Below are 72089 nucleotides of genomic sequence, written 5' to 3'. Positions count from 1 at the left end.
GGTACAGGGATGATGGTAGACATCTTGAAGCAGGCAGGGACCACCGACTCCGCCAGGGATTGATTAAATATGGCGGTGAACACCGGGGCAAGCTGGTTGGCACAGGACTTAAGTATGCGTCCTGTTATTCCATCTGGGCCAGCAGCCTTCCTGGTGTTCACCTGCATAAATGCTCTTCTCACACTGTGTACCGTCAATGAGAGAGCGTCCCCACCCCCCCGCGGATGCCCCCCCCCCCCCCTCCACAACAGCCGGCGCACCAGTGACGTCACTAGCCGTTGGGCTAGCAGTGCCACTGTTTGCACCAAACCGCGCCTAGAAGGTGTTGAGCTGGTCCGCAAGGGAGGCGTCGTCGCCCCCCATTGAGGGGGCGCTGACTTTGTAGTCAGTTATAGCCCTCAGTCCCTGCCATAATCCTCTTGTGTCATTCTGTGCCATTTGTGCCTCCATCTTGTCGGCATACGTCCTCTTAGCAAGTTTGAGTTGGTTATGAACATATCTGGTGATATTGACCTTGAATTCCATAACTAATATGTGTGAATAATTAGAAAACCATAATATTATGCCTTGTATACTTTTTAGCAGCAGAGTGGGCTGCAGGGCTAAATGAGGAACGATTCTAGAGACAGTTGCATCAGATAACAGCAGGAACAGTTATTTCAACCCCCACTAGCAACACTAGAACAAAGGAACTGAAAAGTCACACCCAAATGTTAGCAGATTTCAGCAGCGACAGCAGAGACCAGATAACTGGCTCTGATAGTATAAGACAGGACTAAAGATCATTAATCAATAAGGACATGTTTCAAAGTTAAATGAAAAAGCATGATACTTGATTGGCTTTGATTGGATTGACAACTCTATAAAGAAACCAATAAAAACATCTATATAGATATTTAGAATTAAGAATCCTGGTATAGTTATCACAGTTCAATAATGGTACACGAAGAAATGTTGATGCATTCAGAGGAGACACCGACGGGGGCCACAGGCAGGCCCCCCCCCCCCTCTCTGTCCAATCACGTCGCCACAGCCCAGAGGAGGGGGCCATTGACACCAACCCCCACAGAAGAACCAACCGGATTGGACCAAACGTATTATTAAAATGTGCTACTATTGGTGGTAAATTATAGTATTTAAGCGCAAAACAGTGTTAATTCAGGAGCCCAGACCGCCCCCAGGTCTGCGGCTCCCCGCTCCCAACCCAGAGAATGCTGTCGGCTGATTTTCATGTAAGTAAGCTGAATGGCCCCATGGTTGGTTAGAATAGAATGTAAAGATACTTATCTTAGAAACCAGGCTTACTCATATGAAAAGGGCTTACAGTAAATTCTCTATTTTCATTGATGTTAACAATGACTGTTGTATGTACATGTTGGGGTTTTGAGATGCAAACCTTGTTGATCCTTTGTACAAAACAGACATGTTAATGTATTCTGATAATCCTTGTATGTGAAAAGCAACATTTTAATTCACTCTTGGCCGCCGAGGCAAATAAATACATGAGTTTGAATTCGAACTCTGTGGCCTGGACTGCACGTTTATTCCTTGCTGGCTACATTGGAAGTCAGATGAGGAGACCAAATCCTATCACTTATGATCCTTTCCTCCTTTCAGTTAGCAACCTCCTTGTACTGTGAATAAACCTTAGGTTTTGTATAGGATTATACGACACATACCCACATGGATTCTTGAAAATCAGTTTGATCTCTTTTTATTCACTTGTATTTCCAGCCGCCTAACTAAGGCTGTAGACTACAGCTCCCTGTCAATACGACACAGGTGTATTGATTATATCTGGCACGAGATAGTAGTCCTGCTCTTAAAAATAGAAGTCTTATATCATCTTGGCTCTAAGCAGTATATTTTGAAATGCAGAAGAACAATCAATACAGTACACCTGTGTTGTATTGACAAGTTGAAGAATCTGCACCAACCGTGTGGGTAAATTCATAACCTCACGCCTCAGGAGAGAGGAGCCTATATTGCAAGACGCCTTCGACCTCTGGAGGTCTAAGGTTTCCGTATGTATTCATTTGGCCAGGAATTGGCCAAATACAGGAGGGTCTAACAGCTAATGTTACACTGCACTGTGTTGTCTGCATCTGGCCAAGGATAGAATGTGACGTATTGGCAGTGATGGGCAGTAACATGTTACAGTAATAACATAACTTTTTCCAGTAACTAGTAGTTAATGAATTACTACCTCAATTTCAGTAATAAATATTACAGTTACCCCATCAAAAACAACTTGTTACTTCATTACTTAGATTTGATCAAGACCAAATTATGACAAAAACATCATTGACAATCTGTAATCTATCCAAACTGTGCTCAAGGCTTAGGTGCACATTGTAAGAACATATACTGTATAAACAGCAAAAGCACAAGTGAGCCTTCTGCGGTACCTACTAGGGGTGTGATGAAATACCATGCCATGACATTTTGCTATAAAAACGTAGCAATATGCGCTGATGAAAAACTGATTTACGATATCAGGACAGAGGTGCTGGAACACAGGGTGTGCTGATCACACAGCACCTAGTTGCTGCTACTGAACCACAAGCAACACCTAGCTGCTGCTACTGAACCACAGACAACACCTAGCTGCTGCTACTGAACCACAGACAACACCTAGCTGCTGCTACTGAACCACAGACAACACCTAGCTGCTGCTACTGAACCTAGCTGCTGCTGCTGTGCTGAAAGTAAACAAGACATAATAAACAACACCAAAAGAAAATATTGCTGCATCTCCTGACATGACAATGGAGCCAAGTAAACATGTGCAACAACGATGAGACTTATAATTGCCCATAATTTCACCAACAAACGGCCACTAGCTGTGAGGCTTACAGTAATATGCTCGTTATCAATCATCCTTCTTATCAATCCTTAACACAGAGAATGGCAATAAAAAAACGTGCATACCTTCTCTTCATTTGTCCAAAACAGCCTCTTTCTGTCATCAGTCATCAGCCTCTTTCTGCTTTTAAAGTTATTCCCAGGGTTTTGGGCAGATAATCCATGATCTATCACCAGCCTGTTGATTCTTCTAAATTACGAGGTTCGACTGGTTTGAAAAGCTCAACAAATATGAATTTTTTTTGTTGCCTACACAGAGAGACTCAAAAGAGCTTCTATCCCCAACAGGCCATCAGGATGCTCAATGTGGACTCTATGCAGCACTAACTCGTCCATTCTACATTCATTGCACACACATTCTCCTTTACACATTCACTTTACACACTTAAACAATACACCATATTTTATCTATATATTCTTAAAAGACTTGCACTACCTTTTCTACCAAATCTTTTTTTTGTATATTGTATATTTTGTATATTGTTTGGTCTTTATTCTTTTACTTCTTTACTGTATGAAGCACAATCTCAGGAGGCTCATACAGAACCAAGCATTTCACTGTAATGTACATGTACCTTATACTATTTGACAAATAAAACAAAACTTGAAACTTGAACTTCACGCAGTTTGCAGTAGGCTAGTTGATTGATTGAAAACTTTATTAACAGATTGCAGAATGGGTACAATACAGTACAGCTCAATCACGTGCGCTCTGTGATCAGGACAGGCTTCACTTCGTGACCTGGTTAATGTCTCAAGAACCGCAGACCGTCTGCTTCCTGTTTACACCGGCAAGCATATGCCCAGTGTAGGTGATACTAGGGCTGCTTGATTATGGCAAAAATAATAATTACAATTATCATGATAGATATTGAAATCACGATTATTAAACATGATTACGCATTGATTTGAGAACATCATATGACGACGACTGAATTTGTTTTACCTTTCTTGTCGATCAAAGATGGCCTTTCTGGCATAGGCCTATACAGGTTGGGTTGTGGTGACCATTGGGGGGCCATGTGATGTGGTGGTAAGGGGTGTAAAAAGTACCCAGAAATTATACTTAAGTGAAAGTATGGGTACCGTCTCGAAATCTGACTCAAGTAAAAGTCAAAGTATCTGGCTAAAAACACACTTGAGTAAAAGTAAAAAAGTCCTACTTTTAAATGTACTTAAGTACTAAAAAGTAAAAGTATTTTTTTTAAAGGGATAGACCAGGGGTCTAACTCATTCCATCGTGGGCCAAGTTTACATTTTAACTATACATTGCACCAGGTGAGTTAATTGAAGAGGAGAGCCAATTAGTGAAATCATCAGTTGGTGTTTAGGCAAGGCTGGAATGAAACCAAGCAGACACTCTGCCCACAATGGAATGTGTTCTGCGATAGACAATGCTTAAATGAAAGAACAGAGGACACTTTTTTATTTGCATAAAAATTATTTAATGCACTTTTCCATTGAAGGTAAACTAACATGGACGGCATTCACATCACACCCTGAATAATATCACAATATTAACCACAGCATAATGCGGATCTGACTGTCTATTCTTCTGATAGCAGGTGTTTAATCAAAGATCCCCGCTTTCTAGTGTTGCACAAGGGCCAATCAGCGGGCGGGTTTCATTTTCCATTGATGGGGATTTGATTGGCTGTTTACCTGCGGTCACAGGATTAATAACGTTAACGTTAGTTCGGCCAGATAAACAATTAAAATATACTAATTAAAATGGTTGGACCTGTGAGATTTGTACTTTGTACTTTGTAGGTCTGCATTTTAAATGTAAGGAGTAAAAAGTATGTTTTTTTTCTCTGAAATGTAATGGAGTAAAAGTACAAAGTATACAAACCTAATAATACTCGAGTAAAGTACAAATCCCCCAAAACAGTACTTAAGTATTGTAACGAAGTACAATTACTCAAGTACTTTACACCCCTGGGTATGTAGCATCCGCTTAGCCAATACCTGGACCTCTCATTTTAACCATCCCTTACCACATTAAATGAAACATTTCTTGTTCACCTTGATACCTCATTTCCCAAGTCATATAGTGCACCTATATAACAATATCTCCCAAAATTATATTTAGAATAAATCCTATAAATGTTCCCGCCTGTAAAAATAAATATTTGTTGTGATTTCGTCAGTATGTCCCAGTGAGTCGAATACAAATTCCAACCAATAATATAACATATTTTGATCCATTCCCCCTCCCAAGCTACAAAATATCATTTGGTCGTCCTCAGACGGGTTCGCCAGAGATTCCAATCATCCCGGTCCTCCATACATCCGGCCAGTTCCGTAGAGCTCTCCACACCTGCGTCCTTCCTCAGTATGTCCACGTATGTTGGCGTGGGACGTCCTCTTGGTCGGTGCCCGTGTGTTCTGCAGTGGAGGCTGCTGACCAAATTTTTAGGTGAAGCACAAATTATTATATTATATTATATATTAAATTATATTTTTAAAACATCCCCCACTGTGTGTCAGTGGTCAGTGGACACAGATGAAAACATATTAACATTAGGTGACAGCGCACCTGACCAGATGAAAACATATTAGGTGACAGCGCACCTGACCAGATGAAATCATATTAGGTGACAGCGCACCTGACCAGATGAAATCATATTAGGTGACAGCGCACCTGACCAGATGAAATCATATTAGGTGACAGCGCACCTGACCAGATCAAAACATATTAGGTGACAGCGCACCTGATCAGATCAAAACATATTAGGTGACAGCGCACCTGACCAGATCAAAACATATTAGGTGAAGGTGACAAGGAAGCCACAGACTCATACCCCCCCGACACTCAACTAACCGCCTCGGACAGACCTTCATACCAGTGGCCATCAGGCTCCACAACAGTGGGCAGGGACTGCTGCCAGACATCGACCTAGAACTAATAGGAACCCAAGTAGGACAATAACACTACCTTATGCATACTGCACCTTATGTGGATACTGTGATACTGTGAATAATGAATAATGTATATTTCAGTTAGTTAGATAGTAAATTATAACACTACCTTATGCATACTGCACCTTATGTGACACTGTGAATACTGTGAATATATATTTCAGTTAGTTAGATAGTAAATTATATTGACCTATTTGTTTACACTGCTTGTGTTGTTTTCACTACCTGTACCCCCCCCCCCTTCCCCCATGCTGATATGATGCCTGAATTTCCCCAAGGGGATCAATAAAGGAATATCTTATCTTATCTTAAAAGGAAAGATGAAATTACCTACCTGGGTTCTAGGGATGCCCCGATCGATCGGCCACCGATCGTTATCGGCCGATACTCAGTATAAATATGCAATCTGTGAATTCCGATAATGAGTCATATTCGCCGATAGCGGAAACCGATCAAGCGAAGCTCTCACTCGCTGTCTGTCTCAGACACACGGGACCTGCAAACTGTCGCTGCTCCTCCTCCCTAGCCCCGCCCGCCCCCGTGTAGAGTTTGTAAACACTGAGGACTGAGAGGAGGCTCCCCTGCTCGAGTCTGTAGTGCATTCGACCTGAGCTAACGTTAGCTACCTAGCTATCGTTACTGTTTAAACAAAATTACCCAGTCAACTATTCACGTTTAGTAGGCATTGTCTAACGGTATTTAGCCGGCTAGCTACCGATAGCTCCTGATATCAACAAATGATCCAGAAAGTCTAGTAGTCCATGTTCATACCTCCGTTAGCTTGCGTTAGCTGACGTTAGTTTACTGTTCAAAACGAAATGTCCCATTGAACTAAAGTTCTGTCTTAACGTCATCTAGCCGGCTAGCAGTAGCTACAGATAGCTCTTGATATCAATGTCTTATAACATTGATTTAATGCGTATTCGAGCTGAGGGCTTGCTGAATGTGAAATGACCAAAGAACCATAACGTTACCAATAGGGTCCCGCTGCAGCGCCGGAGAATCCTTTTTGGAGGCTACTAGAGTACACACAGACAGTGGAGCTGTTTGCAGATAGCGAACATTTTTACTTAAACGTGGTGGCGATGTCTCGCAGATAATACAAGTACAAGTCTAATTATATAATATATATATTTTATAAAAAAAAAAAAAAAAAAAAACTTTTTATATAAAATAAATTTTAATTTCTTTTTAATCAAAAACAATCGGTATCGGATCGGTATCGGCCGATATGGCTCACGACGATCGGTGATCGGTATCGGTGGCAAAAAACGTGATCGGGGCATCCCTACTGGGTTCCATCCTATAGAGGCAAATCTTTCCTGTGACAAAATGGGATCCAATGTAATAAAACTAAGTCAACCAACAAACTAGATTCCTGTACCGGATCTCCTCTCTGGTAAACAAGAATACCTTGAAGACTCTTGGAGCACTCATTCAAGGGTACTACGACTATGCTTGCACCTCATGGTACCAAAGCACCTCAAAGGCACTAAAAACAAGATTACAAACATCACAAAACAAACTGGTCAGACTACTGCTTGACCTTACTCCTAAAACCCACCTCACCCCTGCCAACTTTGACAACCTAGGATGGCTTAGAGTAGACGACAGAGTACAGCAACTTGCAATGGGCCTGGTCTACAAGATACACTACACCACTAAGATACCCATGTGCATGTCGAAATACTTCCCAAAGGTCAGTGAATATCATGACCACAACACCAGAGGGAGTTCCACAAATCATGTTCAACCCAGATAAAATCATTTAAAAAGTAAAAAATAAAATAAAATAAAAAAATTTATAACTTTTTTTTAATAAAAGAAAAATCGTCATAACTTAGAAATGAGATTGCATAGGTCTACGAATCGATATCGCAATTATTTTCTCGATTAATTGCCCAGCCCTACTGTGTACAGTAAGTTAGCTTGGTGATCATCATTGTGATGTAAGCCAGGGTTTCCGTTAGAAAAAATTGTTGCCGGTCTCAGGGTCCGGTAGATTTTTATCTACCGGTCAAATGAGAGAAATTCCGGTCAGAGTTTATTGAGCTTAAAAACAACAGGCTATATAAAGAATGACATCCTCAAGGCATGTAGATTTATAATATTTTAACTTAAAGCTAGGCTACTTTTGCGTATACAGTCATTATATTCCAAATAAAATAAGTCCAGAGACTCCGTGCTGCTGCCGACTTTAAATCAAATAGACCTGTGTCTGTGGGCAGTCGGCCCGACATTAATAAACAGCAGTCTGTTATAATCACATTTATGAGCTAACGAATTCCGTTATATTGGACATTTGTATTAATTATATCAAGCGAAGAACTGAGAAATTTGGCAGAGAGACGGCAACATTATCGTGGGTTTGCGTGATGTATATCTCCACCTAGTCCCAACGACTTGGTGCTGGTCATAATGTCCGGTGAAAACAACTCCCTCCAAGCACAACTTGACCACCCGAACCGTACCAAAACAGGCCAAAATTAAATAGCCCATGCGACGAACGATTCATTACATTCGTTTCATCGTTGCTCCACCAAGCAGCCGGTCCAACAATATCAGCGCGAGCGCCGCAGTTAGTTTGCAAGAAGCATCCAGCTGCAGACCCGCAGAGCAGCTTTCCAGGTCTGGGGACCGCACTGTGCCAGCAAAGCTGGTGGGTTCTGTGGGTCTGCAGCTGCATGCCTTCCGCAAATCCAGCAGCAAGCTCTCGCTGAGCGAAGCAACGACAACAAACGCAATGATTGTTTCGTTCATCGCATAGGCCACCCAACTCCAGCCCATCCAAATACAATTCAAATAATCAAACTGTGCCCAGAGGGAACTATTTTCACCGGACACTATGACCGGAGAGATTAAATTTGTCGGACTTCAACAGATTTTGCCAGTCAAATACCGGTAATTACCGGCTAACGGAAACGCTGATGTAAGCTAAGCTAAAAGGTAGCTAACAAATTGGCTAGCTACTGTTAGCATACAAGCTTTTACAAACACTGTACTTACTTTTTCATCCACAACTTTTTTTCTGATCCAGATGCATAAGTCCTCTCCATGTTGCTGATTTATATTTCGGTCCTTTAGTGCAAAGTTTAATTTAGCCTACAGTGCTGCTACTGCCACAGTAATGTTACTGACTGGGCTCTCAACCTCTCAAAGCAGGAAATAGGAAATAGGAAATGGTGTTCTCTGATTGGTGTAAAAAAAAGTGTCAGAACTGTCAATCATTCAAGCCCCATTAAAATGTTATGAGTGAGGTTTAGTTTCACTACCCGCCTTTTGTAAACTCAAATACCCTATTTTGATTGGATACTTCTTAAGCCCAACCTGTGCAGTGTGTGTGCACCTATTTTAGCACTGAGTGATTGACATCTGGCCATTACTGCAGTTATTACTGCAGGAGAGCTCAGAGCTGTCACTTGGACATTTTTGAAGAAAAAAATTATTCACTGGCATTGTTTTTTTCACAGAGGAAAACATTTCTAAAAAAATAATAATAATAATAATAATAACAATAAAAAAGATATATATATGAGACTTCCGGTTTAGCACCAGCATGTAACGGTCGTATTGGTTACAGCTCCTCACCCGTTTTTTATTTATTTTTGCTTCAAAAACCACTTTTTACAACACCAATGTGTTTAAACCTCAACGTATAACTGAGATCTTCAACTAACTATATCGACTGAAAGAATCAAGATGACAACAAGGAATCAAGAAAAGAAACGCGCAACCAAACTAACTCCAGAGGATCCGCCGTTGGATACGAGCTCCGTGCGGGAATTGGCAGGAGAGATTGAGAGAAAAACAGCTGATATTGCCACTTCTTCCTTCATCCCAGCCACCTCATCCGATATAGAGTCTCTTGCTAAGCTAATAAAGATCTTAACCGATAAGGTTGATATGATCGGCGCTAAGGTTGAGAAGGTTGATGCTAAGGTTGATGCTATCAAAGAATCTATCGAATCCAAAATCGAAGATTTGAAAACAGCAGCTGCAGTACAAACCGAACGCACTACTGTAGTTGAAACCACCTTGGTTGAACACACACTGAGATTCATTAAGGGCGATGAGCAGGGCCGCCTCAGGGGGTGTGCGAGCAGTGCGGTCGCACAGAGCCTCGCGGGAAGGGGGGCCTAAAAAAAATATATATATATTTTTACTCTTTTTTTATTTAAAAAATTTTTCGAGGCCCCCCTTCCCGCGAGGCCCTTTTTCATCACAGACCTAAAATCTAGTTTTGCTTATATGCTTATATATTTCACATTAGACACGTTTGTAGAATGTGTCTGACTTGTTCCTGGCTCTGCTGCTCTGCAGATACACTATTGGAGCTCTGAGGCTCTGCAGCAGATACTATTGGTTTCAATGAGGGGAGGGGTTACAGGTAAGGTAGCGTCTGACTATTTAGCGCGTGCAGCATTGGAGGTTATGCCAGCCAAGACGAAGAGGACGGTCGTTCGGCAGATGGACTGAAGATGAAAGTTGTTGCATGTTAGAAAGTTCAGTCAGGCTAGCCATGTCGGCTTAGCTAAAGGCAGGGACAGCTAGTTAGCTTTCGCTACGTTATCTAAGTGCTAACGTGTGGTTCAGTCGGGCTAGCCATGTCGGCTAGTAGCTTAGCTAAAGGCTAACTAGCGTTAGCTAGCGTTAGCTACATTAGCGAGTGCTAACATGTGGTACTAGCCATGTCGGCTAGTAGCTTAGCTAAAGGCTAACTAGCGTTAGCTAACGCTAGCTAACTTTTTCATCTCCACGGTATGAAAATGCGTCGACGTCGTCTCCTTCCAACTTTGCCATTGAATCTGCGTCAAGCAATCTATTCTGTTCCCGCTGTGGTCTCTCTCTCGCTACACCCACCCGCCGTGGTCTCTCTCTCTCTCTCGCTACACCCACCCGCCGTGGTCTCTCTCTCTCTCTCGCTACACCCACCCGCCGTGGTCTCTCTCTTGCTACACCCAGCCGCCTCTCTCTCTCTCTCTCTCTCTCTCTCTCTCTCTCTCTCTCTCTCTCTCTCTCTCTCTCTCTCGCTACACCCACCCGCCGTGGTCTCTCTCTCTACACCCACCTGCCGTGGTCTCTCTCTCGCTACACCCACCCGCCGTGGTCTCTCTCTCGCTACACCCACCCGCCTCTCTCTCGCTACACCCACCCGCCGTGGTCTCTCTCTCGCTACACCCACCCGCCTCTCTCTCGCTACACCCACCCGCCTCTCTCTCTCGCTACACCCACCCGTCTCTCTCTCTCCCTCTCTCTCCCCCTCTCTCTCTCTCTCTCTCTCTCTCTCTCTCTCTCTCTCTCTCTCTAGAAGCATTTCTCTCTCAATTCAATTCAAAAAGCTTTATTGGCATGAAATTTCACAAATGTTGCCAAAGCACAATTATGACATAAACAGCAAACAATATAAGATCAAAAGAAATAAAGGAGATGGTGCGGTGAGTAAAACATGGTACATATACAGTATATGTGTCCTACTGCTTGTGACATGAATTGACATATTTTGCAGCTAAAACTGCACATTCTTTCTGTTCCCCCAGGAGGAATGGCAATTTCTGCACTACTTTGGAATTCTGGGGAAATTATTTCAATTTTTGGAAAGAATTCCTCCCTAATATTTCTGTAATTTTCACATTGTGTTAGGAAGTGTAGTTCTGTCTCTACGGCTCCCTCATCACAAAGACAGCACAGCCTCTCCTCTCTGGGCAGCCAGGTCTGTCTGTGTCTGCCCTTCTCTATCGCCAAACCATGGTCACTCAGTCTGTACCTTGTCAGATTCTTTCTTAGATTCTTATCAGTTACTGTGCTGAGGTAGTCTGCCACAGTATACTGTCTGTTTAGGGCCAAATACGTTTCTAATTTGTGTTGTGATTGTATGAGTTGATTCCAATACGTAATGTATTTATCTTTTTCTTTGGTTATAATTTGGTTAGGTCTAATCTTCTGAGGCTGGCTGTGATGTCAGAGTGTGAGAAGTCAGCCAGTTTCATTATGAGTTGACAAAAGGGGCTCTTTGTAAGTCTCTCTCTCTCTCTCTCTCTCTCTCTCTCTCTCTCTCTCTCTCTCTCTCTCTCTCTCTCTCTCTCTCTCTCTCTCTCTCTCTCTCTCTCTCTCTCTCTCTCTCTCTCTCTCTCTCTCTCTCTCTCTCTCTCTCTCTCTCTCTCTCTCTCTCTATAATTGACAGTTGACTGTATCATGCCCAGCCTCGGGCAGTGCTATTATTTAAGAATAAGTTGACTGTATAAAAAGATATATATATATTATATAATTTTTATATATTATTTTTTTACCTTCAGGGGGGGGGGGGGCCTCGCGTTTAAATCTCGCACAGGGCCTCGCATTTCTCCCAGGCGGCCCTGGCGATGAGGCTTTACATGACGGCATCGGGGAACTAACGGAGAAGGTAGATGAGGTCAACAGGAAGCTAACAGCTAAGATATTCGAAATGGAACGTCATTCCCGTAGATTTAATATCCGTATAGTAGGACTGGATGAATCAGTTGACTGCACAAACGACTCGTTCGCGACAGTGTTAGCTCAAATTCTAGGACCAGATATCCTCTCTACACCACCGATAGTGGATCAGCGCTACAGAATTGGCATCCGAGACAACACCAACAATAAAGCGAGAGTGATTATTGCTAGCCTACGTCAAACTGGAATAAGAATCTATACGATTATCCGGGCGGCACGAAAGAAGAGGGGAAATCTGCAATACAACGATAAACCAGTGTATTTCTACGAGGATTTCTGCCGCGAGGTGGTATCTCTACGAGCCTGTTACAAGTCAGTGATGTCTGGCCTTTTTGAGAAGGGGTTCCCACCTACACTACGCTACCCTGCGAGTCTTTCCATCATGGATAAAAATGGAATAAGGGTAAAGCTTTCCTCGCCTGAAGAAGCCGAGGAGTACATGAGGGACCCACTACGCGGAGGAGGCTAAGTCTTATTCTTCTTTTTAATTTTTTTATTACTTCGTTATAACTTGGACACCAAAAGTGGCATCAAACAAGCTTTGATGACATTGATGTAGAGATAGGTTAATATGTGACGCTAGATTCTATATTATTGTAAAGGTTCGCTGTTTGGGCCAGCTAGATTTATGGGTTTTATGCAAGTCATGCTATGTTGTTGACATTTTGGAATATTCTGGACTTTTTCAACGCTCTGTGTCATATCGGAAATATTCTGGAATAATATCACCCTATGGTAGGGTGACCATATTTTGATTTCCAAAAAAGAAGACATGTCCCCCCAGCCTCGAGATACTTAATGATACTCAGGCATGCGTTGCTCATGGGACGACTGGTTGCACTATGTTTTAATGACGCCGCGTGCGCACGCTCCCGCGCATGCGCATAGATGGTCCCTCGCATAGCACAGACTAAAGACGATGCCTAATTGCCTCTACGAATGGAATGTAACACATTTCATTCACAAGTTTTGTGTGAATGTATCTGAGAACATAAAATTATTTGAACACACCTGACGACCGGCCATATTGTTATGCAAAGTAGTACTTAGCGAGTTGGCTCATCAGTCGAGTGCAGCACATTCCTGTGTGCACGCGTGTGCACATCCGTGCATGTGCGTGCTTCTGCTCAGAGACTGGTTGCACGGTGTGCAACCCCCGTCCCATGAGCAACGCATGCCTGATGATACTCAACGTTTACTCAAAGATGCATTATTGTTTTAATATATTTAAAGTATGCCTCCTCTCTATGGATATACAAGTATTATTTTACTGTATATAACACAACAATATCTCTCTATAACCAAAGACACACCAAACCAAAGTTACTCAACAATCAGCATGCTTGATTATGCCTAGACAAATCTCAATGGCACAATAATGACTTAAAAATCAACCTGTAACAAAATAATAGCTCTCTTTTCAAGTCTTACTGGACAAAAATAAATAACAAAATATATGAAATAATAGAAAATAGAAAATCCAGTTAACACTTTAATCGCCGATGACGTGTTTAGACGTCATTCCTAGCCATGCTCATTCTGCCGAAGACGCCGTAACTCGTCTTTGATATCAATATTTCAAAAATCTGTGATCGAAATCATATTTCTCCTCCGGGGACCTGAGATATACTGCAAAGCTCCACTCAACTCTCTAGCGGTTCAAGAGCGCCATCTGGTGGCAGATCGGCAGATCGCCAACAGGAAGCGACTCGTCAAACCGGAAGTGCTCATCCATATGTCGTCCGGGCACTCGCTATCGTTAGAGAGACTCCGTCTTGACACAGTGAACATCGATCGGTGCAAATAACTCGAAAAAACAACATGATTTGGACGTATATACTATTATACAACCTGGAAATGGATCAGGCATTTCTCCATCCCATAATAGAAAAAATTCTGTTCCACGCTCATCTGCCAGCGGCGCGAGGAAGCCACGGTGAGTTGCAGCGTTATATTCTAACGTGTTCCATATAAACTGCTCTGATGATCATATGACCCACCCTAGATGAATGATATAACGTTGCCCACGGAATTATAAACGACCCCCCGCCCATCCGGTCATCATAAGATGATACGTAGTAACTTCTAGAAGTACCTCCAATTGAAATGTATTATCTGGCACCGATCGCTACCAAACTGTATTTGATCATCAATATAATGCATATGGGGCTATAAATCAAGTTCTGAAGAAAGCAGCAGAAAACGATAAAAACATACTTATACTTTAGACCATATTTTAGTATGAATATGTGAATGAAAAAGTATAACGTTGCTACATCCTGAACAATAGATATAGGACTTTGAATGGGCCATGATAATGTCAATTTAGCAATACAATTTAAAAAGTTATAGCCCTGCAAAGAAGGGGAACTTCTCCATAGACAAATAGAGATGGCGAGGGATGGTAAATTATGAATTTAACCATGGCGATCAAAGTGTTAACAAATATATTTTTCAGACAAATCGTTTTTTTCTTGCCATGTTTCAATGAGATATTGTGCAATGGTTTCTGCTGTCTCATTTGATGTATTTAACCTCGATTCATTTTGTTTGCATGCCCACCCCTCTTCCAGTCAAAGTACTGTATTATGATTGGGAATATTTTCACTGCTCCGTGGTTTGATTTGAGTGCTTCATGTGCGACATCAATCGAGTCGAGTGGGGCGCTATAACAATTGGCTTCGGATTTAGTGCGCGCACTACTGAACTTTTTGGCAGTGTCAGAGTCTGGAAATGCCTTTTTTAGCAAGGCACTTGTGCAATCCATAGATTGTGATGTTTCAGAGTATGAAATGCAAACGCACCCTCCCTCCGCTGCATTTACTTTACAGCATCCTCTGTTTTCCCGGGTTTAACAAATAAGTCTGTCAACTTTGCAGACAAACTCTCAACTTGCACATGTCCAAGCTTTGCACACGGTGCACTCCGCCTCCCATTTGTTCTGACGGGTCGGTACATTTGGAATTTCTTCTGCAGTTCATCTGTAAAAGTACATTCTTTGGCATTGTGAACATGAGCTGCGGTGCGCTCTGTCCCCTCTGCGTGTATCCTTTCTCTTCCTCTGTTTGTGAGCGTAGTTGTAGAGCCGCCCACAAAGCTTCTCAGGGATTACGTCACATACGCAACAGATTACCGTAGTATTCTGTGCAATGCGCCAGTCAATTTAAGTATATGCAAACGGTCCGTGAAAGCCGGACATTATCATGAATTTATAATAAACCCCCCCCGGACGGCCCGGACAGGGCGTGAAAAGAGGACATGTCCGGGCAAAAGAGGACGTTTGGTCACCCTACCCTATGTCATGCAGAAAGCCCTGGAACATAAAGAACAATTTGTGACCATACACAAGAATCATATCTGGAAGAACAACAACCTTTACAATGGAATACTGCCCACCCCTGTTTGGGGGACGAACTGCATACATGTATTTAAAACCTTCATTTTCATCTAGGTGTATAAGTTTGGCAAAGTCAGATTAAGATTTAAACAAATGTTCTCAATTTTTTGAGGTTTCTATAATTTAGTTCTATACATCTTTCTTATTCTTCGGTGTGTTTTAACTTATACATGTTAGTATAAGGTTTAAGTGAATATACTATGATATTTGAGGCATATTTTTTATTTTAATTTTAATTTTATTATTTTAACGGGAGAGTGGCTAAGCCACGGGTGACATTCTATTAAGGTAGAATTAAGAGTTTTAGATCCTATGGCAATTTGCATAGGAAAGTTAAGGATAAATGGCTCATTCTGGGCTGACCGGTCGTGTAAGGGAGGGAGGGGGGGGGGGGGGGGGGGGGTAGGGGATTATATGTATATATGTATGTTTTCAGGCTCGGCTCTCAACAGGACCTCAATAATTGGATATATATCTATTGTGAATTGGTACTCCATTCGAATTATACACAACATTTACATTTACATTTAGTCATTTAGCTGACGCTTTTATCCAAAGCGACTTACAAGTTCTGTACGACAAGACAGCAAGAAGGGTACAACTCTATCAGCTGAGTAACAATGTTCATCAAGTGTTGCGTGTTACAGTGTAGGTTAGTTTATTAGGACAAGTGCATGACAGTAAGGTTAGTCAGGGTTAGATTTTTTTTTTTTTTTTTTTTTAATCATTTCAGATAATGGTTGAAGAAGTGAGTCTTTAGTCGACGGCGAAAGATTGGACGGGATTCGGCTGTCCTAACTGGGATGGGTAGTTCATTCCACCATTGTGGGGCAAGGACTGAGAATAGGCGGCTTCTCTTTGATGACCCTCCGGGAGCTTGGATAGGAGTAGGTCTGAGGCGGCCAGAAGATGCAGAGCGAATTATACACAAGAATACAACAACATGTTTAGATTATGGTTAGTTTGAATATAATGATTTGGAATACTAGGGGACTAAACAAACAACACAAACACAAAAGCGTGCTTACACTGATGAAAAACAAACAGGTTGATGTGGCTTTTTTAAGCGAAACGCACTTATTAGTGGATGACAATGTAATGCTAGCGGACAAAATATATCATAACATTAGCTACTCATCTTTTGGAACGAGATCCCGTGGGGTTGCTATAGTCGCGAAACGGAAGTTGAATATTGAATTGTTGGACGTATGGTCTGATGTGGATGGTCGAGTAACCATAGCTCAAATAAAATACAGTAACAGGAAAATCGCGTTGGTAGCGGCATATGCCCCAAATCTTTACAACGCCAACTTATACGCTACACTCACTAGAGCAATGTTGAACCTTCCCGAGTATTCATTTATAATTGGCGCGGATTTTAATGCTATTTGGGATCCCGTGATGGATAAATCTAATCCCACCATTTCCAATTATCAGAAACATGCATCTAATGCACTAAAGGATTGGGCCAAGAATACCTATGGCGATTACTCAACCCAACGGCCCGAGAGTACTCTTTTCGCTCTGCAAGACACAAGACATTTTCCAGAATAGATTATGTTTTTGCATCCCCAAGACTATTTGATAATTATGACGTGGAAATGGTGCCCAATGCACTATCAGATCACAGCTATTTACTCCTGAAAGGTTCATTTGGTAGACTGTCATCCCGAGCCCCAAGATGGCGATTTAACTCGACACTGCTGAAAAACAATGAATACATTATACAATTCAAAGTTGAACTTATTAAATTCCTGCGGAGTAACGCGAATTCGGTACAGGACCCCAGAACGTTATGGATGACGGTAAAGGGTTTTATCAAGGATTACACAACGGGCTTTGCCTCCAACCTACGCAAGAATCGTTGTTCAAAATTGGTAGAGCTGGAAACGCTTTATTTGTCGTTATTCTCCTCTTTACAATACAACTACTCGGTTCAATTGGAGTCTCAAATTAATGTATTAAAAAAAGAGATTAACTCCATTTTAAGACAACAATCTGAATTTCAAATACGTAGCACAAGACAACATTATTACTTTCATGGTTCTAAACCAAGTCACCTACTAGCTATGAAGATACGATCCAACGCAAAATTTGCAGATATCCCTACTATTAAGGACCAACAAGGACTTGTTACAGACCCCAAAAAGATTTACGAGACTTTCAAAGAGTTTTACTCCAACCTGTACAAGTCAGAAATGGTTTTCGATCAAAATAAACTGGATACATTTCTTAATCAAATTAACCTACCTAAACTCTCAATGGAAGACGCTAAACAGTTAGATACACCTATTACATTAGAGGAACTTAGGGAGGCTATATCTGAAATGCAAATTGGTAAGGCTCCCGGTTGGGATGGTATACCACCAGAACTGTACCTCTCATGTTGGGATGTAATTGGACCCCTATTACTCGATATGATTTTATACTCAATCAAAGAGGGGAACTTCCCCAGGGACGTCAATATGGCACTCATAACTGTCCTCCTTAAAAAGGACAAAGAACCCACCGAATGTGGTAGTTATAGACCCTTAAGTCTCCTCGGAACCAATCTCAAGCTGTATGCTAAGGTACTAGCCATCAGTGTTATGGTTAGTTAACAACCCCAACAGCACGGCACAGACAGGTAGTTCAGAGTTAGCCAAAAACCAGGGCGTATTTATTTCAAAAACAGAGAAGAGCAAAAACAGAAAGCACCAGGGGAGAAATGTTCTTGGGCAGAGTAGTCTGCGGCTCTGCAGCTTGCTCAGGGCAGAGACGGCACTGTGGCGTTGCGCCTCTGACTCTGCGGCTCTGCAGCTACTTGGAGATCCGCTCGGGAAGGAACAGAGAGAGAAAATGTCAACAAACGAGGCAGTCCAGAATTGTTTAGCTGAGTCCAGTACTAACAAAAACGGCACATCTTCAGTGTTACCCAAACACACAAAAAACAGAAAAGTCCAGAGTCCAGGAAGATGCGAGGAAAAACAGAGAATCCAAAAAGTACGTTTCCAAAACTCACCAAGGCGCAATAGCGCAAGCGCAAAGCGGGCACCGAGGCACAGATCCAACGGATGGCAGAGAGCAACAACGGCGACTTCCATAGACGTCCTGGAGAAAACAGACGAGGTACAGCACGGGAGGAAAACAAGCAGCAGCTAGTGGTAAGCCCAAAACGACCCGACACAGAACGTTAGGAACACCAGAGTATATAAGGGCTCCACCGAGCTGATTAGAAACTCACTTCAGGCGCGCGAAGGTAATTGGCACCTGGAAGCGTGCGGAATCGGACCAATCCTCACAGTACCCCCCCCTCCACCGGAGCCAACCGGCGACCTGCCCGGCCTCGGCTTCCCCGGATGGGACCGATGGAAGTCGGTGATCAGGGCGGGGTCCATGATGAGCTGGCGGGAGACCCAGCTCCGTTCCTCCGGACCGTATCCCTCCCAGTCCACCAGGTACTGGAACCCCCGTCCCCGCCGTCGGACGTCCATGAGCTGACGGACCTTCCACTGGGGGTGTCCGTCCACCATCCCGGGAGGAGGCGGATCTGGAGCAGGAGGCATCAGGGGACTGAGAGAGACAGGCTTAACCCGGGACACATGAAAAACGGGATGAATGCGCATGGACGCAGGAAGCTTTAGACTCACCGCCGCAGGACTGAGCACCTTCTGGATCTCAAAAGGGCCGACGAACCGGGGGTTAAGCTTCTTGGCCAAGGATCGAAGCGGAAGATCCTTGGCGGACAACCATACCCTCTGCCCAGGGTGGTACGTCGGCGCAGGGATCCGGCGTCTGTCAGCTCCCCAACTGGCGCGCTCCGATGCCCGGAGCAGCGCAGTCCTTGTGATCTCCCAGACTTAACGACACCGGTCGAGATGATCCTGCACGGAGGGAACTGCCACTTCCGACTCCTGTGCAGGGAAAAGAGGGGGTTGGTAGCCCAGGGATACCTCGAATGGCGAGAGGCCGGTGGCGGAACTGACCAGGGAGTTGATGGCGTACTCGACCCAGGGGAGGAACCGGCTCCAGGAAGCGGGTCTCTCGGCGGCAACACAACGGAGAGCAGACTCCACACTCTGGTTCATCCTCTCTGTTTGTCCGTTAGTCTGGGGATGATAACCAGACGAAAGACTGACAGTTGCCCCCAATCCCTTGCAAAAGGCCCGCCATACCTGAGAAGTGAACTGGGGACCCCGGTCCGAGACGACGTCCTGGGGGAAACCATGGAGGCAAAACACGTGGCTTGTCAGGAGGTCCGCTGTCTCGGAAGCTGAGGGAAGCTTGGGAAGGGCCACGAGGTGAACCCCCTTGCTGAACCGATCCACCACAGTCAGAAGGCACGTGTTTCCCTGGGACGATGGAAGACCTGTGACGAATCCAACGCCACATGGGACCAAGGGCGGCTCGGAATGGGAAGTGGCTGTAATAGCCCGGAGGGTGCCTGGTGGGAGGCCTTGCTGCGGGCGCAGACCGTGCAGGCCAGAACAAACTCCTTGACGTCGTTCCTCATGGTGGGCCACCAGAATCGACGAGCCAGGAAGGAGAAAGTGCGATGAACGCCGGGGTGGCAGGCGAACCGACTGGTATGGCCCCATTGGAGAACCCGGGACTGGACTGGGTCGGGGACGAAGAGGCGACGAACAGGTACGTTGCTGGGAGCGGGATGGAAACGTAGGGCACGCCTGACCACGGTTTCGATGCCCAAGGTGACCACTCCCACCACCCTGGCCTCTGGGAGGATGGGAGTCGGATCCTCAGTGGTTGGAGCCCCCTTGGAGTGTAACCGGGACAGAGAGTCGGCCTTCGTGTTGCGGGACCCAGGGCGAAAGGTCAGCGAGAAGTCGAACCGACTGAGGAAGCTGGCCCACCTTGCCTGCCGGCCGTTGAGGCGCTTGGATGCACGGATGTACGTCAAGTTCTTATGGTCCGTCCAAATGGTGAACGGTTCCTCGGCCCCCTCCAGCCAATGACGCCACTCCTCCAAGGCAGCCACTACCGCCAGCAGCTCCCGATTGCCAATGTCATAGTTCCTCTCGGCAGGAAGGAAACGACGTGAGTAGAAAGCGCACGGATGGACCTTCTGGTCCATCGCCGACCGCTGAGACAAGATAGCCCCTAGTCCAGTATCCGAGGCGTCCACCTCCACAATGAACTGCCTCTTGGGGTCTGGGTGGAGCAAGACCGGGGCGGTGGTGAACCTCTTCTTGAGGGAACGGAACGCAGCGCAGGCCGCTGGAGACCAGTCAAACGGCAGGGAGGGAGAGGTCAGCCTGGTAAGTGGTTCCGCCACCTGGCTGTAGTTCCGGATGAATCTCCGGTAGAAGTTTGCGAACCCGAGGAAGCTCTGTAGCTCCTTCCGAGAGGTGGGTTCCGGCCACTCCTCCACGGCCCGGATCTTGCGAGGGTCAGCTCGGGTCAGGCCGCTCTCCACGATGAAGCCTAGGTAATCGACGGAGTCGGAGTGGAAACGGCACTTCTCTGCCTTAACGAAGAGCCGATTGTGGAGGAGGCGCTCCAGCACACGGCGGACATGCTGGACGTGTTCCTCGAGAGTCTTGGAGAAGATGAGGATGTCGTCCAGGTATACCACCACAAACTCCTCGAGCATGTCACGGAGGACGTCGTTCATGAGCGCCTGGAATACCGCCGGAGCGTTGGTGAGGCCGAACGGCATCACCAGGTACTCGTAATGACCCCTGGGAGTCTTGAAGGCGGTCTTCCATTCATCGCCCTCTCGGATACGGACCAGATGGTAGGCACTCCGGAGGTCCAGTTTGGTGAAGACGGTAGCCTGGGTGAGGGGCTCGAAGGTGGAGTTCATGAGAGGAAGAGGATATTTGTTCTTAATGGTGATCTCGTTGAGTTGGCGATAGTCAATGCAGGGTCGAAGGTCTCCATCCTCCTTCCCAACAAAAAAGAAACCGGCCGCCACCGGGGAGGATGAGGGCCGAATGAGGCCTGCAGCCAAGGACTCAGAGATGTACTTATCCATCGCTGCCTTCTCAGGGACGGTCAGACTGTAGAGGCGGCTGTCGGGAAGGGGGGCCCCTGAGCGGAGGTCGATGGCACAGTCGTAAGGCCGGTGAGGCGGAAGGGCCTGAGCCCGGGACTTGCTGAAAACCTCCCCGAGGTCGTGGTACTCGGGGGGAATAGTTGAGAGGTCCGGTGGCGGCACACAAGGGGAACTCCGGGGCGAAGGACTGGACGCCGCCTGAAGACACTGGGCATGACAGGAGGAGCTCCACCCCCTGATGGTGCCGGAGGACCAGGCGATGTGGGGCTTGTGCAGCGCGAGCCAGGGCCGACCCAGGACTACTGGGACAAGAGGGGATCTGGTAATAAAGAACTGGAGTCTCTCAACGTGGTTACCAGCAATGGTGAGGAGGACAGGACAGGTGCGTTGAGTGATGTCAGCCAGGCGGTGCTGATCCAGCGCGAAAACCTCTAAGGGCCTCTCGAGGTCCTCAAGTGGAATGTTGGCCCGGGTGGCAAACTCAACGTCCAGAAAACTCTCATCAGCACCCGAGTCAATGAGTGCACCCACCGTCACCCGTTGGTCCGCCCAGGCTAGGGTGACGCTCGTCAGACGGTTAGGTGGTGCACGGGTGTGGGAACAGGAAAAACGGCTCACCAGGATCTCCCGGGGTCCCGGCGAGCCTGGTCTTTTGGCCGGGTAGGGCAATTGGAGATACGGTGTCCATCCCGGCCGCAGTAGAGACAAAGGCCGGACCTGAGCCTGGACTCCCGTTCGGCTGGGCTAAGGAGGGTGCGTCCCAGCTGCATGGGTTCCTCCTTGGTCACAGCTCTGGAGGGAAAAGGGCCACCAGTCGCGGAGGGGGCAGGACGGTCAGCAGAACAGTCACGAGTACGGGGGGTCTGGGGAACCTCTGAGGGTCCCAGTCGTGCTCTCTCACGCCTCCTCTCCCGGAGGCGTCCGTCGATGCGAATGGCGAGGCTGATTAGGCCCTCGAGAGAATCGGGCTCCTCTCGGGTCGCGAGCTGGTCCCTTATCGCGTCATTGAGCCCCTTCAGGAAGGTGAGATGAAGCGCCCGATCATTCCAACCGCTCTCGGTCGCGGCTAGTCTGAACTCCAGCGCGTAGTCGGTGACACTGCCCTGCCAGAAGGTGCCCAACCGAGCTCCCGGGTCCTGGCCATGAGCTGGGTGGTGGAAAACCCTTCGGAGCTCTGCCACGAAGTCTGGGTAAGAGAAACAAAAATCAGCCCTCATAGACCAGGAAGCAGTGACCCACTGTGCTGCTCGGCCTGTGAGCAGGTTAGTCATGTAGGCTACTCGGGCTCCCTCTGACGTAAATCGGCTGGGTTGATGAATGAAAACCAACTCACATTGCATGATGAACGTGGCACACTCCTCGAAGTTACCGTTGAACAAACGTGGGTTGGAGAGACGGGGCTCCCGAGGTGCGAGGTCGGGAGGTGCAGGGTCTGTCGCGGCGGCGGGTGGTGATCTGGCTGGAACTCCTGGCACAGGTGGGGTTAAAAGCAGGGTGTTAAATGCTGCACTGAGAGCCTGTAGCTGGTGCAGAATATCAGCCTGCTGATTACCCTGGGTAGTCTGCTGGGTGGCCAGAGTCTCAAGAGACTCCTGAATAGGCTGGACCTGGGCCCGGAGGTCCTGAACAGCAGCCGCAGCCGCACCTAACTGTTGGGTGTGGTCGTTGGTCAACTGGATCTGGACCGCCAACGCTGCCCTAACTGTGTCTGTCGGCTGGGGTCGACATGGTCGGGTCATAATGTTATGGTTTGTTAACAACCCCAACAGCACGGCACAGACAGGTAGTTCAGAGTTAGCCAAAAACCAGGGCGTATTTATTTCAAAAACAGAGAAGAGCAAAAACAGAAAGCACCAGGGGAGAAATGTTCTTGGGCAGAGTAGTCTGCGGCTCTGCAGCTTGCTCAGGGCAGAGACGGCACTGTGGCGTTGCGCCTCTGACTCTGCGGCTCTGCAGCTACTTGGAGATCCGCTCGGGAAGGAACAGAGAGAGAAAATGTCAACAAACGAGCGTCAGGAAAACGAGGCAGTCCAGAATTGTTTAGCTGAGTCCAGTAGTAACAAAAACGGCACATCTTCAGTGTTACCCAAACACACAAAAAACAGAAAAGTCCAGAGTCCAGGAAGATGCGAGGAAAAACAGAGGATCCAAAAAGTACGTTCCAAAACTCACCAAGGCGCAATTGTGCAAAGTGGGCAACGAGGCACAGATCCAACGGATGGCAGAGAGAAGCAACAACGGCGACTTCCATAGACGTCCTTGAGAAAACAGACGAGGTACAGCACGGGAGGAAAACAAGCAGCAGCTAGTGGTAAGCCCAAAACGACCTGACACAGAACGTTAGGAACACCAGAGTATATAAGGGCTCCACCGAGCTGATTAGAAACTCACTTCAGGTGCGCGAAGGTAATTGGTACCTGGAAGCGTGCGGAATCGGACCAATCCTCACAATCAGACTTCTAAAGCATATGACATCTTTAGTTCATCCTGATCAGACTGGCTTCATAAAAGGCCGCCTGATCACGGATAATATAAGACGGCTACTACATGTATTAGACGCCAGCAAGGATGCCATTCCACCTACAGCTGTATTATCCTTGGATGTGATGAAAGCTTTTGATAGGTTGGAATGGTCTTATTTATGGGCAGTACTCGGAAGGATGGGGTTAGGAAACGGATTCATTAATATGATAAAAGTATTATACAAAGACCCATCGGCCATGATTATAACAGGTAAATTCACCTCCTCACTCTTTCCTGTGTCGCGCTCATCCAGACAGGGTTGCCCTCTTAGTCCCAAGCTATTTGATCTATCCTTAGAGCCTTTAGCACAGTATATAAGACAATCCCAATCCATAGAGCCAATCTCAATTAAGGGCACACAGCATCATATTAGTTTATATGCGGACGACGTAATATTGTTCATGCAAAACCCTACCACCTCACTGCCTCACCTTCTCAAGCTGATTGATGATTTTGGCAATCTATCGGCCAAACTGGCCAAAATCGGCCTTCCTCCCACTTAATGTCTCTGCGAAAACTATAGTATAATGAAGTATAATTATACAAGACTCCAAGATAGGATCACAAATTACTTTGACAGATGGTCAAAACTTAAAAACTCAGTACAGGCCCGAGTATCAATAGTTAAGATGGATGTTTTACCTAGAATCAACTTCTTTAGTTCAATGTTACCATTACCTCCCCCTGCTGGTTACCGGAAAAAATTACACTCCACCGCATATACATTTATTTGGAACAACAAACCTCCATGAATAAAAAGATCCACCGCACAGAGAAACAAAGCCGACGGAGGTTTAGCATTTCCAGACTTCTACCACTATTTTAAAGCGTTCTCTTTAAGACCACTGATCACCTGGTTTGATTCTCAAGCATCTGTATCCTGGAGAACATTAGAAGAAAACATAGTGGCACCACATAGACTGCAGGATATAGTATACACCAAATTATCAATTAAGCAATGCGACTTGAAATTTGGTCCTCTTATTACACATGTAATTCAGATATGGCGTGACACACCGAAAAAATTTACTAACCAACATAAATGGCATAGCCATACTCCCCTTTTCAATAACAATGCACTCCTTATTGCACAACGACCTATCAGATATCCCAAATGGGAAAAGCAAGGCATACATTGGGAGATATCTTCAACGAACGGGGTTTCTGTAGCTATCATGAAATGTATAACAAATTTAACCTCACTAGTGTGAGGTTTTGTCCGCTGCCCACCCACTCGCTCTGTTCCTTTAAGGTATTTTGTTAAATTAATTGCATTCCGCGCCTCACGCTTCTTTCCTGTAAGATGCCGTTTGATTGGTGCTCTCCCAACCACATGCTTCTGGAGCAATGATCAATTTCATCCCGCAGCTGTCACAGCTTGTCATTAAGCGCCCCGTGGCTTTAAATACCCTGATCTCCCTAATATTGATGTTGGATCGTTTTGAAACATTCCCTGCATTTGCCTGTTCCTTCCCGTCGCTGCTTTCCCTGTTCTGTTGCTTCCCAGGACTCTCGAGAAATATTCCGTTTGGAGAACCTGCTTCCCCGTTACGAAGCGGCCGCCTCGTTTGATCTGCCCGCTTTACGCGTTGCGCTCTGGTGAGTTACTCGGGCTACTCGGGCTCCCTCTGACGTAAATCGGCTGGGTTGATGAATGAAAACCAACTCACATTGCATGATGAACGTGGCACACTCCTCGAAGTTACCGTTGAACAAACGTGGGTTGGAGAGACGGGGCTCCCGAGGTGCGAGGTCGGGAGGTGCAGGGTCTGTCGCGGCGGCGGGTGGTGATCTGGCTGGAACTCCTGGCACAGGTGGGGTTAAAAGCAGGGTGTTAAATGCTGCACTGAGAGCCTGTAGCTGGTGCAGAATATCAGCCTGCTGATTACCCTGGGTAGTCTGCTGGGTGGCCAGAGTCTCAAGAGACTCCTGAATAGGCTGGACCTGGGCCCGGAGGTCCTGAACAGCAGCCGCAGCCGCACCTAACTGTTGGGTGTGGTCGTTGGTCAACTGGATCTGGACCGCCAACGCTGCCCTAACTGTGTCTGTCGGCTGGGGTCGACATGGTCGGGTCGTAATGTTATGGTTTGTTAACAACCCCAACAGCACGGCACAGACAGGTAGTTCAGAGTTAGCCAAAAACCAGGGCGTATTTATTTCAAAAACAGAGAAGAGCAAAAACAGAAAGCACCAGGGGAGAAATGTTCTTGGGCAGAGTAGTCTGCGGCTCTGCAGCTTGCTCAGGGCAGAGACGGCACTGTGGCGTTGCGCCTCTGACTCTGCGGCTCTGCAGCTACTTGGAGATCCGCTCGGGAAGGAACAGAGAGAGAAAATGTCAACAAACGAGCGTCAGGAAAACGAGGCAGTCCAGAATTGTTTAGCTGAGTCCAGTACTAACAAAAACGGCACATCTTCAGTGTTACTCAAACACACAAAAAACAGAAAAGTCCAGAGTCCAGGAAGATGCGAGGAAAAACAGAGGATCCAAAAAGTACGTTCCAAAACTCACCAAGGCGCAATTGTGCAAAGTGGGCAACGAGGCACAGATCCAACGGATGGCAGAGAGAAGCAACAACGGCGACTTCCATAGACGTCCTGGAGAAAACAGACGAGGTACAGCACGGGAGGAAAACAAGCAGCAGCTAGTGGTAAGCCCAAAACGACCTGACACAGAACGTTAGGAACACCAGAGTATATAAGGGCTCCACCGAGCTGATTAGAAACTCACTTCAGGTGCGCGAAGGTAATTGGTACCTGGAAGCGTGCGGAATCGGACCAATCCTCACAATCAGACTTCTAAAGCATATGACATCTTTAGTTCATCCTGATCAGACTGGCTTCATAAAAGGCCGCCTGATCACGGATAATATAAGACGGCTACTACATGTATTAGACGCCAGCAAGGATGCCATTCCACCTACAGCTGTATTATCCTTGGATGCGATGAAAGCTTTTGATAGGTTGGAATGGTCTTATTTATGGGCAGTACTCGGAAGGATGGGGTTAGGAAACGGATTCATTAATATGATAAAAGTATTATACAAAGACCCATCGGCCATGATTATAACAGGTAAATTCACCTCCTCACTCTTTCCTGTGTCGCGCTCATCCAGACAGGGTTGCCCTCTTAGTCCCAAACTATTTGATCTATCCTTAGAGCCTTTAGCACAGTATATAAGACAATCCCAATCCATAGAGCCAATCTCAATTAAGGGCACACAGCATCATATTAGTTTATATGCGGACGACGTAATATTGTTCATGCAAAACCCTACCACCTCACTGCCTCACCTTCTCAAGCTGATTGATGATTTTGGCAATCTACTGTATGGAGCAATGATCAATTTCATCCCGCAGCTGTCACAGCTTGTCATTAAGCGCCCCGTGGCTTTAAATACCCTGATCTCCCTAATATTGATGTTGGATCGTTTTGAAACATTCCCTGCATTTGCCTGTTCCTTCCCGTCGCTGCTTTCCCTGTTCTGTTGCTTCCCAGGACTCTCGAGAAATATTCCGTTTGGAGAACCTGCTTCCCCGTTACGAAGCGGCCGCCTCGTTTGATCTGCCCGCTTTACGCGTTGCGCTCTGGTGAGTTTTTGTAAACAGTCTTTTGGATCTATCGTTTTTGTGTGTTTGTAAAGCACCGAAGAGATCCCGTTTTTGTTCATACTGTTCTCACCTTTTTGTCTTTTGGAATTACACGTTTGGATTACCTAATTGTTTTCACTCTGGACACTGCTCACTGTGTGTTTCACACCGAAGATCTGTCACTTGGATTATTTGTTTGCACAATTCACCTCACCAGTCACCTGTCAGTTTCAATTGTGCGCTGAGCTAACTCAGATCTCTCTCTCCCTCTCCGCCTCCATCCCGAGTATATGCTGGGAGGATCTGCAGAGCGGCTCAGACGTCACGGACAAATTCCACAACATCACCTTCTGGGAGAAGCTGCAGAGCAGCAAACATTCCTCACATGCCTGTTTCCCAGTTTGTTCTGTTCACCACCTAATTCATTCTTGTTACTCAGTAAATAAACACGCCCTTGATTTTGGCTAACTCTGAAACAACTCTCTCTGTGCCGTTTGCGTTTGGGGTCGGTTTCAAACCCTAACAACTAGCTTCACTTATTATTTCTATATACAGTTATTAGCAACTTTGAAGGCTCATGGAGTCCCATTAAAGATACCACTTGAGCACCACAGATATCACAAATTCTTCTATGAAAGGGAGACATCGAGAGGCTTCGTATCAGACTTTTATCATCACTTACTCACGTCCTCGTATGGAATCCTCCCCCTAGACTCAGTCTGGAGGAGGGATATACCAGACTTGGAAGTAGATTTTGATTGGCAAGAAGTCTGGGCAAACGTTCGACTAGCGTCACGCAACCCGGATCATCAACAGATTAATCTTAATTATATTCATAGGACTTACCTGACTCCTATAAGATTGAACCGAATGGGGCTTAAACAAGACTCTCTATGCTCCTTGTGTTCAAGGGGCGATATCGGTACATTTATACATATGTACTGGGAATGCCCCCCTGTTAAGATATTCTGGGAAGAAGTAACCACACAATTATCAGAATTTTTATTTCTGACCATACCTGTACTGCTTTCCGTATTGTTGTTGAATGATGTTTCTCAATTAGCAGTCACTATACAGCTAAAGAGACTAATTTTGTCCGGTCTTACGGCTGCTAAAAAGCTGATAGCATCACGCTGGATTCAACCGGATAAAATGTGCCTGAAGGTATGGGTTCTTACTTATCTCGATGTGATTTATCTAGAGATATCTACAGCAAGAATTTTAGGTGTCAATGAAGCCAGCATTGCAATCTGGTTAGAAGTGGTGGAGAGAATAAAGGTTAGCATATGAATTGTAATCCTTGGTTAGAAACTAAATAATGGATGGATTATCCAAGGGGGTCCTGAGGGGGGGAAGAAGAGCGAGCAAGAGCATATGTATGTATTGTATTGTATTATGTATATACCTCGTAAACTACATCTATATTGATTCAAATATTGTAATCTATAATCCTGTGATTTATTGTGGATATTTACTGTTAATACTTGTATGTCTAGTTGTATGTCATGTCAAAAAAATTATAAAAAGATGTGTTCACAAAATAAAAAAATATATATATATTAATAATATATATATTTTTTTGTATATTACTCTTTCTGTATATTACTAGTGAAGCACTGCTTCACTTGTAGTCATGCAATAACCTCCACTGTGTTGGCTCCCAGAGCACTAGCTTGCTAGTCTGAGGTTCCTGGTGTCGGTGGCAGTGACCTGCAAGTTTCATCCTCCTGGATGCCACCTTGTCGCTCAGCCTTGGTAGTCCCCGTAGAGATGATGTGATGGATCACGGTTTATGTGGGTTTTATTTTAGTTTATTCTAAGGTGCTTTGGATGTATTTTTGCTGTCAATCACCAGACACCAGTTAATTGCCATGCGGCATGGCAGGTGTGTGGGCTTGATTGCCACCTGATTGGTGTCAGGTGTGCAGTGCCTTTAACCTCTTAAGCCCGACGGGTCCGGTACCAGTCCCAAAATGACATCACGTCATAAATCAATCTCTCTCTAGAGTCTAGACTGTATAACATAATGTTGTGTTTTATTTTCAAATGTATCCAAGAGGAAATACCATAATCCTGTCAAAACAGCAGTCATAGTGTATATTTTCAACAATATGTTTGTTTACCAATAGGGTAAAGTGTTATTAGTGAGATTTTAGTTTATGGAATGTGTTTATAATTTATAATATCCGCCATTTTGAATGAGCTAAATGTTGCAGATTGTAGTCATATGAGGAGAGGGCATCCAGAGCTCCTAGCTCCTCCGTGCTCCTGCTACCCAGTGTTTGTAGAACCTCACCCTCACTAAGCAGGGATAATCCACCCTGTTACACCTGCAATAGTGCCACTTGTGTATGGACCCAACCTGCTGCACTGTGGTAAAAATGGTAGCCGGCATGTGGGTCAAGGATAAATCAGAAAAGAGTGAAGTCCTGGCACTCACAATTAGAAAGATATGAGGAAAACATCAGCATATAACACACACACACAGGTTGAGCCATTCCTCCACCTCGTTCTACAGCTGGTGAGACAGAGAAACGGTTGGTCCTCATAGTCATATAAACCTGACCACCTCCAGACTCTTGGACACAATCTTAATGAACCAGTCGGTGCGTTAGGACCTCTCTCTCTCTCTCCCTCTCCCCCCCCCCCCCTCCTGCAGGGGAAGGAGTCCAGCTGAGTACCTGAGCACCACATACCCCCAGCTGTTCCTCCAGGGCCCTCGTCCGGCCTCCATCCATCCCTCTCCATCCACCTCTATCCATTCTTCCCTACCTCCTTTCTAGCTGGGTTGTCAATACAAAATAAAATATATAAACAAATAAACCCGTTCCGTCCTCTGAGCTTTTAAAATGGACAAACTGGTTTAAAGGGGAACTATCTTATAAATGGCCTTTTTGAGTGTTTAGCATTGTTTCCTAGCTATGTGAACTTATATTAATATGATCTATGTCTCAAAATTCTCATATTGGCGCATTCTTCCAATTCTCCTCTCACAATATTCACCCTCACTGAACTGAGTCATTTGAAAATGTGCGTGATATGTGATGTCAGAGAGACTCAGCTGCATGTTAATGTTCAGGCGGCGACGCCGCTGCGCAGTGGTTTAGGAGCCCAGGCTCAAAACGGCTCGATATCTTGAGGTAGAAAAATGCTGTTTTTGAGGACTTGATTAGAAATACAAAACAATGAATAAAAAATATATATATATTACAGAGGTGTTCCATAGACTCACAGGAATTGTGTAAAAGTGCCCAAATAGTGAAAGAAATAGTAAAATAGTTCCCCTTTAAGCAACTTAGATTACAAGTCAGTTTTGGGAAAGTTATGTGAACACAGAAGTCCTTACCCACCACTGTACTTTGTATTCTCGGGTGGGATGGTCTGCCCTGTCCACCCGCAGACTCAACCATTGGCATATCCTTATTTATAAGGCTATCCTTGGACTGCTGCCAACTTACCTACAGATGAACATTCCTCAAAAAAAGTATGGGCAGTTATGGTCTTCGTTCCCAGGGCTTATTTTTACTAACTGTCCCTCGGGTCCGTACTAAACTGGGAAAAGGGCGTTCAGATATGTAGCTACCTCCACCTGGAATCAGCTACAAAACCACCTGAACTTGCATGAGCTGGTCTCACTGGTTGCTTTTAAAACCCTTCTAAGAGATATGGAATCCAGCACATCTGGCTGCAGATGTTTTGACTGACTTTAAATGATTCTGTGAATTGTCCTTGTTTTTGTTTTAATTGCTATATGTTTGTTTCTTAAATTGTTTTCATCTGTAGATGTGAAATTGTAACTGTGCTGCTGGCTATCTTATCTTATATTAAAGGCAACCAACTTGTGTCTAGCCACGCCCAACTTGCGGAGCTCTGCCGCGGAGCTCTGTTGCGGCAGCATTATGTAGCAGTAATCCCCCCTCTATTAACATTGAGAACTAGCTCAACTGGTAGCGCTGCCTTGCTGTGGATCCTGCGGTTCGTTGGTGGCAAGTTTGATTCCTTCATTTTTTTTTTTTACTTTTTTTTTTTTACCTTTTTTTTAACGTGCATTCTTTCGCCGGTTAAGTTTAGGCATGTTAACTTTAAGCATTGTTTCGGAGTTGGTTAAGGTTAAGGTTAAGGTTAGGCATTGGTTCGGAGTTGGTTAAGGTTAGAAGGGTTAAGTTTAGGCGCTGTTTTGGAGCTGGTTAAGGTTAGAGTTTGTCTTAGAGAATGGCAATATTCTTTCGGAGTTGGTTAAGGTTAAGGTTAAGTTTAGGCATTGTTTGGGAGTTGGTTAAGGTTAGGGTTAAGTTTAGGCGCTGTTTCGGAGCTGGTTAAGGTTAGAGTTTGTCTTAGAGAATGGCAATAGACAGCCTATTTCCGCGCTGCAGCTCTCTCGCGCTGCCGCGGTCACATGGGCGTAGTGGCCAATCAGAGAAACGATAAACACAAGTTGGTTGCCTAAAATATTCACGCGGCCAGGACGCTCTTGTAAAAGAGATTTTTAATCTCAATGAGACTTTTTCCTGGTTAAATAAAGGTACATTTTCTTTTTTTTAAATAAGCTGTGATGCAGGCAGAAAGGCCTCCATACAGGCTGTGATGCAGGCAGAAAGGTCTCCGTACAGGCTGTGATGCAGGCAGAAAGGTCTCTGTACAGGCTGTGATGCAGGCAGAAAGGTCTCCGTACAGGCTGTGATGCAGGCAGAAAGGTCTCCGTACAGGCTGTGATGCAGGCAGAAAGGTCTCCGTACAGGCTGTGATGCAGGCAGAAAGGTCTCAGTACAGGCTGTGATGCAGGCAGAAAGGTCTCCCTACAGGCTGTGATGCAGGCAGAAAGGTCTCCGTACAGGCTGTGGTGCAGGCAGAAAGGTCTCTGTACAGGAGGTCTTCAGTCCAAGATCAACAAGCTTAGAGACACGTTTAGAGGGAATGATGGTGTTGAATGCTGAGCCATAATCAATGAAGAGCATTCTCACATGTGTCTATGTTCTGAGAGGGCATACATACCAGGGTAAGTAAGTAAGTAAGGTTTATTTATATAGCACCTTTCACAGACCAGGGTCACAAAGTGCTTCACATATAAAAACATCAATAAAGTGCAAGGATAGCAGCATGTTAAAAAGAAAGTAATTAAACACGTGAAAGAAAAAAAACAAGATAAAAAGTCAAAAGATTTACACAGACATAATTAGCCAAAAGCCTGTTTGAACAACACAGTCTTTAGCTGATTTTTAAAAGTGTTTACCGAGACCACACCGATATATCATAGTTCCCACTTCAATGGAATGCATTTAGAGAGAAGAAAGAATATTCTCCAAAATGTATGTTTGTTAGTTATAAATAGTGATTTTGTGTAAACCTCCCATTTACTGTACCTCCCGCGATTACAATTACTGTGCTTCGAGCGCCCTCTACTGGCAGCATTAGAGTTGGTCCTCTCCTTTATAGAGCTTTGACGCAGTCCCCGCCCAGCGGAAATGACGTCAGCACGTGCTCTTTGTGTACTGCAGCTTCACCTCGTTGTCTATGGCTAATAAGAAGCTAATCCTAATCTAATTCTCTGATCATATCTAGAACTATGGCTAATAAGCTAATGCTAATTATCTGATAACTATAATTCAGAGATCGTGTAATGATTGGACTAACTGCAGCTGCAGAAGATATATTTGAAGTATTTGAACGGACTAAGGTGGAGCACCGTGGAGGAGTATGAACTAGAGTAGAGACTGATCTCCAGATTATTCACCGTGAAACTACTGAATGTTTTGATGCTGAAACTGAGATGAAGAAACACAAAGCAGGTTTGTTAAATCAGAAGGTCTTGTGAACTTTAATGTCACCCTCTTGATCAATAGGCTCCCATTTGAGATTACGACATTGCACAATTGAATGTTATTAGGCACATTACTAGCCGCTTGCAGTGGTTTCATAACCAGGCTGGGCCTTGTGTGCTGCAGACGCCATCATTGTACCCTAATGCTGCTGCATTGTTTCTGTCTTTATTACCTAACAGACTGAACATAAATACACCACTAGTTTCAGTTAAAGATTAACCTGAATCTCTTTGTCTGGAAAAACACAACAAAACGCAGAGTCGTAGCAAGGGTCTGCTGAGGAGTAGAACTAGTCCGGCTACATTACTCAAATATCAACTAGGCTGCAGTAAAAAACTTAAAACCAGATTCTCAAACATAAACATAAAGACTGACAACACGCTCATCACAGACCAGCTGGATGTAGCCAATTACTAACATTTTCTTCACAAACATAGCCACAACACTGGTAAACAAACTACCCTCCCACTCACGGCATTATGGGGTAGAACACATTAGTGTTGTCACGATACTGGAATTTCGACTTCGATACGATACCTTGAAAAGTATCGATACTTTCGATACTTTCAATACCAAAAAAAAAAAAAGTATAATATATTTTTTTTATTATAATAATATATATTTTTTTAACAAATTTTGCTTTTGTTGCTGGTTGATTCTCCTCAGCTTCTCTCTGGTACTATACGAGAAGATAAATACACTTTTAAAACTCTTTGTTTATCTTTAGATCAGAGAGAGAGAGAGAGAGAGAGAGAAAGAGAGAGTGGCTGCTGGAGATTTTAGGTCTACTGAGCGCACCTTTCTAGTTATGACCCGAAAACAAGGGTACTTGAGAGAGAGAGAGAGAGATATGCTCGGAGCATTTATTAACGTTACATTTTCAACAACATTGCTGCTAATTGGACACTTCATGGAGGCGGGGTAACGTTGTGTCGAGTTCATGTGTGTACTGGTCAGTGCATGTGAGCGGATCGGAGCGTGAGCGGCGCGGGGCGCGGAGCGGCCGGTTTTGACGTGAGCGAGGAGTGGGTTTTAAAATGAGTCGGCGCGACGTCCGGAGCGAGAGTTCTCCTCCGCTCCAATCCACTCCGGGCCGCTCACAGTGGTTTAACACTGATGTAATATATACATGCAGTACAATGCCAAAGCAACAGATGGCGATGTACAAACATGAAGGCCATTTTCAACCAATGAGAAGGGTGAACCTGTGATAGGCTGTTCGTTCAGGCTTTGTCACTGTAGAGACGCCCACACTCACTCCAGTTAGAAAAAGTATATCGACGCCATTGTTGTTGACGTTAGCTTACATGCTAACGTTAATGGCAGCGACCATAGCATTGTGGCTCGGCTAGCCTATCATCGCTTAATAGAGATAGTGAATGGATAAACAACGTTATTTAACATTGCAGAATGGCTACAATTACAATGCGGCTCAATACAAACAATTGTTAAGGGGCCCAGGGGGTGTAGACTGTTGTAGTTTGAGCTCATTTACACCATGCTCCAAAAAAAGAAGAAAAAAAACTGCCGAGCGATCTGGCGCGGGGAGCGGGGAGCGCTCGATTCAAGGTGAGCGGGGAGCGAGCGGAGAGCGACTTGGGGGCGGGGTCAACATGAGTGATTAGCGGAGCGGACCAAGCTTTAAAGAGCGAAGAGCGGATTTCTCGGCCGCGCCGATCCGCTCACGTAGTCTGGTACTGGTGTAGGATGGGCTCCGGCTCCGCTAGACCTAACGTTGGAAACGGGGTAGTTGTGTCGAGTTCATGTGTGTACTGGTGTAGGATGGGCTCCGGCTCCACTAGACCTAACGTTGGAAATGCGGTAGTTGTGTCGAGTTCATGCGTGTACTGGTGTAGTGGGCTCGGCTTGACGTTACTCCGTTTCCATCAAGTAATAGGTGGCCAGCTAGCTAGCATTAAGCTAACGGAGGAACGACAGCTAACGTTAGCTAATAATAGCGTTGTTTACAAACTGAAGACAGGGCTGCGCTGCCCGGCTGTGAGGGGGAGGAGGCTGCAGCAGCTTGTGTCTGTTGCTCTGAGCGAGGAGGAGGAGGAGGCGGAAGGGCAAGGCTCTGGCAGCGCGTCTGTCTGTCAACAACTTGCGGGAGCAAGCCAGCTGGTACCGATACTGCAGAAAGTATCGGTACTTGTGGAAATGAGTATCGAAGCCGTTTTAAATATTCAGTATCGATATGTATCGATACTTCGATATTTTTGACAACACTAGAACACATAGTAGCATACTACAAGAACCTAGGCGTCCACAAAGACGACTTCAAACTGGAAATGGTAACAACAGATGAGGTACTCAAAAAAACTGAGCGCCCTCCAACCGAACAAGGTCACATCCCCTCCAAATTCCTCAGAGACTCAGCAGCCGCCATCACCCCAGTCATCATCACACACATAATAAACCTCTCCATAAAACAGGGACACGTCCCCAAGGACTTCAAAATTGCGAGAGTAACACCCCTGCACAAAAAGGGCAGTAAATTAGACCCAGGCAACTACCGCCCTGTTTCTATCCTTACCTCCATCTCGAAAGTCATGGAAAAAATAGTATACGAACAGGTCGAAAAGTACCTCGCGGAAAAAAATCTAATCTACGAATTCCAATCTGGCTTCAGAACATACCACTCCACTGACGCATGCCTACTCTATTTAAATGACCACATCAAACAAGAGGTGGACGCGGGCAAATACTGCGGCATGGTCATGCTGGACCTACAAAAGGCCTTCGACACTGTCAATCACACCATTCTGATTGACAAGCTAAAAGCAATTGGTTTTGATAGTCTTATCAGTGAGCTGGATGCAATCCTACCTGGAGGGGAGAGAACAGATGGTGGAGGTAAAAGGTACCCTATCCCCCCCCTCACAGTGAGCTGTGGTGTTCCACAAGGAAGCATACTAGGACCGCTACTGTTCCTAATTTATGCATGTCGTCAGCTTGTGACTGCAACTTGTTCCTGTTTTGCGGACGACTCAGCCCTGCTGGTCTCTGACAAGAACAAGTTACAGGTTGAAAAAACCCTCAGCTCGGAACTAGGCAAAATCTGCATATGGCTCGCTGATAACAAACTATCATTACACATGGGCAAAACAGAGTCCATTCTCTTCGGTTCAAATAACAAACTCAGCAAGACCGACGGCTTCTCAGTTACAGTGGGTGACAATATTGTCACTAGGAAAGAAGAAATTACCTACCTGGGTTCCATTCTAGAGGCATATCTTTCCTGTGACAAAATGGCATCCAATGTAATAAAAAAAAGTCAACCAACGAACTCGATTCTTGTACCAGATCTCCTCACTGGTAAACAAGAATACCCTGAAGACTCTGGCAGGAGCACTCATTCAAGGGTACTACGACTATGCTTGCACCCAGGGCCCGAAATTTACTTTTTGACTCACCAGCCAGTGGCGGGTAGATGGGGAAAATCTACCCGCCACTACCTTCTACCATCTACCTTACCAGCCAATTTTTTTTTTATGTGTCACATATATATATATAAAAATTCAGTACATTTCAAGTAGATAGGGTATTATGTTGAAGAATACACTTAAATAAGAGGCCAGAGTAAAATTTTAAGCAAATTATTTAAATATATTCATTGATGATTGATTAATCAATACATGTCAATTCAATCTTAAGCTTAAATTGTAACATACATACTGTTAAACATAATCAGACTCCTAACTCTACCCTCTTTGCAGGATTTAACGGAACATAATAAAATGTGAAGGTTTTATAAACCTAACTTAAACCTCCTCAATCATGTCCTCATCAGAGTCCACAATCTCATTGATTTACTACCGATGACAAACGTGTTGTTTCTGTTTTTCTTTTTGACTTTGACTGTGAGAAAATAATAATCACACACAAAGGGATAATGGCTTATAGCAGACTTAATGATTTTAGAATATTTCAGATAATGAAATGTTTATCAACTATCCAGTTAGTATTTATAGTGTAACGTTTGGCTTTAAATCATATCAGAGAGAGAGAGAGATGGCATATTGATCACAGTTCATAGTGCATATGAGGTTGACATAAATTGACATATAATCACATTCCAGATGAAGTGAAGTACATGGTGTATATATGAGGGGGACAGTTCAATGATCAGTCATTCAGCAGTCTGACTTCTGTCTTATGATGTACGTCATAGAGAAGTAGACTAACATAGAAACAACTTTTCAAAGCATATTATATTATAAAGCAAAACACATACACAAGAAAAGATTAATTATAGGCGATGTATTGGGGTTCTCCTTGTGTTATGTATGTTTTCAAACATGAGAGACCCTTATCCATGTGACACATTGTGTCCCTAGCTTGAATCCCAACAGCAGCTGAGAACAAGTTGTAATTTACTCATTTACATGAGGCCTACATCAGTAAAGACATTATTGACTGATTCAACCTTTTGCCACATAAGCACACAACTTCAATAACCTTAAGGGCGTGGGCGTTTTCTACAGCCCCCAAATGTGCAGGGTACTTTAACTCAGTCTAGGAGACCAGAGATTGGAGGATCATCATGCTCGCCTGATGGGAGGGCTGGCAGGATCAATGACTGTACATGTACAGGTGTACTGTGTACACATGACCCTTAAAGTCATATCAGCTGGTCTGATGAACCCTGATCACAAGTCCAATGGGCCACAGGGCCAGAGGGATCTGAGGGTCCACCATTAGGACCACAGCTTTCTCCAAGGGGTCAGTGGGTGAAGCCCGTCATTTTTGTCTGGTCTGCAGAACATTTCGTTATTCCCTGATAAAACCTCAGAGTTTAAGTTGACCTATGATTAAATTACGGGTCAGGTTTACCCGCAGAGGTGCTAAATTGTACACAACCTTTTTTTAATAATAGATTGAAGTCCACCAGTCTTTGACTTTACCAACACTGGTGTTGTGGTCCAATGCATAGTGTTAAATACAATAAATATAAGTCGAGATGAAAAGCACTTGAACATGTTTATACCTAGAGAGGCCAAAACGGGTCCCTGCGACCCAACGGCCCGCTGAGGGCCCCCCTAGAACCCAAGTTTGACACTCTTTTGTGGGCTTGTAGAAGACATGTTGGGGGTCATTTTGAATGTTGGTTACTCTCTCTAGACCCACATAGGGGGTGGACATACATCATGTTTAACAATGGGTCAATTCGACCCGTTTGGCCTTTCTAGTTAGACAAATATTCTGTCATTTCTAGTGGTTTTGGGGGAGAGCGCAACTGATTGGCCCGCTGAGGGGCCCCCATGGAACAAAATTTGACACTTTTTTAGCGGCTTGTAGAAGACATATTGGGGGGTCATTTTGACCTCTGGCTAGTCTCTCTAGACCCATAGAGGTACACCCACACACTTAAAACAGCCAAGGTCGACCAAAGTGCTGTACAGTATGTGTGGGTAAAACAATCACAGATTAAAGCATACACAGTAAAACAGTGACACATACTGTTATGTATACACAGTGAAAACACACATCATGCTTCAAAAGGCCAGTGAGAAACGGTGGGTTCTTACTAGTGATGATTCAAACATTTCTAGTGTCTGGGCTGATCTAATGTGGAAAGGTAGACTGGTAATGTGGAAATGTAGACTAACTTAGGTGACCAGGAATACCTGTTTTTTCCAAAATTCAGTTCAAATGCCATCTTGGAATAACAAAACAACGATTGTGTGCAGACAATTGAAAATGTTGGGTTCCTTTCCACTTTCTTGAAAATAGAAAACATTTAAATACTTGTTCTAGAACTGCATTTTTTGCACTTGTTTGTTAAGTTACTGGGAATACCCTTTCCTTGTTTTTGCTCATTTTAACAGACAAAACACAACACATTCTAGTAATTCTGGTTTACATCTAACCCTTATTATTGCTGTTATGATTTCCAAAAATAAAATCTCACCAATCTTTAGTAAAATAGGAGATTTAAGTGTTTATCTGGAATTGCGAGGATAGGTATTCGCGGTAACCTGGGATCAAAATGTGATATCGGTTGATATCGGTATCGGAAATTAAGAGTTGGACAATATCGGTATATCGGTATCGGTAAAAAAGCCAATATCGAGCATCCCTAATGATGACATTATCATATCGTTATCGCGATATGATTTTTTGCCATATCGCCCAGCCCTGTTGTGAAGCATTCATGATACCACAGGTCCTATGTTCCCCGCTGAAATAAAGGTTCTATATTCCCCGCACCTCGCCACCAAGGCTGCCCCCCGTAAGTGCGCACCGGCTACCGGCGGTGCAACATATTCGCATGTCGGCCAATCAAAGATAATATTGTAGCGTTCTGTCATACCGTCATTGAAGAATGAGGAGAGTTTTATGTTTCTTTCGTGTCGTTTAATTCCAGACTCAACCGCTACATACAGGTCCAAAACACTTCGCTTGTTATGTCTACACAGCTGTTCTCTCGCGTGTAACCATGACAACAACATAGGGCTGGGCGATATAACTATAACGATAAATATCACGATATATTTTAATAATCTATCGTTTTTTTTGACCTGCAACAGGGCAGTTTTAAAACCAGAGACAGTGGACAGACTTGTCTTTCTTGCCTGCAACTTAAAGTAATGGCTTTGCTTGTCCAAATGACAATACTGACCAAATTGAGATTTATTTTTCTCTTGTCCATTTATTTTGTTTGCTTTCTAATTTAAAATACAGTTTGAAACCGTCTGTACACAGTAGGCTATGTGTGCTAGCAGAACTAGACTCCAGTCACGAGTCACGGTGCACATGTGCGGTGGTTTGTCCACCAAAAAAGCCCCAAAAGATCGAAAATAAACTAGCAGAGCCAGAACTGTTCAACTCCCCTGGAGCCACAGCCAGCAGAGAGAAAGAAGCCGGTTTACTTTCGCTTTTAAACCAGCTGCAGCCTGAGAACTGGAGTGTGAGGGGATGTAACACTAAAGATGGCGGCAATGACAAAGAATTGCTGCAAAATAAATATACATCTGTTGTTTAATTTTTTTTTATACTTATAACAATATCGATAATTATCGATATCGAGAAATATGATAACATTATCATATCGTTATCGCGATATGATTTTTTTCCATATCGCCCAGCCCTAATATACCCCCCCCCCCCCTTTCCTCACTAATGGAACTGGTTTTGTGGACTCACTGACGGTGCTTTGAGCGTTTCCAGGGTTAGCAGCTAACGCTAATTAGCTTAGCTTAGTTAGCTCATGGTCTGTGTCTATAATGAAATGACAGGAAAAGATCTGCGAAACGTTCTTTTGTTAGGTGGTCCCGCTCTCGCTGCCGTGGTGGGTTTTCTTTTTAGCGGTCGGCTTACTCTTTCCATAGTTCCACATTATTTAACCCATTTAAAGTTATTAAGCTAACGTTAGCTCCCTACAGTGCAAGCAGGCGCCACGGTCAGTCAGGACAGAAGAGTAGTGGATGTGACATCGGTAAACAAGCCACAAATTAGGCCTGTCGTAAGACAAACACACTGCAGTTTTAATTATTTTACATGACTATTTTGTGACCCGCCACATGGCGGACAGACCTCTCAGTGGCACTCGCCAAACCTAAAATCTGGTCGCCAATGGCGGGTGGCGGGCTCTAATTTCTGGCCCTGCTTGCACCTCATGGTACCAAAGCACCTCAAAGGCGCTAAAAACTAAATTACAAACATCTCAAAACAAACTGGTCAGACTACTGCTTGACCTTACTCCTAGAACCCACCTCACCCCTGCCCAATTTGACAACCTAGGATGGCTTAGAGTAGATGACAGAGTACAGCAACTTGCAATGGGCCTGGTCTACAAGATACACGACCAAGGTACCCATGTACATGTGAAAATACTTCCCAAAGGTCAGTGAATACCACGATCACAACACCAGAGGGAGCTCCACAAATCATGTTAAACCCAGATTCGGCTCAAACAAGGGACTAAACACGTTTCGCAATTATGCCACATCAATGTGGAACGCCCTACCCAAAGCTGTAAAGGAATGTGAATCACTACCCACTTTCAAAACCACTCTCAAAGAACACCTACGGGAGACTGCAATTCGAAACTGGCCCCTGTAAATGTCCTAACCAACCCCCTCCAATGTACAGTAAATGACCAAGTATGGTTTTGTCAATATTCCAATGTACAGTTTTGCTAGACAAAGTAAAAAAGTGCGGTTTGATTCGGTTTAAAAATAGGCAATTCTGGGCGCCCTCGTGGCGCATACCATAGTGCCTCGCGCACCTACGTGGCCGACCCGGGTTCGATCCCAGCTCCCGTCGTTATTTGTCGCATGTCTTCCCCACCTCTCCTCCCGTTCGCCCTCTCCTTCGTAAAACTCCTGTTTTTATACATAATCAGATTGTTTTTAGTAATACTGTGCACGAGCATTACACTAGGTTCCAGTAGTGGGCAGCTTGAATTGCCAGGTCCTAGAACCAGCGCTTTGGGGAGATCTTTTATTTTTAGAGCATTAACTCTGTGGAATGGCCTGCCTCGGAACCTCTGCTGCATTTACAGTAGATTCACTTTTAAAAAGAATCTTAAATTGTTTTTAACACTGTAAAGTAATTGTTTGTTTTTGTTTTACACTAATGTAATTTTAGCTATATTAATTGTTACAGTAGGTTCATTATGCATTGTGTGTACTGACTTTTAATAATTAAGTTTTTTGCAATAGTGATTGTTTTTGTATTTTTTTGTGTGTGGACCCCAGGAAGACTAGCTGGTTGCTATCGCACCAGCTAATGGGGATCCCTAATCAAATCAAATCAAATCAAATCCTCTGTCGGTCCTGCGTGGCCAATAAAAGCTGTAAAAATGCTAAAAAAAAATAAAAAATAGGCCCTGTCCATTTAGAGCTTTGTATATAAGGAGAAGGACCTTGAAGTCAATTCTAAATGTTACAGGAAGCCAGTGTAAAGTAGCTAAGACTGGACTAATGTGTTCTCTCCTTTTGGGTCTAGTTAGCAGTCGGGCTGCAGAGTTTTGGGTTAGCTGAAGCCTCTTTGTGGTTTTCTTGGGGAGAGACCTGTGAAAAGTGCATTAGGTAGTCTAACCGGCTAGATATGAATGCATGAATTAGCTTCTCAGCATTGTTTTGATTAATAAATGGTCATACTTTTGCTATGTTTCTGAGATGAAAGAACAATGTATTGGTCACTTTGTTAATAAGAGAATTGAAGTTCAGTTCTGAATCTATGATGACCCAGAGACTTGTGACATCAGATTTGATCCAAGGGGTTAGTCCTACCAGGTTCTTTATTAATGTTTCTTTTTTTGTTTTGGGGGCGATAATTAGAATTTCAATTTTGTTCTCATTTAGTTTCAGGAAGTTCTTACTCATCCATTTATTTATTGCCAATAAGCAGTCGGTAATGGAGTTAATAGCTGTATCATTTGGTTGAGCTGAGCAGATATGTACAGTTGTGTATCATCCGCATAGCTATGGAAACCAATATGTTCTCTGATGATATCACCCAGTGGTAACATGTAAAGGACCTAGGCAACTCCATAGTTGTTGTCATATATCTCAGACATGTGGCCTCCTAGTTTAACATAGAACTTCCTCCCTCTGATGTATGTTTTAAACCAGCTTAGCACATAGTCTGAGAAACCGACAAGGTTTTCAAGACGATTGATATTGATTAGAATATCATGATCAATTGTCTTGAATGCTGCACTGAGATCTAGCAGAATAAGGATGGAGACCTTATTCTCGTCAGAGTTTAGTCTGAGGTCACTGATTATTTTGGTGAGGGCAGTTTCAGTGCTATAATATTTTCTGAACCCCGATTGAAATTCTTCTAATATGTTGTTTTCTTCAAGAAAGGAATTAATTTGAACTTAAACTATCTTTTCAAATACTTTACTAATGAATGGTATGTTGGATATCGGTCTATAGTTTACCAGTATATTACTATCCAAGTTAGGTTTTTTTAATAATGGCTTTACAACTGCTGTTTTAAAGGCATCTGGTTGAAAGCTATAGTGTAGCCCAAAGTGTATGTAGTAGTGTAGCCTATAGTGTAGACCTAGTAGTATAGACCTAGTAGTGTAGACCTAGTAGTATAGACCTAGTAGTAGGGCTGAGCTGACCCCTATTAGTAGAATAGTCGACTAATCGGTCGAAAGGAGCCGTAGTCGACTGCCAACCTCTTAGTCGAATACATTTTTTTTTTTTTTTTTTATAAATCTTTAAAAAAAAATTATCATTCTTTCCAAAAGAAAAGAGGCCTAGAAGCGTGGCTAACGCTAATGGCACGCATACCAGAGGCTAACTGCTTACAAAAACAGGCACAGAGGCACTGAAAGAGGATTTCGCCCATCTAATGAACACACTAGACTAGACAAATATCAAGATGTATCCATCAGTGGACCAATTGCATGCTTTTGCAGAGGACAAGAATCCTTCAGTCGACTCCTTCAGACATTAAGCACCCCCCACAGCCCAAATGGAATGATAAAAAAAAAGAAAGAAAAAAATATATATCTCTCTCTCGGTCTACACAGACACCCGTTATGAAGTGATGCAAAGTACACATAGATGACTACAAAGTGTCCGGAGAGATAGAAAGAGATGAAGAGGAGGGAGGAGGTAACAGGAGCACAAGATAGGCAGGACTTACGACCTTCACCTACAGACCAGGCTCACAAGACTCCAGCTAGCAGCAGCTACTGGGTAAAAAAAAGAAAAAAGAAACAAACGATACAGACTGAGGCCCCTCCAGCACCAGTCTCACAGTTAGTTGCTGTGCCTCAAGCAACAAGCCACCACTACCAAGCCAGCAACCATCAGAATCAGAAAGGTGTTTATTGCCAAGTTTATGTTTATTAGGATCCCCATTAGTCATCACCAACGTGTTGACTATTCTTCCTGGGGTCCGCACAGATATACACATACAAATATGAAACATTCAGTATAAATCAGTCATATATCACATTAGGGCTGCAACTAATTACTATTATTTTTTCGATTAGTCGACTAATAGAAAACCAATTATATTAAAAAAAAATATATATATATATATATATATATTTTTTTTTTATAAACTACCTATCTTTGTGAAATTGGCTTCTCAGCTCTGGTCCAGCTGAAGACGGAGCAGAGGAACAGATTGGACATTGAGCATGACCTCAGAGTTGCTTTGAGACTCTTGTCAGGACCAAACAACATCCCCAGTTATCCCATTAGTTCCCCCAAACTTACTGTCGGTCTGTTTTGTTAAGCTAAGAAGTCTTCAGCTGGCTGGATCAGAGCTGAGAAGCCACTTTCACAAAGATAGGTAGTGCAAAAAAAATTATAATATTTTTTTATTTATTTTTTTAATGACTAATCGACGCAACAATATCTTGTCGACGATTTTTTTTTTTATTTATTTTTTTTATATCTTTCTTCCCCTCCTTTTTCCCGATTTTTCTCCCATCCCACCCTTCCTGGTTGTTGCGTACTTTCCCCTACTGTTGGTCCGGGAGACCGGAGACTGTCACATGCTTTCCTCCGACGCATGTGCAGCCTGGGGCAGGCCAACCTGGCCGCGCAGGTTCTCACCGGGGAGAGTGTAGCGTGTGGGAGGCCACACTATCTCTCCTCAGTTCCAACCCTCGCTGAGCAGGCGCCCCGACCGAACTGTAGGGGTCGCTGTCCACAACGCCCAGGACCCACCCTTCAGCTTTCCCACCCCCTGATACAGCCAATTGTATCAGTGCGAGAGGCCAGCCAAGCTGATAGCAACGCCGGGAGCTGGATTCGAACAGGCGAATCCTAGTGTCTCCCGGTGTTGGTGACGAACGTAATCTCCGTGCGCCACCTGCCCCCCCCTTCGTCGACGATTTTTCATAATCGACTAATCGTTGCAGCCCTATATCACATACATATTTCAATAAAAAATAAAACAAAAGAAGTTCATAGGTGAATCCATTTCACCATACCGTTAAAACAAAAACAAAGTACACAGAAGAAGTTTGGATAACATGGCTGCAGCTACACTCATGCATGACATTGATTTCCTTCCGGATTATGCCTCCGTTAAGTTTATTTTTGAAACTGTCCTTGTTTTCCGTCCGTATGATATGTAACGGGATCCTATTCCAATATGTTATGGCTCTATACATTGCAGTTTTCTGAGCTTGTCATGCCTCAGAAAGGCAATCTCACCCCTCTCCCGGGCTTCCCTCAATTTAGGGAGTAGCTCTTTCCTTTTCATTCTGACTGCGTCAGTGTAATCTGCATTAATGTAGATGTTCGAATGATTTTTGGCTCTCTCCAAAACCGCTGATCTGTCCTTGAACCTCAAGAACTTCACCACTATGGGTCTGGGAGCGGCTGGCTTCCCAGTGAGCTTGCTCAATCTCAATGCCTCGTTGAAGCTTGAGCTTGTCCACAAGAAACATTCTTCACCTTTTCCTCGGTTTGCGCCCAGGTCTCCCCAGGCTCCTCACCGATGCCGTCAAAGAACCAAGTTGCTCCTTCTCGATTGTCCTTCTGCATATTCCATTTAGTCAATGACTGCTGACAGGCCGTCACTATTTTTCAAGATGTCGGCTTGCATAATAATAATAATACATTTTATTTATATCTATCTAGGTCGTCCTCGGACGGGCCCTCCATCGGTGCTTCCAGTCATCCCGAACCTCCATGCATCTGGCTAGCTCGCCGGTGCATTCTGTTCCCGCATCTCTCCTGAGTACGTCCACGTAGGTTAATGTGGGACGTCCTCGTGATCGATGCCCGTGTGTTGGTTCCCACAGCACAAGTTTGCTGGTTGGCATCTCATGATGTCTCTGGCACTGAGTGACCTGCCAGCCTCATTCTCCTGACTGCCACTTTCTCGCCTACCCTTAGCACCCCCCCCCATACAAGTTTGCATTAGTGACATGCTCATCCCTGTTGATGTTGAGCACCACACACATCATTCTGGTGTAGCACCCATCCAAGGACTTCTGCAGGGTGGGCTTCAAGGTCCAGCATTCACTGCCATACAAAAGGACAGACTCAACTGTTGCATGAAAGAAGTTGAGCTTGATTTGACGGGGGAGGTTGGATTTCCACACACTGGTCATGCCATTCAGAGCCCTCCACGCAAGCGCCTTCCTCACTTTAAGGTCTTGCTCGGACGAGTTGACCCACGAGCCCAGGTATTTGAAATCACCCACTTCCTTTAGAGCAGAGCCTCCTGTTGTCCTTAGAGGTGGATGATCCGGGAGGATGTTATACATTATAACCTCGGTTTTCTTGGCATTTAGCCTAAGGCCAACCTTGGCGCACTCCGTCTCCACTCTGCACAGGAGTTCCTGTGCCTGCTCCACGTGGTCAGAGAGCAGGCTGATGTCGTCCGCGTAGTCAAGGTCTGTTAGGACTATGGCGGGGTGTCGTCTCGATCTCCTTGGGGTTATTGTGAGACCAAGTTCCTGCTCCCGTCCATTGATGGCCTTCCTGAGCGCATAGTCGAGGACTATGACGAAAAGGAAGGGGGCAAGGGTGTCCCCTTGCATCACTCCAGCCAGGATGTCAAATTCTTCACTGTTGCCGTCTGGGGTTACCACCTTGGCCCTTGTACCCGTGTGCATGGTCCCTATGGCCCGGAGTAGATTGTGAGGGACTCCGTAGGCCTTGAGTATCCTCATCATCACGGCTCTGTGTATCGAGTCAAAAGCCTTTTTGAAGTCGATAAAGCACAGTACCGCTGTCAGGTTGTTCTTCTTCACCTCCTCGATGATTCTTCTCAAGGCCAAGATCTGGGCCACAGTGGTCCTCTTCTCGGAAACCATTTTGGTTCTCCCTGAGGTGGGGGTCGATGGCATTCCTTATCCGGTTTAGTATCATGCGATTGTACATCTTTGCAATGACACATGTCAGACTTATGCCACGGTAGTTGTCTGGCTTCGAGAGATCTCCGGACTTAGGCACTGGGATGATGTTAGAGAGAGACCACATATCAGGCTGGTTGTTTTTCATCAGGGCATGGTTGCAGAACTCCAGGATGATGTTGTCAAGGTCACAGTTCTTATAGACCTCTGGGGGAATGCCGTCCGGCCCAGAACTTTTTCCCTGCTTCAGTGTGGATTTCACTTTGGTAAACTCCCTGGCTGTGAAGGGACCATCGTCAATGGTGAGATTCGTGAGGACTGCAGGTATCGTCTCCTCATCTTCATCCACTGTCAAGTGTGTTCCCAGTAGATTTCGGAAGTGAGTGAACCAGGAGGTCACCCTCTCCTCTGGGCTGTTGCCTTCTACCTGTCCCTGCTTCGACCTTTTCCTCCCACTCATCTCATTGATGACCCTCCATGCCTCCCCGTACTGCTGTTCACCATGCGCTGCCTCCACTCTCTGCACCTTCTCCATCAACTCCTCCCCCCTTATCTTGTCGTAGGTATCGAACAAAAGCTTTTTGGCCTTTTTCAGTACCTTGCGATTCTCTGCAGTCTGCTCATGCCCGTAGCCTTGTCGTGCCTCCTCCACGCCCTCACGCGCCACCATGACTTCTGGGTGTTTGGACCTCCGGCAGACCCCATTCCTCTCCACCACTGGAACACACATCCTGGCCGCCTCTTCATTCACAGCAACGAACCGCCTGTATTTGGTATTAGGCTCCTCCTCCTCACCTAGCAGCTGAAAGCGATTCCTCACTTCCACTGCGTACCTAGTTTGAAGGCCAGGGTTGACTGAGAACGCCTTCCAGTCATACCGGGTCTTCAGGCTTGGTTTTGGGACCCTGAGGCTCAGTCGCACCCTCATGGAGACCACTCGATGATTCAGAGCCCACAGAGTTGAACGTGCTGTAAGGTTCAGCATTCAGGATGGAGTTCCTCCACCTTCGTCTTACTAGTATGTAGTCCAGTTGACGTTGCATACCGGTAGCCCGATCCTGGAAGGTCCATCTCTTGCCCCTTCTTTTCTGGAACATGGTGTTCGCAGCCAGTAGCTCGTGTTCCATCAGTAGGGCTGCCAGGTATTCGCCATTGCGATTGGTGGATTTGTGGTGTGTGAAAGGTGCATCCTCTGGTCCAAGCCTTGCGTTGAAGTCACCCAGGATTGCTAGGAAGTTGTGAGCCGGGATATCATAGACCGCTGTTGCAAGGTCCTCATAGAACTTCTCCACCTCCTCAGCTAGTGCCACATTGGTGGGTGAGTACACGACTATGACAGTTGTAACTGGGTTGCCATCAAAGTCAGCAATAAGGATCCTGTTGTTGTGATAGCGTACCCTACGGAGAGCTTTACGTGCCCGAGAACTCAGCAATAGCCCCACGCCGCCAGTGGCAGCTTGTGCCTCGTTTCGCAAATGCTGATGAGGTGATGAACCAGCATCTCTCCACTCTGTGATACACTATCTGATCCTCAGCATGCACTCTTCTATGCTCCTGGATTCCCAGGATCTCAACTCCCCTTTCCTTGGCACAGTGTGCCAGTTCCTCCAATCTTGCTTCTTCTCTCACTGTGTTTGCGTTGAAGGTTCCCATGGTGAATGGTCTCCGACAACGCAGGGGTGCATTGGACCGCGTGCTGTGATCGGATAGAAGCCTCCCTTCCAGGTTTGGAGTCCTATCGTCATACTGTCCTCTGGGTAGAGGACCAGCACCACCATCCTCTGCTTGGTTCCTGCGGACTCCCGCCGCTGGAAGTATAGGTTTAGGAATGACTTTGTTCTCCATATTTTAGGCCTTACAATGCGCAATTTAAAGACTGTGGGGCGCAACTCCTCGTAGTCCTACTTTGGCCGTTTCAGGCATGATCCCTTATCCGCCCTTCACTCCAATGCAGGTGGTAGAAGGCTCGGAGCCAGGTGCAAGCAGCACCCGTGGTTTTTGTTCGGAGTGTCCTTCTCCTAGATGGGTTGCCTTGCATGGCTATGAGCCCCATCTGCCCTATGCACCCTGTATCCCTAGGTAGGGAGGCTAGAGAGGGTACTAACACTTGCCCAAGGTGGACCCTCAGACTAGTGGAGTATATAGAGACTTACCAGGGCTCTACGCTAACCTTTTTCCCAAGGAGCACAGGTGCTCCTAAATGAAAAAATTTAGGAGCACACAAAGAAATTTAGGAGCACCCAAAAATATTTAGGAGCACAGTGAAAATATTTCAAGTAACAGTTTTTTTTTTTTCAAAAATAAATGTATATTTGTACTGTGCATGTGTGTAAATTAGCTCTTGCTACAACCCTGCATGTTTACATTTTGTATTTTGTACTTGATGTTCATTAACATGTGCTGTCCCTATCAAATCAAACTACTGCTACAAAAGGTTCAGTCACTTAACTTTAGCTTTTGCCCCTTTTATGCATACAATGCATATGTTTTGGCTGTGTTGCTCTTCTAGAAAAATAATCCTTTCAGGGTTGCCTATTTAAATACTGTACACCTCCAGTACAGAAACATTGTTTATGAGTTTGCGTGTCAGGTAGACCATTGATTGACAGTCGAGTCTGCCAATTACATCACACCGCTTGCACTCCGACCGTCCGGCGCTGCAGCTGGACCCTATTGCCCATCTCTGCTGTTGATAACGCTAGCCAAGTTATTATACACACAGATACACAGTGGGCCAGTGACTTTGGTGTAGGGGTGTAACAATGCATCGATCCTAAGGGGGAAATTCAACTGCATCGATTTGAAAATGTTAGAATAGATTATCGCAATTTTAATGTGTACACGTTGTTATTGTCATGTCCGTTACAGCCAACACACCGACATACGCTACTGCATCAACGTTATGATTAACAAAGCAAGGCATTCGTTTTGTTGCATTAACGTTATATTACTATTGCTATTGATAAATCTAGGTGTTCTAAAATCTATTGCTATTATTGGTAAGAGAGAGACTATAATAAGTTAGTGTCTCGGAAAACGAGAGCCCTGATCGCAATGGCGGAGTTTCAGGAAGTAAACAAGCAAAATGAGAGCTTCCGATTGGTCATTTGCTTTATTTCCCATGAAACCACTTCACTCTACTGTGATTGAACCGTTGGCTTGAGTGCAATGTGGGACTTGTAGTTTTTTAACGATTCTCAGCGGAGAAATAAAAAGTACGACGAGGCTGTAATCTGCACTCGCACACCGTGCGCGTAATTGAGTTTTGAGGTTCGCACACACATATTTTTAGGGGCATATGCGAGCAATATGGTCGCACTGTAGAGCCCTGCTTACTATATGCAGACTGTTTCACATTTTGAGTCATATCATCTACATCCTTGAGTACATTTAATACTAGACCCGATTTCCTGAACCTCCCATGTAATGGCATCCACTCAACTTTCACAGAGTGGATGATTATTATTAGCCCCATAGACGTAATAGTTGGGAGATACTGAGAAAAGCTAACTCTGGAGTGAGCAGTAGATTATAGGCTGCTACTGTATTGTGCTTGAGGCAGAAGATGCTTGAGGCGTGGGTTAGGGTTAGAGCACTTGTTGTGATGCACCCGGTGGCTGTCGGGAAAGTGAACTCCCAAGTAACAGCCCACTGAAGAGCAGTGAAGTTAATTGCAAGTGTGTTAACACATTGAGTGCCAACGACAAGATATCTTGTTATTTAATCGTTATTTCTTTTATTAGCGATATCCATTCATTTTCCATCAATCCAGCCTCACGTTATCATTGGGACTGTCTCTGAGCTTGAAAAGGCCAAATACCGCCCCTATCGTCTCCCGGATGGTATTGCACCCATTGGAATGGACTCAATAGAAATGCATGGGGGGAAAAAACTCCGGATTCCACATTTTACTTATGAGGCAATGTAACCTGAGACTATTGCATTCATTGAGGGGACTGGAAGCAGCGTGGATTATGTGTTTCGAGGTTGGATCGTTGGATCAATAAACGCGATCGATATTTGGAATGGCGATCAGGAATTGGAATAATCTTTTTGCAGAACATCTGATGTGAGGTAAGGACTTTATTTTACTAGTCTTGGGGTAATCGGATGTTTTTTTCACATATTTCACAAAGTGTGTGTGTGTGGCTGTGTGTGCGTGTATGACGTTGTCGTTAGCGCTGACCAGGTCATGGATAATACATTTTTCAGCCCGCTTCTTTAGCGTGCATAAGTACACATATACTATCGATAATCTAGCGTTTATTTGAAAACGATTCATAAATCTGCCGAAAAATTACAATGGGTTTTGTGTATTCCAGTAAATGGCTATTTCCACGGATTTTTCTGGAATCACTAGAAATCTTCAAAACGGTATAAAACGGAAATGTACGGATGAAAAAACAATCCGTTTCGTACATGTTGACTGCAAGCAAGTCATTGATAAGCGACGGGCGTATTAGACACATAATTTAAGATATAGTTTATGCGTTCGCAAATGTGCTCGCCCTCTCATTGACTAAAGCGCTGGCACTCAAGCGATAAATAGTGCACCCCCTGCTGGCAATCAAAGTGTTAAAGCCAAAGTAAATTTTTTTTTGTTGAAAACCAGAGTAACAACATAGATTAGCGGAGAGCCCGTGTGAAAAGGAGGTGCGTAATGAGCACATATGTGTCGCGGAGAGCGCGGGACGCCTGCATTTGCAACTGCATTATGATTTATGAACGCCTATTATTGTTTACGCTCCGTGAATCACTGTTGTGATGTTGCTCTGCTGCTTATCGCTATCTGTGGATCCCTAGTAGAATGCAGTGCATTGGAATAACAGCGCTTCTTCTCAGGCAAGTCTGTTCTAAAAGAGTGAGTGATGAGGAATGAGGGCATCTCATCTGTGTGGGGTAGTTAGGGTCTCTGTTCTAAAAGAGTGAGTGATGAGGAATGAGGGCATCTCATCTGTGTGGGGTAGTTAGGGTCTCTGTTCTAAAAGAGTGAGTGATGAGGAATGAGGGCATCTCATCTGTGTGGGGTAGTTAGGGTCTCTGTTCTAAAAGAGTGAGTGATGAGGAATGAGGGCATCTCATCTGTGTGGGGTAGTTTGTTCTAAAAGAGTGAGTGATGAGGAATAAGGGCATCTCATCTGTGTGGGGTAGTTAGGGTTAGGGTACACTGTGTAGGAGGTCATAGTGCAGGGACTCTGGGGACCATGAAGTCATGTGTGTTATTCAGACTGTCATGGGAGGAGAAGCTATGGGTGTAGCCTCTCTCTCTCCACTGTGTTTATCAGGACTCCTTCATTCATCAGAGCTGTTGTTTTTACGCTGTATTATTAATCTACTATGATTCCATTAGTCCCCCACTATCCATGACTTGTGAGTTCTGATCAGAGTCGGGCTACTCCCGTCTTGATTTTGTTTTCTTTTCAAGTTGATAATTTGATAAATTATATTTTCAGCCTACAGCATACTATGAGTGTTTCTCTCATCTCCTGTCTAGGTAGCCTCTGGTTCTGAAGCTGGGATCCTGAGGAGCAGTAGACGTTCTGTTCTGCGTGTTGCTGTAGTAGTACGTAGCGAGCTAGCTGTAGCAGGGACCATGGCACTGTCCTACAAGAAGGACCTGGACAAGTACAAGGACATCGACGAGGATGAGATCCTTAACCAGTTGTCTGCCGAGGAGCTCAAACAGCTGGAGACGGCCCTGGAGGAGATGGACCCTGAGGTAAAAGCTCGGTACAGCTGCCTGGCACAGGTGTTTTTATGGTCTTGTGATATGATTTCAACTTTCCAACTCATGACCGCAGAACTATAAATCGATCCACCGGTAGCTTGCTAAATCCAACAGCTTGCCCGAGCAGAAAGACTCGCACAATATGAAGGCTTTGTAACCCTAAGGTTTATAGCAGGCAGCTATCAGTGTTTACCTAAATTTGTTTTCAGACAACCATCAGTGTCGCCACAGACTAGGGATGTCATGATTTGAGATTTTGATGATACAATTATTGTCTGAGGAAATATCAGTCTCACAGTTTTCACAATTTATTTAAAAAATATTATTTAGAAGATATAGACATATACAAAAAAAAAATATATATATATATACTGTATATAGCCCATTATATAAATACAAATCGATCTGCCTTTTGAACTAAATAGATGGATCTCTGTTTCTGCATCAGGATTGTTGAAGATAATGTAAAAAAAGAGTAGCCTATAACAGATTTACACAAACCTAATGTTTCCCCTATCATAGCCATTAGTGGGCGTCATTAGCCAAGGTGAGCAGTAGGAGTTAGAAAGAGGGTTGAAGGAGTTAGAAAGAGGGTTGAAGGAATTAGAAAGAGGGTTGAAGGAGGCAGAAGGGGTTAGAAAGAGGGTTGAAGGAGGCAGAAGGAATTAGAAAGAGGGTTGAAGGAGTTAGAAAGAGGGTTGAAGGAGGCAGAAGGGGTTAGAAAGAGGGTTGAAGGAGGCAGAAGGAATTAGAAAGAGGGTTGAAGCTGAGCGAGAGGCAGAAGGAATTAGAAAGAGGGTTGAAGGTGAGCGAGCGGCAGAAGGAGTTAGAAAGAGGGTTGAAGGAGGCAGAAGGAGTTAGAAAGAGGGTTGAAGGTGAGCGAGAGGCAGAAGGAGTTAGAAAGAGGGTTGAATGTGGAAGTTATTTGGTGGTCATGTGGAGAGATAAAAGGCAGACTAATAAGACGGAAGGTATCATACTTGAGGAAAAACAGACAACATATTGTTCTTATCAGCATTTAACATCAAAGCAGCCGCCGTCGGTCCTCCAACGCCCCTGGCTCAGATAACAGCTCTGTTGTTCCAGGGAGAGGGGGGGAGAGAGTTTGGCTGCCAAGTGTTTGTGTGTTTATTTGTGAGCAGAGCAGTGGAGTAGAATGAAATCTCTCCTGGGCTCTTGGAGGTTCATTTATTCTCCGTTTTAACATAGGGGTGACCTGGCCAACAGGGTAACCACACAAACCCTGAAGGAAAATGCTCAAACAGTGGTTGGAACACATTGTTCTTTTCTTTTGTCTCTCTCCACACAATACCAAGCGAAAAACTATATCTTCAGTTATCCCACATTCCAAATGGCTTACTAATGGTTTACGTAGCAGAGTAAACAGGGAGGATGTTTGGGAGCGTTTTGGTTCCCCATCACTAAAAATACTACCATTTTTGATATCTCAAAACACACCGGTTGTGCTTTCTGCATGGACTTAAAGCACTCCATTTTGTGACAAATTTTGTAAACTCCTCTTAAAAGTATCAATTTAACACAGTTAACCAGTTAGTATATACTCTGAATATACATCTCTTGACCAACTAACTGTCCTGCTGTTTAACTGTCTCCTCCAGAATGCACTCCTCCCAGCAGGCATGCGTCAGAAGGACCAGACTGTAAAGAAAGACACAGGGACCTACGACAGGGAACGACTGCTCAGCTACCTGGAGAAGGAAGCTCTGGAACACGAGGATAGAGAGGATGTAGTGCCCTTCACTGGGGAGAGGAGAGGTGTGTGTGTTAGGAAGATTGAGACATTACACTACATTCAGTCCCTTTTGAGATTGCAAAATGAAAACCTCTCGCATCCGTTGCTTTGAAGAAGGTCTCTGACTGAACGCTTGCAATAAAAAAAAAAGCGATTGTTGCATAGCGTAGTGTGGATGCTTTCTTCATTCAGTCAGCAACTAATGGCCTAATAAAAGCTCTTGCCAACAACTAGATTGCATTTAAATGACTTGCATTTATAGCCGTGCACTTTTATATATAAAAACCCTGCAAAGCAAACATTGTTTAATTACAGAGAATCTGCTAAATCCTGGATGACCTGTGCAGTTGGTTGGGTACCATATTAAGTCAAGTTTAACTTCATTAATCCCTGTAGGGAAATTATTCTCTACATCCCTAAACACTTAGGAGTATTGACAGCCACAGACAGACACCCATGGGACCAACTTCAATTGACCTATCTCAAGCCCTGTCCTCTTTTATTGATCCTCCAATCGCAACCGTTGCTTCCAGTTGTCTGGGGGCGAGGGAAGCAACAGTTGTGATGGGAGGATCAAGAAAAGAGGGCAGGGCTTGAGATGGGTCAGTTGTAATGTCTCTACCATGGTCAAGGTCGTTGGCAAGAGAGCTTAGCATACATGTCTTATAATATGCCACACACAGCTTGGCTGACGAGGGTTGATAATTATATAGTCAAACCCACTCATTACCATAATTAATGTTTATAGTGAAGCTCTATCTCCGGTTCGTGTTGTGTTTCAAAGGTGTCTGTTTGTTGTATGCATGTATCGGGATGGAAACTAACGTGTGTGTGTGTGCGTCAGCTGTAATAGCTGTCTTTACAGGTATTACTAATGCTGCTCCTATGCAACACAGCAGCGAGGGGGGGGGGGGGGTGCTGGGATGGAGTGAGGAAAAGGGGTAACGGGAGGAAGGGGGCGGGGGTGCTGGGATGGAGTGAGGTAAAGGGGTAACGGGAGGAAGGGGGGGGGGGTTCTGGGATGGAGTGAGTAAAAGGGGTAACAGGAGGAAGGGGGGGGGCGGGGTGCTGGGATGGAGTGAGGTAAAGGGGTAACGGGAGGAAGGGGGGGGGGGTGCTGGGATGGAGTGAGGTAAAGGGGTAACGGGAGGAAGGGGGGGGGGGGGTTCTGGGATGGAGTGAGTAAAAGGGGTAACAGGAGGAAGGGGGGGGGGGTTCTGGGATGGAGTGAGTAAAAGGGGTAACGGGAGGAAGGGTTGAGCTGGAATTCCTTCTAAACATCCAGGTGTTGGGTTCTCTTTGTGTCATTTGACTGTTTACTACTAATGTCAGTGTAGAGCTGAGCTTAGCGCTAGATCTCTTTATCCATGTGTGTATATCTTCTTCTCGCAGAACATTGTGGAAAAGATGTGAGTGTGTGGCTGTGGTATTCCTAACACACGGACATAATACTGTACATCTCTATGGATCTCATCTCATGCTCCTTGTAACAAAGATAACGGTGAAGAAAAAGTCAAACTGGCTTGTAGTTTTTCCATTGATAATTGATGGACCTCGAAGTCTAATAAATCCCTTTCTAGATACTGTGTCACACACACATGGGAAGTGGAGTTACAAAAGTGCCATGCTAGTAGCGTCCTTGTTGCCTAGACACATAAAGTGGATAGTGGGTGTTGCAGGTGAGGTTTGTCCTTGGAAGAGAGACTGTGTGATACTGCTGGTAGCTTGAGACGTGCCAGTGGCTCTCTGAGACTGTTTGGAAGAGAGACTGTGTGATACTGCTGCTAGCTTGTAGGGATGAGTTAGAATATTTGAATTTTCGAATAGTCGATGCCAGTCTCCACATTCGATTTTTATGTCGGAGTTGAATTTCTTTTTGATATATAATTTAAAAAAATATTAATAATTTTTTTATTTCTTTTTTATATAAAATATATTTTCTTTTATTGAAGCAAACCATTCTTATTTAATTCCTTTTTATATTTAGAGGCAGCCTAATAGCCTAATTGATCAAAAAGACGCACATGCTACTGTTTCTGTTTGTTTATTGAAACCGATTGATAGGCCAATGCAATGCTGTTATTATAGGCTACAATGGTGAATGGTGTCATTTTGATTTACTGTCGGTCAGCTGAGCCGATCAACGTTCTGAAAGATTATCTGAACTTCAGATTCTGAAGTGCCTATTTTTATTTTTTTATTTTACCAGGTAGTCACTTGAGATCAAAGATCTCTTTTTCGAGCAAGACCTGGCCAAAATGGCAGCAAAACAAAAACAAACATACAAATACAAAAAATACAGACATAGACATAAAAGGCAAACATTTTAACTGAATTTAAACTGAAACGGAAAATAACAATATATTTGTAATATAAATAAGAAAAATGTTGGGGGGCGGGGGATCGAATATTCGGTCTTAACCCTTTGAGCGCCACCAGTTTTCACATCTGCACTGGCTGGTGCCAGCTTTTCTTGACCATTTTCACGATCTTTGCGGAGCTATTGTATATTCTATATTATAGCTATGGAGACAATAGTATGGCTCATTTTACAGACACTATTTCTAGTCTAACATGTAAAAAATAGTTTTTTTCTACACACTGTAGTTTGTAGTTTATTACACGCTAAACATCGCCCATTTCCAGAATAATCCAGTCTTTTTCCATAGATCGCGAGATATGACGCGTTATATGCAATAACCCCAAATCGTTTTGGTTGATTACCTGAAACCCCAAATACTCCCAAATCAAAGGTATATACCATGTACATATGTGCCTTCACAAAATCCTCCTCTATTGTAGTAACTCTGTTGCCTGAGAGACCAGATCCTCCTCTGTTTCAAGTTCTTTATTAGTTGTCATACATAAATCAAATCAAATCAAATTTATTTATAAGGCCCGACAACACACGTTAATGTCCCCATGGGCCGTACATGTCTTCTTTAAACAAGTCAAGAAGAAAACATAACAATAAGTCAAGAACAGAACATGAACACCATAAGGTCCAACAAATTTAAAATAAATGCAAATAAATGAAATAATGCAAGCACTCCCAGACATACCCCACGCGAAGGTAAGGAAAAACTCACTAAAACCTAACAATAGGAAAAATTTCTCCACAGGCCTGCCTGTGGAGGAGAGAAACCTTAGAAGGGCCATTCAAGGGGGGATCTCCCTTCTTAGATGTCGGTGATAGTAGTGTTGCAGACTAACAGTTGGTAAGCATGCACTCAAGTGTGTAGTGAAACACAGATGAGTGCATGCAATAGCAACTGAACATTTTGAAAGATTAAAGATGGAGCTGATAGCGATAGCAACTGAACATTTTGAAAGATTGAAGATGGAGCTGATAGCGAATCTATTTGAGGCACAGGGGCGGCGCAAAGAGGGTCGCGTCCTCCCCGTCTTAATCACGGGACATTCAACACTCCGGTCATTGCTCAGGGACATCCGGAGATAGGGGGCGGCGCAGAGAGGGTTGCGACCTCCCCGACATCATCGCAGGACGTCCAGCACTCCGGTCACCACTACGAGACCTCCGGAGACAGGAGGGCACACAGAGAGGGTCGCATCCTCCCGGCCTTCATCACGGGTCGGCCTTGTGATCACCTGTTTTCTTTGTGTCCAGGGTATCTCAGGCGGGGGAAACATGGCCGCTGGCCGGGGGCCTCGCCGCAGCCGCGCTCTCACCTCTGGCTGCACGGTGTAGGGCGGCGTGGAGCCCAGGTCAAATACCTCCCCTCTTGCTGTACCAAAATCTCTCCTAGCTCTAACCGGTCACTGTCAAAATGATGTGCCTGATGTCAAACTGCCTCATTCTTTCAGTTTTTGCATGACTACGTCCTTGAGAATAACTGAAAAGTTGGATTATTTTTAGGCTATATATCTTATGCTGATGTATGGTATTTTGAGTGTTAAATTCTTTTTAAATAAACAACGTATACCGAACCGAAAACTGTGATGCGAACCGAACCGTGGATTTTGTGAACCGTTCCACCCCTAGTAATTGGTCAAGCTAACAATCCATAAGTATTTCAGATATCCATAGTTTCCTTGTTTAGTTTGGAGAACCTCAAGTCTCACTCCATTTGTTTACATTTTCACCTCCTGACAACATCTGATCAACCTCCAAGTTGTGATTGACAGCGTGATGAGAACATGTCCTCACTATTAAATAGGCTAATTTTGTAGCCAAGCAGTAATTGATTGAAAGCACTTGTGTTTTTATTCTCAGTTGCAGAGTTTCACTTAATGCTGAAAAGTTATCTGTATCTTTATGTTTGTTACTCATATTATTATTATTCCTCCCTCCAGACCCCCCACAGCTCCCTGTGTGTAAAGAGGAGGTTCCCCCTGAGCAGCAGGAGAGGAGCCCCAGTCTGAGCCAGGAGTCAGAGCCCCTACAGATTAAAGAGGAACAGGAGGAACTCTGGACCAGTCAGGAGGGAGAGCAGCTTCAAGGTCTGGAGGAGGCTGATATTATAAAGTTCACATTCAATCCTGTCTCTGGGAAGAGTGAACATGATGAAGAGAAACCTCATTCCTCATGGTTCAACCAAACCCAGGACCCAGAGTCCCTACAGATTAAAGAGGAACAGGAGGAAGAGAAACCTCAGTCCTCATGGTTTAACCAAACCCAGGACCCAGAGTCCCTACAGATTAAAGAGGAACAGGAGGAAGAGAAACCTCAGTCCTCATGGTTTAACCAAACCCAGGACCCAGAGTCCCTACAGATTAAAGAGGAACAGGAGGAAGAGAAACCTCAGTCCTCATGGTTTAACCAAACCCAGGACCCAGAGTCCCTACAGATTCAAGAGGAACAGGAGGAACTATTTCAAGATCTAGAGGAGGCTGATGGCTCCAAGATGACCTTACACCCTGTGAAATATGAAAACAGTGGAGAGAATACTCTGTCCTCACAACTCAGCCAAACCCTGGACCCAGAGCTCCTACAGATTAAAGATGAACTACATCAAGGGCTGGAAGAAGCTGATGGTTCCAAGATCACAGGACACCCAGTGAAATGTAAAGATGGTCAAGAAAACGCTCAGCCCTCCCAGCCTCTTCAAACCCGTAGGGAGAGAAACAGAGAAGCTTACTCTTTACCCAGCACCTCAACTGAACAGATGAAAACAGAACCTGATGGAGAGGACTGTGGAGTATCAGAACCAGCCAGTAACTTAGATCCAGCTTGTGATTTAGAACCAACTAGAGATAGCCAGCCCCTTTCTTCAGACTGTTCTCTAAATGAGACTGAAGACAGTGATGATAACAGTTCTGAAAATGAGACTGATGACAGTGATGATGAGGGTTCTGGAACTGAGCCTGATGACAGTGATGATGAATGGAAGGAGAGTGGAGGACCACGTTTGATGACTCAGAAACCAAAGAAGACACAGAAAATACGAAGTAGTCCTGGCTTCAGCAAGAAGGGAGATCTGAAGAGACGCATAAATCGTACTGGACAGAAACCATTTGGTTGTTCAGTTTGTGGGAAAGGGTTTGGTGATCAAAGACATCTGAAGACACACATGAGAACTCATACTGGAGAGAAGCCCTTTAGCTGTTCAGTGTGCCGGAAAGGGTTCAATGTTAAAGGAAATCTGAAAACACACATGAGAACTCATACCGGAGAGAAACCATTTAGTTGCTCAGTTTGTGGGAAAGGGTTTGGTGATCAAAGAAATCTGAAGACACACATGAGAACTCATACCGGAGAGAAACCATTTAGTTGCTCAGTTTGCGGGAAAGGGTTCAGTCATCAAGGAAATCTGAAGAAACACTTGATAAGTCATACTGGAGAGAACCCCTATAGTTGTTCAGTTTGTGGGAAGAGGTTCCGTGATAAAGGAAATCTGGAAAGACACACGAGAACTCATACTGGAGAGAAGCCCTTTAGCTGTTCAGTGTGCCGGAAAGGGTTCAATGTTAAAGGACATCTGAAAACACACATGAGAACTCATACTGGGGAGAAACCATTTATTTGTTCAGTTTGCGGGAAAGGGTTCAGTCATCAAAGTAATCTGAAGATACACATGATAAGTCATACTGGAAAGAAACCATTTAGTTGTTCAGTTTGTGGGAAAGGGTTCAGTCATCAAGGAAATCTGAAGAAACACTTGATAAGTCATACTGGAGAGAAACCCTATAGTTGTTCAGTTTGTGGGAAAGGGTTTGGTGATCAAAGACATCTGAAGACACACTTGAGAACTCATACCGGAGAGAAACCATTTAGTTGCTCAGTTTGTGGGAAAGGGTTTGGTGATCAAAGAAATCTGAAGAGACACATGATAACTCATACTGGAGAGAAGCCCTTTAGTTGTTCAGTTTGTGGGAAAGGGTTTGGTGATCAAAGAAATCTGAAGAGACACATGCAAACTCATACTGGATAGAAACCCTTTAGTTCAGTTTGTGGAAACGGGTTGAAAAGCCACATGAGGTCATACTGTAGAGCAGTGGTGCCCAACCAGTTGACCGTGATCGACCGGTAGATTGTGGGCTGATTTCAAGTAGACCGTGAGATTATTTTGGAAAATTATTAAATTTTATTTGATTTGGAGGAGAGGACAAAAAAAATTCGAGCGGCAGCGCCGCAAGCAAGACCACCACCAGCAGAACCGGAGCAGCCAAAAGACCAAAAACATATAATTTCCATGAAGAGTGGGAGGAGGCTTAAAGAGGCATACACATCTAGAGGACAACAACTGGCTTTTGAATTTGGCATTCATAACCGATGTCACTGGCATACTGAATAACCTGAATTTAGAGCTGCAGTGAAAGGATAAATGTGTAATAAACATGATCAGCTCAGTGAATGCTTTTAAAAGCAAGCTCACCATGTGGGCGAGAAGGCTGCAACCAGTGACCTGCGCAACTTTCCTCACATGCAAGCAGAACTTCAACTTCAGGGTGAGGACACAGCACAGTTTGATTGCACACATTATGAGGAGCAAGTTCAAAGCATCTTGTCAGAGTTTGATAAGCGCTTCAGACTTTTCAACACTTGAACCTGTTGCAAGCTACATGTGTTTTCCATTTGGAACTGTAGATGACATCACGTCCAAAGTGGCCACACTGTTTAATCTGGACAGCCATGCTGTGGAGAACGAGATCCTAACACTTCAAACTGACATTGAGATTAAAGCCAGGGCAACACAAGGGATGAAGGCAGAGTTCTGGGAGCTACTGCTGCCTGAGAAGTACCCCAACCTCAGGAGATGTGCCATGAACTTAACAGCATTTTTTGGATCAACCTACCTGTGTGAGTCTGCTTTCTCTCACATGAAGATCATCAAGTCCAAGTACAGAACCACTGACAGATGCCCATCTTGTGGACTGCCTGAGGCTTGCAACCTGCTCCTACAACCCAGACTTTGGAAAACTAGCTTCCTCTTCCCAGTGCCAGCGTTCTCACTAAGGTAGAGACTGATAAAGGAGAACTATCAGTGACTGTTGACGGACCTTTTTGTGGAATTGTTTTTTTGATTGTATTCCACTTTTGCTTTGGCAATGTAAACATGTTTTCTTTGAATTTTATTGACTGTGTGTGTTGTCAGTTGCAATGTGACAGCTCTGTTTACACACCATTCCTATTCCCATTTTGTACATATATCATTTTTGTTTTGATTGTATTGTATGTTTTCTCATGCCGATTGAATTGAGTGTGTGTGTTGTCAGTGAATTGAGTGTGTGTGTTGTCAGTGTGTATGCAGAGTGTGAAATAAATGGGTCATGCGCCTGCATGCCCAACATGAGAAGTTACAGTCTTGTCATTCTTGTAATTCCTACACTACACCGTTACAATGATATATAAAATATCATATTATATTATATACCCATTCAATATGCACATGACAGAAAATATTATATGCCATATAATATTTTCTGTCATGTGCATATTGAATGGGTATTACTAATACTATTACTACTAATACTAGCCGAGAGTAGGTCAAATTTGGGCTGGTAGCTCTCGGCTAGGTGGTAAATTAAAAAGTAGATCTTGGTTCAAAAAAGGTTGGTCACCCCTGCTGTAGAGAAAACATTTAGTTGTTCAGTTTGTGGGAAAGGGTTCAGTAGGAATCCTTGCAGTTTTTTCCCCTTAATATTTCATGTATTTTGTCGTGCAAACCATGTGGCGTTTCTGCAAAAGCCAAGGTATGGCACAATTAAAATAAAGCCACACATCTATCTGTCTTAACATGACGTACAATAGAGAGCATCCTGACCGGCAACATCACCTCCTGGTTTGGGAATAGCACTGCACAAGACCGTAGCAGACTACAAAGAGTGACACGTTCAGCCGAACGCACAATTGGAGGGGGGCTTCCCACCCTCCAGAACATTTACAACAAGCGGTGCAAGGGGAAGGCTAAGAGAATTATTAAGGACTCGAGCCACCCGAACAACTGCCTCTTTGAACTGCTGCGGTCAGGCAAGCGATACCGGAGTCTTAAGGCGAGCACAGAAAGACTCAGAAGAAGCTTCTATCCCCAGGCCATCAGGCTGCTAAACGAACAATAATCGCTAAACGAACAATAATCACTATGCAACAACCATCAAATGCACACAGCACACACACCCACACGCACACACTCACTCAAACAAACAACACACTGCAGCACCCACTCTCCACACTTTAGATCACACAAACACACTTACACTTTATATTTATTGATAAAGGATTTGCACTACAACTCGTACACCTACTGTGAATTGTACCTAAATTGCACCTCGTCCCATTTCTCCATTTCTGCCTTGCACTATATATTATTGTATATTAGTACACTGCACAGTATTGTATATTGTATGGTAACTACGTCTATTCTGCATCGAACATTGTACATATGTCTAAACTGAACACTGACCTTTTTTTTTTTACTTCTAATTTTACTATGTTTTTATTTCATACTTATCTTGTCTTGCACAGTCTCTGGAGCGCAACAGTAAGAAGCATTTTGGACAAAAGTATTCTGTACTTCTGTATGACAACTATTAAAGAAACTTGAAACTTGAAACAATACAAATCTATAGCACTCTTATATTCACAATGCCTAATGCCAACTTTTATCCTATCTATTCTGGTAGGTATTTCAGAACCATGGACGGAGAGAGGAGGTCTAATTATCAGACCAACACACACACACACAATATTTACTGGGATTGGATAACAAAAGTTTAATTAATGATACACACCACTATTGAGCCTGAATACAAATATTAATTCTGGAAAGCACAGATAATGAGATGGACACATATTTTCTATTCTATATATAATATTTGTTCCCCCATTTTCTCCAGACACATCGTTTCAACTACTTACACTACTCCAAATCAAGAAGAAGCGTATACGTAACTAAAGATATCTTTTGATGGCGGACATGATGCAAAACAGCCCATGAATTTCATATTTAGGCTATGTATCATTCTTATGTATGCATGAGGAATTTTTAGATAATAGACTTTAGAAACTAAATCTTGAACATGTGCCAATTTGAATTTGTAGGAGAGACATGAGCATTTTCTAAGATCATGTTCTGCTCTATCAGGGTGTCCACGGGTCATTAAAAAGTGTTACTATTTAATAATACTTTTACTATGTAATATTTACTTTTACTAATTAAAGGCCTTAAAAACCATGAAATAGTCTTAAATTAAGTTAATATTTATAATTCAGTCAATATTTATTTGAGTGCTATAAACGGGGTCCAAAATTAACTCCAAGCATCAAATGTCTGTAAAGTAAATTTTTTCAAGATGTATAATATATATATAATTTATAATATAATAAGATTTATTATATTTGAATGCCTCGATATCACTTTACAGACTTTGGTTTTTGCTATTCATGTTCTCAAACTTTGTCCTAACCTGGAGACACCCTGACTGAGGGCTCTCCCTGTACAGCTGTCTCCTAACCTGGAGACACCCTGACTGAGGGCTCTCCCTGTACAGCTGTCTCCTAACCTGGAGACACCCTGACTGAGGGCTCTCCCAGTACAGCTGTCTCCTAACCTGGAGACACCCTGGCTGAGGGCTCTCCCTGTACAGCTGTCTGCTAACCTGGAGACACCCTGACTGAGGGCTCTCCCTGTACAGCTGTCTCCTAACCTGGAGACACCCTGACTGAGGGCTCTCCCTGTACAGCTGTCTCCTAACCTGGAGACACCCTGACTGAGGGCTCTCCCTGTACAGCTGTCTCCTAACCTGGAGACACCCTGACTGAGGGCTCTCCCTGTCTCCTGTAATAGAGCAAGTCTCTTTCATGATAGTTAACATGTGTCACTTAAACTGATGATTGGCTTCTTGCCTCCCTCGTGTAAGGAACCATAGAGGCAACTCCAGGAACTCCACCAATATTTGGGCAAAAGCCAAGCTGTAAAAAGTGGGGCAATCATCAGTGTAGTATCCGAAACTTGTTGATGCCGTAAGCTTCAGACGCTCTCAGACTTTGAATCCTCCCGTTCCATATCCACGCACAAGAAAAGCACCGACCACGAAGTAGTATCAACTATTTAATGTCCAACTCGGTTACACGTTCTTGTTTCCTAATTATATATAGAGCAGCGAGATTAACAAAGTTTATCCGGGGAAATATAGAGAGAGGTCTAAAAACTGTCTGGCTCCACTCTCTCATCACTTGGCCTGACCACCGGTAAAATCTGCGTTGTTTTCTTTCTAAACCAAAGCTGTCACCTTGCCGCAGCTGACAGCAATCAATGACATCACCGTTATCCTGTCAAACTAAAAGTCCCTCAGCCTATCAGCCAAATATCCTGTAAGAAACAAACTAACAACAAAGAAAACATTCTTACTGATAGACATGGATTGTCTTAGATATTACTTTTGTAATAATAATATCCATCTATTTATCCCATGAAATACAAGGCCACAATGCTTTTCTATTAACTGCTATTAACTGAAATTACTCTTAATTACCAGACTAGGCATTTAGGCACCTACATTCCCGGCCCCTAATTGTTATCAACAGCCTTGAAACAATTACCCAAAAATATAAACTTAAGGCGTCTAAATGTCATTTAACTTAAATATCACAATCTAAAGTCTCAAAATTAAACTAGACTGAAGAAGTGAAGCTCTTGATCTTCGCTCTGCCCATGACAGAGACTTGACTTCGGTTCATCATCTTTTTCTCCCCACCCGAGGTGAGGCTTTGCCTTCAGAATAAAGTTCATCAAAAGTCCTCACTCGTGAAGAAGGACGCCGCCGAAGTAATCAACGCCGACTCTTGTAAAGGGGGGGGTCGTCTGGCATGAGTTGTTGTCCAGTTGTTCCATGTAGCCGTTTGCAGGTGACGCACTTATGGAAAAAACGTCTGATGGCTCCATTTGCTCCAGGTATCCAGAACCTTTGACGCAGCTGAGCCAACATGTGATTTCTTCCTGCGTGAGCTGTGTTGTCGTGAATATGTCTCAGCACAAGCCTTGTGATGTGCGAGTCTTTGGGCAAGATTACTTGCTGCTTGGCTTCGTCAGGCATTGCCGCTCGGCTCAGCCTTCCTCCTACTTTCAGGATTCCATCCTCCAGTATTGGATTCAACTTGAAGAGTGAGCTACTTTTCTTCACCCTTCCTTGTTCCAGTAGCATTGTCAAATCTTCTTTGAAGGTTCGTTTCTGGGTGTGCTTGACAATTTCTTTTTCTGCTACGGCCAGATCTTTGCAGGTGAGGCCTGTTCCTTGGAAAGCCTTTTTGAACCGGCTCACTTTGCTTTTTCCATCTGGTGCCTTTCTCTCTTCTTTCAGCTCTTTAAGCAGGACCTTCAGCTTCAGAAACCAGGCAACAGCGCGTTTAAGCCTTGTCCAGGATGAGAAATGGTTCATCAACTGTCCCGTTGCGTCTTTCGGCTCTTCCGCCTGAATGACATGCACTTGAGCTACTCCTTTGATCTCCAGATCATCGACGTCCAGCATTCCAGGATCTGGGTTCTTGGGCCACTGGTCTTGTGAACAGTGCAGGAAACTTGGTCCCGACAGCCAGCTTTGTTCCTTCAGGAATGCGTCGACAGTCTGTCCTCTTGAGACGAGATCTGCGGGGTTCACAGTGGTATTGACATACCTCCACTGTGAGGTCTGAGAATGCTCCAGGATAGCTATGACACTATTAGCCACAAATGTCTTGGATCTTGTGCTTTCGCTGTTCAAGTACTTCAGCACAGCTGTGCTGTCGGTCCAAAAGATAGAATCTTGCAGCTCGAGTTCAAGCTCTTTCTTGAGAAACGTGTCCATGTTGACGGCAGCTACGGCCGCGGTCAACTCCATCCTTGGTATGGTTGGAGACTTTAAGGGTGCGACCCTCGCCTTTGCCATCATCAGGGCAGTTTGAACTATGCCAGTCGCGTTGCGCAGTAGCAGGTAGCTTGTTGTTCCATAAGCCTCTAGACTTGCGTCGGCGAAGTGGTGGAGCTGTGCGGAGACTGGAGCTCCAAACTGCTTCGTCTTGACGCATCTGTCCACTCCGAAGTTCTCAAGCCTTTGCAGTCCTGAGATCCATTTTTCCCATGTCTGGATGACGTTATCCGGTAGCTCCTCGTCCCAGCCATACTTCTGCCTGCAGATATCCTGTAGGAGTATCTTGGCGGGCAGCACCACTGGAGCGAGAAACCCCAAAGGGTCGAAGATAGAGCTGACGAGGGAAAGCAGGCCTCTCCTAGTGTGCGGGCGATCTTTGAGGTTGATCTTGAACCTGAACTGGTCTGATTCGGCGCACCACTAGATCCCCAATGCTCTCTCCACCGGCAGGTTGTCTTCGTCTAAGTCCAGGTCTTGAAACCCTTGGGCTCTTTCTTCTTCGGGGATCGAGTTGAGCAACATTCGGCTATTGCTCGACCATTTCGTCAAGCGAAATCCACCTTTTGCCAACATCTTTCGTAAGCCAGCACAAAGAGTGATGGCCGTCTCTTCGTCGGCGGTCGACTTAAGACAGTCGTCGACGTAAAAGTTCTTCTTGACTGTTTTGGCTGCTTCAAGGCCAAACTCTTCCTCGTGATCCATTGCACATTTCTGCAGTGCAAACGTTGCAACACTTGGCGATGATGTTGCACCAAAGATGTGGACTAACATCTTGTGTTCGACGAGTTTCTTTTCGTAGTTCCCTTCAGGCCACCAGAGGAATCTGAAGAGGTCGGTGTCTTCATCGCTGACTCTGACCTGGTGGAACATAGCCTCCACGTCGGCCATGACCGCCACGGTCTCTTGTCTGAACCTTGTCAGGACCCCTATTAGGGAGCTTGTCAGGTCCGGTCCCTGCAGAAGCTGCTGGTTCAGTGATGTTCCTTGAAAGCTTGCTCCGCAGTCGAAGACGACACGTAGATTATTTTTAACTGGATGTCTGACTCCGTGGTGAGGCAGATACCACTTTCTTCCTTTTGCTGACTCCTGATCAGCGTTGTCGAGTCTCACGGCGTAGCCCTTCTTGAGGATATTATCCATGTACGCCACGTACTCTGTGCAAAACTTGTCGTCTTTCGAGAATCTTTTTCGTAGGTTCAGCGCACGTTGTTCGGCAACTGATCTGCTGTTGGGCAAGCACAGTGTTTTGTTCTTGACTGGCAGGCAAACACTGTAATGTCCATCCACAAGTTTTGAGGATTGTGACACCATATTCATGAACTGGTGATCGTCCTTTGACATCTCGATGTCTTCATCTTGTCCGGCGTCCGGAAAGTCTACTTTGAACTGCTGCTGCCAAAGCTCATCTAGCCTGGCGACTGAGATCCGATTTGCGGTCACTGCTGTCCGCTTGCTCTTCTGGCTTGCGTCACTTCCGCCTTTGAGCGGTCCATTAACTGTCCAGCCTAGGATCGTTCTGACGGCATATGGTCCTTTGTGCACGCTGCTCACCACTTGGAGCGGCTCCATTGCCTTCGGGACGTTTGCTCCTATGAGCAATCCAACCTGAGCTTGGATAGTGGGAAGCTTCACCTCCTTTAGGTGAGGCCATCGGCTGACATCCTCTTGCCGGGGAATGTTCTCCTTGGAGACGGGAATGGTTTTCCGAGAAAACACCTCTGGAAGCTTGATGAATTGTTTTCCATCCAGGCTGCTTATTTCCAGTCCATTCACAATATTTGTGTCCACAACAGATTCTGATCCCATTGTTCGCAGGAAGATGCTTGCTTTGCGTCCATCCATGTTCAGTTGTGAGATCAGCGACTCTGAGGCAAAAGTAGCTGAGCTACCCGGGTCCAGAAACGCGTACGTCGTTACTTCCTTGGTTCCCTTCTGTGCCTTGACGCGCACTGGAATAATCGAGAGAGCGCAATCTTCCTTTCCGGCCCCAGTGACACCGAAGGCCTCCATCATTTGTACAAGAGCACTTGTCACTTCCTGTTCCGTTGACTTCGCTTCCTCTTGAGAGTCTTTAGAGCGATCTTTAAAGTTGTAGTGAAGCAGTGTGGGGTGTTGTCGAGAGCATTCTTGACACTGCACTTTGTCTGTGCAGCTGTTACTCATGTGACCATGTTTCAAACACGCAAAACATAGACCTTTGCCTTTTAGAAAGTCTATCTTCTCTTTGTGTGGTTTGCTCTTGAGTTTTCTACAAACTGTAAGGGTATGCTGCTCTCCGTTGCAATAGCCACAGGGCTTGCTGTTTGCGTCCACTGCAGCGGTTGGAGTCTTTGGTGTTGCACGTTCGTCGCTCTCCTTCATGCCTCTAGTCATTTCAGCCTTGGGGGAGTCAACTGCTGTAGCGTACACCTTTTGTGACTTGTGTGTCCTTGTCTTGTATTCTTTTGTTCGCTGTTGACTTGGTTCTTTTGTGGCTGTAGTGTTGTCCTTTATGTTTCCGTAGAGCGGGTGTAGAGCATATCTAACTTGCCTGTTGACGAAGTCTACGAAATCCTTGAACCTTGCCCTTTTGTTGGTTCTTTCTTGTAAGTCGCAGGCGTGTCTTCTCCAAGATTCTCTGAGTCTGTACGGTAGCTTATTAGCCAGCGCTCTTATGTTGGATGCGTTTTCCAAGTCCTCCATGTAGCTTATATCCGTCATTGTGTTGGAGCAGCCTGTGAGGTACAATGCAAATGACTGCAATGCTGCACCGTCTTCAGGCTTGATTGTCTGCCACTCCAGAGCCTCTTTGATGTAGGCTTCCGCTATCTTGAAGTCGTCGCCGAAGAACTGTTTCAGCATTTGTTTTGCTTTGGTATAGCCTGCAGTAGGCTCCATGTGAATGCAGCTTTTGACCAGCTCATGTGGTTGTCCACTTGTGTACTGCAACAGAAACTGTAGACGGTCACGATTGTCACTGGTGCGGTCTTCAACTCCATGTTCCATAGATCTGATGAATGTCTTGTATTCTAGAGGGTCACCAGTGAATGTTGGAATGGTGAGCTCAGGAAGTAATGAAGCTTTGTGATTCTTCACGAGGTATTCTGTGACATTTGCCTGTTGGGAGATAGCCTTGCCTAGGCTATGAAGCTCCCATCCTTCATTGAATTCCCTTTTTGTTGCTTTTAATATGCTGGTCGTTAGTGGTGCTGCTGGAAGCTGCACGTCCTCTGGTGTACTGGGGGGAGGTGGTGAGGCACGCTGATATAGCGGTTGGAAGTTCCTCTCTTCTCTTTCATCTGTCTTTTCAATGCCATTTGATGTAGTACATTCATAATTTTCCAGAACTCCCATTTTCGCATCTGACTCAGCGAGAGCCGTCTTCATTGCATGTACTTCTAGCTTTCTTTTTTGTTCTGCTTCAAACCTCACTTCCTCAGCTTGTAGTTGAGCCTCCTTGCATCGTTTTTGTGCTAACCAGTCTGCTTCTTCCTGCTCAAGAGCTAACCTTTCATTTAAAGCGGTGGCCTTTACTTGTAGAGCCGCTCGCTCCATCTGTGCAGTCAGTCTGATTGTATTTGTTGAGCGAGAGCCTGATGAGCATCTACTTATTACTGTTCCAGACTTAGATTTGGTATCCATAGGTTTTTCCTGATTGTTACCATCTTCAGCCGGTTCAGATCGTTTTGTGAACTCTTTCATCCATTCCTCACATTTCCAGAAGAATAAATTCAGTGATTCAATTTTAGGCTCAAAATTCTTCTGATCAGCTTCATATTCTTCCTCTGACATAAAACGACCCAGTTCAGTGTTGACTTGTATTAGCTCTTGTTGCAAATTACTGAAATCAACACGCATTTTGTTATTGACAATGCTGACGTTTGCATCATCTTCCTTTAATGTCACTATTTCTTTCATCATGTTATTTAGCGTTGATAATTTGTGTTTGCGTGCCTTTTCACGCTTAGCAGCTTGCTCCTGCATGGCTTTCTCCGTCAATTTTACTATCCTTTTGCCACCGACTTCAATTCCTTCCATATTGATACAGTTATTGAATCACCGGTCGGCAGTCGCTTTCCACAATTAGTAAAATGTCAGTCACCTGGGGAGAGCGCGCAAGCCAGACGCGCGTTTAATTACTTTTACTTTCAATCCAGACCGCAAGCTGTTAGTGTTATGCTTTTTTCCATTGATCATATTCTGTAACGTTAGTTATAGCTCCAATGGGATACGCCACTTTCGGGCAAATTATACAAGATACAGCATAGTACAGCTTACTGTTTGACGTCTTCTTTCAGGCAAATCATACAAGATACATCTTACTTGTTGACGACTTCTTTTTTCTTTCGTTCCGCGAAAAGTTCCTTTTTCCAGTCAGGCCTGTCCAAATCCAGGTTCCGTTTTTAATGAGCAAGTTTTTAGACAAAATGTAGTATCCGAAACTTGTTGATGCCGTAAGCTTCAGACGCTCTCAGACTTTGAATCCTCCCGTTCCATATCCACGCACAAGAAAAGCACCGACCACGAAGTAGTATCAACTATTTAATGTCCAACTCGGTTACACGTTCTTGTTTCCTAATTATATATAGAGCAGCGAGATTAACAAAGTTTATCCGGGGAAATATAGAGAGAGAGGTCTAAAAACTGTCTGGCTCTACTCTCTCATCACTTGGCCTGACCACCGGTCAAATCTGCGTTGTTTTCTTTCTAAACCAAAGCTGTCACCTTGCCGCAGCTGACAGCAATCAATGACATCACCGTTATCCTGTCAAACTAAAAGTCCCTCAGCCTATCAGCCAAATATCCTGTAAGAAACAAACTAACAACAAAGAAAACATTCTTACTGATAGACATGGATTGTCTTAGATATTACTTCTGTAATAATAATATCCATCTATTTATCCTATGAAATACAAGGCCAAAATGCTTTTCTATTAACTGCTATTAA

General features: G+C 44.5%; 1 protein-coding gene across 1 annotated transcript; it reads left to right on the top strand.

The window, feature by feature from the left end:
• Positions 1 to 33291: 33291 nt before the first annotated feature.
• On the top strand, positions 33292 to 54968 carry LOC311234557 (tropomodulin-3-like; the record flags this gene model as incomplete). The annotated part of the gene is made up of 3 exons (XM_084321806.1): positions 33292 to 33547; positions 52870 to 53094; positions 54723 to 54968. Exons 2-3 carry the CDS (start codon positions 52969 to 52971, stop codon positions 54966 to 54968), a joined length of 372 nt encoding a protein of 123 aa, XP_084177932.1. The 5' UTR covers positions 33292 to 33547; positions 52870 to 52968.
• Positions 54969 to 72089: the final 17121 nt, after the last annotated feature.

This window comes from Notolepis coatsorum, assembly GCF_963971535.1.
Source record: "Notolepis coatsorum genome assembly, chromosome: 9".
NCBI lineage: Eukaryota > Metazoa > Chordata > Actinopteri > Aulopiformes > Paralepididae > Notolepis > Notolepis coatsorum.
Note: the sequence above shows the minus strand (reverse complement) of the source record. Positions and strands in the feature narration are given on the sequence as shown.